Source organism: Lutjanus erythropterus, chromosome 18, assembly GCF_056507025.1.
Source record: "Lutjanus erythropterus isolate fLutEry1 chromosome 18, fLutEry1.hap2, whole genome shotgun sequence".
Taxonomy (NCBI): domain Eukaryota; kingdom Metazoa; phylum Chordata; class Actinopteri; order Lutjaniformes; family Lutjanidae; genus Lutjanus; species Lutjanus erythropterus.
In genome coordinates, this window is record NC_139334.1 from 18,672,114 (window position 1) to 18,744,202 (window position 72,089).

At 39.8% G+C, this 72,089-nt stretch overlaps 4 protein-coding genes across 5 annotated transcripts; all 4 read left to right on the forward strand.

Moving 5' to 3' along the window:
- Positions 1 to 631: 631 nt before the first annotated feature.
- manea (mannosidase, endo-alpha) lies at positions 632 to 6,053 on the forward strand. 2 transcript variants are annotated; one of them, XM_084743091.1, is made up of 5 exons: positions 632 to 737; positions 2,277 to 2,883; positions 4,575 to 4,684; positions 4,802 to 4,878; positions 5,087 to 6,053. In XM_084743091.1, the coding sequence occupies exons 2-5, from the start codon at positions 2,373 to 2,375 to the stop codon at positions 5,718 to 5,720; spliced, it is 1,332 nt and encodes a 443-aa protein (XP_084599217.1). In that variant the 5' UTR covers positions 632 to 737; positions 2,277 to 2,372; the 3' UTR covers positions 5,721 to 6,053. The 2 variants fall into 2 exon arrangements, with proteins under 2 accessions (XP_084599217.1, XP_084599216.1); XM_084743090.1 differs by having other exon boundaries at positions 685 to 956.
- Positions 6,054 to 9,177: 3,124 nt separating this feature from the next.
- Positions 9,178 to 17,398, forward strand: LOC146310907 (4-galactosyl-N-acetylglucosaminide 3-alpha-L-fucosyltransferase 9-like). Its single transcript, XM_084742563.1, has 3 exons — positions 9,178 to 10,422; positions 13,900 to 14,149; positions 15,591 to 17,398. Exon 3 carries the CDS (start codon positions 15,599 to 15,601, stop codon positions 16,679 to 16,681), a length of 1,083 nt encoding a protein of 360 aa, XP_084598689.1. The 5' UTR covers positions 9,178 to 10,422; positions 13,900 to 14,149; positions 15,591 to 15,598; the 3' UTR covers positions 16,682 to 17,398.
- An 11,416-nt stretch (positions 17,399 to 28,814) lies between these two features.
- fhl5 (four and a half LIM domains 5) lies at positions 28,815 to 34,839 on the forward strand. Its single transcript, XM_084742346.1, has 6 exons — positions 28,815 to 28,944; positions 29,137 to 29,317; positions 29,571 to 29,745; positions 32,283 to 32,452; positions 33,993 to 34,179; positions 34,344 to 34,839. Exons 2-6 carry the CDS (start codon positions 29,156 to 29,158, stop codon positions 34,493 to 34,495), a joined length of 846 nt encoding a protein of 281 aa, XP_084598472.1. The 5' UTR covers positions 28,815 to 28,944; positions 29,137 to 29,155; the 3' UTR covers positions 34,496 to 34,839.
- Positions 34,840 to 37,115: 2,276 nt separating this feature from the next.
- LOC146310909 (transforming growth factor-beta receptor-associated protein 1) lies at positions 37,116 to 46,537 on the forward strand. Its single transcript, XM_084742490.1, is given in 13 exon segments — positions 37,116 to 37,173; positions 38,774 to 39,600; positions 40,447 to 40,641; positions 40,838 to 40,992; positions 43,028 to 43,110; positions 43,276 to 43,623; positions 43,992 to 44,049; positions 44,132 to 44,275; positions 44,450 to 44,584; positions 44,670 to 44,814; positions 45,740 to 46,129; positions 46,132 to 46,160; positions 46,271 to 46,537. Coding segments are annotated over 12 exon segments (2,514 nt in total). The 5' UTR covers positions 37,116 to 37,173; positions 38,774 to 38,912; the 3' UTR covers positions 46,415 to 46,537.
- Positions 46,538 to 72,089: the final 25,552 nt, after the last annotated feature.

Sequence of the window (72,089 nt, forward strand, 5' to 3'; positions counted from 1 at the left end):
TATTTTTAAAAAAGATCAGGACCCTTTTTAAATGAAATAATCAAAACTTATTTAGTTTTAAACATTGGTTTGTTGACTTCTTGGTGACATGCGTAGTATATGGTTTGGTCATTGCGTTCTGTTGTGGCTGTTAGGGTGGGCACGGTCGCAGCAAGTTGCAACTGTCCAAAAATTAAAGGCCAATTAGTGAAATTTAATGTATTTTTAATAAGTTGCAGCCGTCACCTGATTGTGTTGCAACTGTCCCCAGAGTTGGGATCAATTGCAACATGTGACTTCTTCCTTTCAAATACATATTGTGAACAGTATGTCACATGTAATTATCTTAAAATTGAACTAGCAGACAGATATAGATTAGATTTAATATATCAGGATTTGGTTGATCTAGTTCAAATAGTCTCTTAAAGAAATGCAAAAAGTGTTGCAACCGTCCCCAGTCCCCCTTGCTTCTTCCAGCACTGCAAATATATATGAAATACTTATCTATGGCATGAATTTACAGGTCTTTTTAGTGAGGCTTGTTTGTGTAATACACCCTCCTAAACGAACGGGGGCGACACGCATCCCTGTGATTCAGCTAAACCGCTCCTCTGGCTGTCGTTGACCGGACGGGACGCAGCGCGCGTCAGCAGCTTCATAAACGACATGGATGGGTCAGAGTCAGCGCGCAGCCGCGGTGCAGATGGTTTGCAGATCGGTGACGTTTTCCAGGACGAGCTACTGAACCAGAAGTGCAGGTCGTGTCCCGTTTTCAGCGTCTCATTCAACGAAATAATTTATGAAGAATCGTAGGAGCTGTCAGACTGGCTCTGTTTAATACGAGACTTTGTGTTTTGAATGACCATGTTTTCATACGGGAACACATGAAGAGTTTGACTGTCCGGACATAAAACTGATCCTGTGTCTGCTCTGGTGCTCCTGGCCGCTGTTGACAAGTCTAAAGTTCATCAATGCAGGTAGAGTTGAACGTGCTAATGTTGTTAGCTTCTTCGTTATGTGTTTTTAAGCGTCGCTAGACCGCAGCAGCTGTACAGTGTGTGGTGTAATGATATGAAGCCCAGCATAGTGAGCCACTGTAACATCTGGCAGGACTTCCGCATAGCGCTCTGTCCTTTAAAATAACTGATTACCGATCATTTATTTATCGTTTCAGTCATTTGCAAACAAAACTGCCAAATATTTGATGACTGCAGCCTCGTAAATGTGAAAAATATTGCCTTTCTTTGCCTCACATTCAGAGCTGCAATAATTAATCGATTATTAAATTAATTGGCAACTATTTGAGTAATTTTTAAAGAAGAGATCAAAATCATCTTAAATATGAGTATTTTCTCCTTTCTTTACTTCTGTGTGACAGTAAACAGTGAATATCTTTGGGCAGAGGAAAATACTGGTCTCACATTTTATAGGCAAACAACTATTAATCAATTCATCGAGAAAATAATCGATCAATTAATTGACTGTGAAAATAATTGTTAGTTGGAGTAACCAGAGCTGGAGCTGCAATAATTAGTCGAAAACTTGATTAGTACAGGGATACTCGACTTGCGTTGCCACTTATGCAAAATGACAGGAGACGGGGCCATTTAATAAATAATGTTAATAATATTTATCAGATCAAATGAATAAATATTAAAACACACATAACTCATCTTTTTTTGAAATTCTTTATTTTTAAATGAACCGACTCGTTAACTTTACTTATTAATTAAATAATCTTGCTACAAGGATATTTTTCTGCATTTAATAGTTGCAACTGTATTTTAGTTGTAAATGCTTTGATTACATTTATAATTTATTAATGCGACATTAATACAAGATTTAACTTACATGGAATGATTAGAATGATTCAAGAACATAAACCATAAACATAAACTGCTCCTGCCAGGGACATATGAATGGCGTATTTAAGCTCTTTTCGTGTTTAGAGTTTGACTGTTGGTCGGAGAAGAGTTGATAATTAAATGATCATTTTGAGTCTTTTTTCTTTTCTTTTCTTTTCTTTTTTTTTTTTTAAGAAAAAGCATCCAAATTGTCTGATTTCATCTTCAAATCTTAAGTCCTACGTTACAGTAAACTGAATATCTTGGGGTTGTGGACAAAGCAAGGCATTCGAGGATGTCAGCTTTTCACCATTTACTGATATTTTATGGCACAAACAACTAATTGATTAATTGAGAGAACGACAGACAGATCATGATGTAGATGACTGTTAGTTGTAGCCCTAGTTGCAGTTTGGTAACACACTTTTATCCTTTGTTTCCTCAAACCTCCAGGCTGAACAAAAACTTGTTGACAGAGCTTCGATGGCATCCTGTCCAACAACAGTCCCTCACTGCTGTCTGTGGATGGCCTCAAGCTCTGACTGAAGAATGGCAAGGTTCAGACGCAAATCTTGCATCACGTTACTTGCTTTGGTGTTGCTTGTGCTCATAATAACGGTGGTGTTGAAGGCGCTCACACCAGAGGACTCTCCGTTCAACAGCCCTCTTGGTGTGGAGGTTGTCGTGAAGAAAAAGAATGAGATCCAGGGAGAAAACAACAACAATAAACCAGACCAGGTGAAGATGAGTGACTCTGCTCAGTCAGACAAAGCTGCAGAACTGGAAGCAACACTGAGGAAGTTCCCTCCTCCGAACTACTATCTCCATGCCTTCTACTATGCATGGTACGGGAACCCCAAGTTTGACGGCAAATACATCCACTGGGACCACGCGCAGCTGCCACACTGGGACTTTAAGGTGGCTCAGGGGTATCCACAAGGGAGACACATCCCACCTGATGACATCGGGTCCAACTTCTACCCCTCTTTAGGGGCTTACAGTTCCAGGGATCCCTCTGTTATAGAGGCTCACATGCAGCAGCTGCGCACAGCGGCCATTGGTAAGACAAAAATTGGCCTAAACTCAATCTTGGAACCCATCAGCTGTCATTTAACATCAATTTAGCCTCTGAGAGCAATGGTCAATGTTTCAGGGCTGCTGGTGAAGCCAGCAGATTTCCTGATAATGGATAAGCAGCTTCCTCGTCCATACACCAGTTATTATTTTCTGAGCCTTTGTAAGCAGCCACCTAAGCTCTAAAAACATATATCTGCATATGAATGCAGATATGTGTTTATGTGCTAAAAAAGCAAATAAAAGCTAAATTGTTGTCAGATGATAGCAGGTTGGTTTGGAGATTGCATTTCAGCCATTGCCTTGCACCTCGTTTTGTCTCTGTATTGCTCTTTACCTGCATACAATCAAAGCCCGCTGAAACATGATTAGTCTCACTACATTCAGAAACACAAAAACAGCTCACCCCAAAAATAGATATTTTTCCTCTGGCCTGTAGTGCTATGTATCCATCTAGATATTTTTGATGTGAGTTGCTGAGTTTTTGAGATATCGGCCATAGGGATGCCTGCCCTCTCTAATGGGACTACATGGGACTCTGGACTCAGTTTCATGTCAGAACTACTGAAATTCTGCAGTAGAATCTACCAGAATTAGATTCTTTATAATAGCAAGATAGTAGTACTACTCGAAAATGCTCACAACAAGGTTGGAACAAGACACTCAAATGTATTTTTTTTTTTTTTTTTTTTGTGCTCTGCACCACATCACCGCTGCTTTAAGTTACATCGATTCAGTTATGCCGGGCTGCTGACCAGTGCCACAGCACCCACTGGCATCATGTTACATTACATAAAGGGAGCACTGATGTAGGATCAGCACTCTGTATTGGCAGATACTCTGAGATATCAGAATCTATATTGGGAAGAAAAAGTAGGATCCGACTTCTTTACCCGAGTAAAAGTAGAAAAGGTACAGGCTCTGAAATGTGCTCAGTGTATAAAAGTGAAAAGTAGCCCTGTGAAGGACATTTATACCAGCTGTTTGTCTGCAAAGCAAACTGAAAATCACCTTTTCTCTGGTCTCCCTCTCGTGTTTCGTCTCAAGTCATTTACATACTTTTCGTCTTGTTAAGTGTGCAGTTCATGATATGCACCGATGGATTACACCGAGGAATTGTCTTTCCCGTGTGTTATTGTCCCGTCCATTTAGGCTGAGATCGATCTTGATGTTGGGAAGGCCGTGCACAGTGATGCAAAGTAAAAATAATCAATAATTCCCCTCAAACGCATTAAAACTAAAGTACTGAGCTTATTCTGAAAATGTAAGGAGCAGAAAGAACAGATATTTGTGATAAAACAAGGGGAGTAAAAGTAAAAAGTTGTCAGAAAAATAAAAACTCAAGTTACTTCCCATCCCTGAAAATGCAGTGATCAGCACATTTTTGTTATTTATGGTGCCCTTTTTTGTATATCATGCTTTACAGTAGTCTTATAATTAAATTAAATAATTTTACTAACAAAACTGTAAATTTAAGATGCGATATAACATCCATTATCCACATTTTGACTGATATAAGGAAAAGGATTGTTACCATGTGAATTTCTACCCCTACACATTTAATATCACTGGAATACATTTATACTACAGTATATGAATAACTTATTATATTTATGAATAATTATTTGAGTGTCATTCAGGTTCAGGGTTCATGTTTGTAAATGTGTTTATTCTCAGGTGTCATTGCTCTTTCCTGGTATCCTCCCAATATGAACGATGATAACGGTGACCCAGTGGATGACTTTGTACCTCTGCTGCTGGAAGTGGCACATAAATACCATATTAAGGTCCGTATGAAGATTTAAGTGGCTTTAGCAGCCTTTTGTGTGTGTATAGAATGTATAGAAGTTGCTTAAAATCGTCTGTATACTGAAAATTCTGTTTCACGTTGCTGTCGTTTACAGGTAGCGTTTCACATTGAACCATACAAAGGAAGAGATGAAGTCAACATGTTCACTCATGTCAAATACATCATTGAGAAGTGAGTAGTTCTGTGTTTCCTCAGTGTTTCCTCAGTGTTTCCTCAGTGTTGTGAGTCAAATGTCAGCACCATGATCCTACCCTCCCTCTGAAAATCGATTCATCACATCAATCAATAATTACCGTGTTTGCATCGGTCTCTCCATTCCTGTGACATTTTCCTTTCTTCAGTTGTTTATCTCGTGTCGTATGCCTCCTCCTCTCCTTAGATACGGAGAGCACCCTGCTTTCTTCAAGTACCGGACCAACAATGGCAAGCTTCTTCCTCTCTTCTATGTGTATGACTCATACCTGATGAACTCGGAGCAGTGGGCCAAACTGCTCAAGCACACGGAGAGTAACAGCATCAGGGACACCCCTTATGACGCCATCTTCATTGCCCTGCTGGTGGAGGAGAAACACAAGAGGGATATCCTGACTGCTGGGTTTGATGGTCTCTACACCTACTTTGCTACTAATGGATTTTCCTATGGGTCCACTCAGCGAAACTGGGACTCCATAAAAGCTTTCTGTGAAGATAACAACCTGATATTCATCCCAAGTGTGGGCCCCGGCTATATTGACACAAGCATTCGACCCTGGAACTTCCAAAACACTCGAAACCGCATCAACGGCAAATATTATGAGACCTCTCTGAGTGCTGCATTACAAGCCAGGCCTGATTTTATCTCTATAACATCTTTTAATGAGTGGCACGAGGGGACGCAGATTGAAATGGCGATTCCCAAAACAAGCCAGACTGTGTATCTGGACTACCTGCCCAATAAACCTACAATCTACCTGGAGATAACGCGCAAATGGGCGGCGATATTTGGTGGAGAGCGACGGAAATGGCTGGAATAAAGTTATTAAGAGCTGTAGTGGACGTTTATTTATGGTTGTAAACACGCTCAACGAAAACACAGCACTTTTGTTTTTATTCCCATTTTTAATGACTTAAAGAAAAGGATGTAAGACTTCTTTTGTGCACGCAAACTTGTTAAAGGAGCAGTACGTAACAGTTGAACTTTAGAAAATTAGTACTGCTGTCCAATTAGGCATTTGGAGCCTTAAATTGTTTCCCTCCACCCTCTCCTTCCCAGACTCGAGGAAGCTCAGGTAGGCTGCAGGAACACTGCAGGAGTGCAGGATGAGAACTGCATTATAATTTAACAATAACAAACGTCGACAAGTCCTCCACTGTAAGATGATCACCTGTATATAACTGTCAGTTTGTCGATGTGAAGTTAAGACTTAGCCTGAAAACAGAAGTGCACTGCTCTGAAAATAGGGAGATCTGGGGTTTGAGTTCAGTGACTGATAGCCAGACTCCATTAACATATTGCCCAATTTTTAACCACTCTAAACATGTACGCCTTCTTAAAGATTATTAGATTATTACTCATAAACAGACGCTTAAGTGAACATTTGGGATTAATTTGAACTCTAACAGACTTGAAATGGGCAGACAAAAACACAAGTTGCAGGCCAGAAGTAGCGAGTATTTCAACTTAGTTTCTTAAATTTTGAGTTTTATTCATCAGTTTTATTATTGTTATTTATTACAGATTTCTTAATGATTATTGCACCGAGGTCCCTAAGACTGGTTACAATAAAAGGTCACTCTAAAGTGTGCAGTTTTATCTTGAAAATAGGCATTTATTGGACACTGAACTATGGCTATTTCACATAGAGCTACAGATACCACATTTTTTTCCCAGGAGGGCAAAAAGCAAAAAGTACCGATTAGTTGTCAACTGTTAATTTTGATAAACGGTTGTTTTTTGTTTGTTTTTTTAAATTTCCATATTCTTTGATTTAAGGTTATAAAATGTGAATATTCTCTGGTTTCTTTACTCCTCAAAATTTTTCTGTGTTTTCTGACATTTTATGGATCAAACAACTTATCAATTAGTTGAGAAAATGACTGACAGAGTAAAACTTTGCCCTCCTTGGAAAAAAAGTATCTGTAGCCCAATGTGAAATAGTTATAGAAATAGATAAGTAGTAAAGGTCTTTTTTCAAGATCAAACTGCACATTTTCGTGTGGCCTTATATTGTGAGCAGCCTGAGGCACAACTATGCAATAATCACGCTGTTTAATCAGCATCTCTATGTGCCACACCTGTCAGGTGGATGGATTATCTTGGAAAAGGAGAAATGCTCACAAACACAGACATTAATACATTTGTGAGCGAAATTTGAGAGAAATACACCTTCTGTGTGCACAGAAAAAGTCTTGGATTTTTTTCTTCAACTCGTGAAAAATGGGAGTGTTGTGTTTACATTTTTGTTCAGTGTAATTAAATTAAAGTTAAATGAAGTCATAGTTGCAGAACGCACAATAAAATGCAAATAATGAAGAACTGTAAGAGAACAGCTAAATGGTTTGCAGAGCCACAGGCAAATTAAGTACATTATCTTAATTTTGGCTGCAATGATGTATGTGATTTTTTTTAAACTTTTTTCTTACACTTTAGTGAATTATTGTTAATTTAACCGATGTCTTATTACTTCTTGTTTACACAGCCTTGTACATTCTTGGATCCATAACACAATCAGCATGTTTTTATCACAGCAGAATTTGTGCATTGGCATGATTTGTCGTCCTGTAATCTGTGACTATATTAAACTCAATAGAAATTAATAAAATGCGCACTGGAAAGGAGGGAAAGACGCAAATAAACAAAGCAGTCTGCTGGTGCAAAGCTGTCGCCTCATTCTGCTTCCAACTCTGCCTCAGTCCAAAAACAATTCAGGAAAAAGCAAAACAGAGACATTGATATCTGAAAGGCACGTCAACCTAAAATCTGAGATGAATCATAGTGGTGACGACAGCAGAGGGATGACAGGACAGCCGTTCAAACAGGCAAAGAGCACAGAGGGCAAAAACAAGATTATTTTTATCTGTGGAATAGTTTGCCAAATTCTTATTAACTGTCTGACTCAGTCGCACATATTGTCAAAGGGTCATGTTTCTGTTTTTTGTGTCATTTATAGACACTTTAACACCTTTCTGATTATATTTTGGAGCTTCCTTGCTGTAAAATGTGCATTTTTGGAAGAAAAGTTTAATTTTATGTTATTATTATGAGCTTACGATGCAGTTTATGCCAACACCATGTGGAATTGCAGAAATATGAACTTGTTCAAAGGGGCACTCCAGCTGTTTTACACACAAAGATCAACTTACTTGTCATGATGTGTGCTATTCACACTCATAAAGCTGTTTAATGTCCTCTGTGGTTCTGCAGGGAGCTTTCTGAAGTGAGGAAATGACCTTGCTGATGTCATTATGTAGATTAGAGGAGATTTTTTTTTTTTACCGATTGTGGAAGTTAAGACACATCACATTAACTTTCCTTTCAACAGACACAGCCCTCATGCAGCCCTGTGAAAGGATGTGACGTCAATGTTCTGATGCAGGTAATAAATATTGATCAAAACAGTTACACACAACTCAGAGAATGAAAGTGATGATGCAATTTGTTGACTGGTTGGGTGATAATGGACCAGACATTATGATAAAACCTACTACACTCATAATTTCTCCTTTTCCAGCCGCAGTGCATCAGAGTTTCTGAACACATTCCCACAGTCAAAGTTGAACAAAGGTGAACTCAGACCTGCGTGTCCGTCTGAGCCGACTATAAATCAAACTGAAAATCAGAAACGCATGCTTGAATTGGTTCTTTATTCGGCTTCAATAGAGGTGAATGGGAGACACTTAAATATTCATAGGACGAAAGCAAATTGTGACTTTACCTCTTTCCTTTTTCCTGTCTTTCCTTTTGAGGTGATGTGGGAACAAGCAGCTAACAGTTGCTTATTTAGTTTAGTTTATTAGTTTATTTAGCAGGAGCTGTGCACGACACAACTGTTGAGCCAGAGTTAGCGATAAAGCTAATTTACATCTGTGGGCCCCGGGCAGGTAGATGTTAAAAAACATACAGCACAAATAATTAGGAGCAATACAATCAACAACATTCACAACAGTACATCGCAAATGAATCAACATCATATGTAAATACGTATTCCACGGGTACAAAGAAACATTAGCATTCACTTTGAGTTGTGTGATTCACATGTCATACATGGATGAATAAAAAGTCATCAACCGAACATTTACTTTTGTCCAACATGTTTCTGTGTATATGAGCAGCAGACAACAACTTTACAACTTGTGTAACAAAATTTACTCTGGCCTTCCAAGTTGTTCAGACTTGAGGGACTGTTCACATATATTTTCCTATTAAGGAATAAATTTTACCTGTTATTCTGACACCGTTTGAATGCTTGGAGTGCGGATGGTTAATGTGCATGACAAGAACATAGCATATCTAAGTACAGGAAAGGAGACTGCTGATTTAGTACATAGGGTGGACCATTTTTACTGTTTTTTCCCACTTTTCCAGAGACATAAACTAATAAAAGACTTTAAACAGACTTTTTAAAATGTATCTTGTGTAGTCTGACATAACGTAATACAACAGTATTAGGCTATGTTGATTCAACTGTTGAGTCATGGGATAAAATAACATAATGATCTCATAGACATCCAGAAAATGAGTGAAACTAAGCACTTTCCCCCCCCAAGCTTTGTCTGAAGGAAGGACCACAGTCTCAGACTTTGAAAACCTCCTGTGTAGTAAGTATCCAAGTGAGTTTTATTTATAGTAGACAAATATGGGTACCATGTAAGTTTGAGTCAGTGATGCCCAAAAAATAGTGTTACAACCATCCCTGGTCTCCCCTGCATGAAAATGTTGTGACAATTACCAAAAATGACTTACTTAACTGATGTTAGACGCAATTAGAGGCTGTGTGGTGCATTATCATCAGTGACCGGCGGTCACAGTTTAGTATCACTGAAAGGCAGCCATGTACCATAAACCTCCCATTATTCTGTTTTATGTGGATAAACGGTCCAACAGGCCAAGTGAGGGGAAACCTTTAGAGCTGAAATGATTCACCTGTTTATTCAAATGAGAATCTTAAGCAGATGACTGAAGTGTAATATGCACTAACGCTGAATCTCAGCATCCACACACATTCAGACACACACACACACACACACACACTGGAGCTCCGCCACTGCCTGCAGCTGCATTGACGGTAAACAGAGCAAGGTAGCGCATGGGCAGCCAGCAGGGAATTATTCCACATCGCATCACATCCCTGAGCATACATGGCGTCCTCACACACCGAGCCATGAATTTAGTGTGCAGGCTGACGGGGTAGCAGCCGACTATTTCTCTCTTTTTTTCCCCCCTCCTTTCTTTGCAGCCATCATTCGTTGCGTCGGTGTGCAGCAGCAGCAGCAGCAGTGGGGAAGAAGATTCAGCGCACATTGCTACAGTAGGTACCATCATTTTTCTGGATCAAGACGATGGATGTGGGCTCATCCGGATCTATTCTTCCTGCAAACGCGGCGGACGGGCGTGATTTTTTATTCCAAACGCATCCGCATCTTCCGTATGTTGCAAGGTGTCTTTGAAAAAAAGGGGTACGGACCTCTGGAGGAAATGAGAAGAAAGGTCTATTTTGACTCACGCCTGTCGAGATGGTGAGTGAAATGTGAAATGCATGGTTATTTTTCTCCGTGGCTGAGCAGCGATACCTGGGTTTGACGGCAAAATCTTCGCCAGCTAACAAGAAACGATCTCCAGAGAGAAAAATGTCACATTACATTCACATTTTCTTTTTGGCCGTCTATATTTGCATTATGTTGACATCTTAAAGGCACTATGCAGTTTATTCTTTAGCTGAATATGATGTCTTTTTCTCGTGTTACAAAATCTTACATTGCACTCTTGCATTGCACATTTTCCAGCATCATCCTTCACGCTATTATTTATATTCTGCGCGTTTTTGGTGCGCTAAAGGGGTGTTGTGTTAGACAACACATGAAATATTCCAGCGGGTCTCACAATATTCCCATCAACTTGGGTGCAGTGTCACGCCAAAAGACAACCATTTTAAAAAACCTCGACTACAGAGTAGCATCACGGTTGAAAATGACCTTCAGTGCTCGCTGGCTGGAAATTGATTCTCACCTGGGATGGAGAGTGTCCTTTTACAATCAGTGCTGTGGCCTTGTGATACAGTACACATAAATCAAAGTGAAAATAGTTGAAAGCATGTAATTCTGCAGCTTTTTGCCCTTTAGCCTACCTGTTACTAACACCACACCAGGGGATTTGATGCATCTCTGTGTGACTGATGCTGGCCAAATCTGTGGTTGCTGCTTTTTCCTGCCTCTCTCCAGTCGTTTCTGCAGACTACTCACCCATGCGGTGCTCTTTCTGTGTCCCAAATACATCACAATGCATTTGACAAAACTCCAGTTTTGTTATTTTAAAATCTGAATGAGTGTTTGAGCTGCACATGCCTCACACAGATGGAAAGAAAAGAAGAGCGTGAGCCATATATCACCCTCTCATGTTAAATACTCTGACCTCAGCACCATCACCATGGAGACGCTATAACTTTACCACACACTGCATATTTAATAGGGCTGATTTTGATCTCAGCTGCACACTTCACCCTCTCTGAATCTATTATATATCTGACACCAACATATTAGGGCTGGGCGACATGGCTTAATAATATCTTGATATATTTAGGCTATGCCATGATATATATCTTGATATACACATTTTCTCTAAAACAACATACCATACATTTTCAAATCTGAGGATCCCATAGAACATCAGTCACTCCAGGAAGTTGCAATGTTGAGATTGCAACAAGTAACACAAATTCTGCAGTCTTGCACTGTTGTCCAATCACCACAAATTTGTGCGACCATTGTAGCTTCGCATGAGTTCCCCCAATTATAGCAGCCCCCCGCCCAACTATCATACATGTGTGTCTCAATGAACCGACTCAAAATTTAGTTTTTCCTTGTGTTTTTGTATTTTTATTTTGTCACAGGTAGTAAAAGTAAAACAAGGTTTATCATTGTTAATGACATTTATCAATGCTCTGTTTATCACTGCTCTCTCTTTTACAGTTTATAATTTTCCCCCCAGGTGCACTTCTTCATTTAAAAATAAAGCATATTTTGATAGAATTTTTGAAATCCTGAGCTATTTTATTCTTATAGGAAAAATGTATTTTGATTTTTGATGAATTATATCAAAAACAAATAAACAAACAAAAAGCAACTTGTTTTGTAATGTTCACTTGCTCACACAATTTCACAGCATGCATTACAATTTTTTTTTTTTTTTTTTTTTTTTTTTTTAGAAAAGCTGCTGTGAAATTAGGCATTTTAGATCAGAAAAATCCCCAAAAAAGCCTGTGACAATCTGGAGGGACTGGAATATGATGCATCGCTGTGTATTAAAATCAGATCTCACAATATTTTTGACCAAATACCTCAGTGTGACAACACAATAGGGATAACTAATGGTGTTTTCACAAAGTATTTTCACTAGAGCTCAACTGATATATCAGCTGACTGATATTATTGGACTGTTACAGCTACATCAATATTGGTATTGGCATATATGTTGTCTGATTTTGGTTTCTTTTTTACACAGCATAATGTGTGCCCTGATATCATTTTGGACAAGAAAGTTTATTGTTTTACTGCAGCGTTCAACAATAAGAATTGCCCGCCTCCCTGGGGCAAGAAAAATGCTGGACAAGTAAATCTGGCAATTCACTTGTCCAACTAAGCAAGTGGTGAAAAGAATTCAACTATTTTGATAATAAGTAATCATTAAATATTAATTTTTCATGCAAAAATGGCAGAAAATGCTGTTTTCAACTTCTCAAATCTGGATATTTTCTGTATATCCTTGTTTATTATCTTATTAAACACAATGTCTTTGGGTTTTAGACTGATAAAACGCAACATGTAAAGACATCACCTTAGACTTCGGGCAATGTTGTATCTGAATTATTTCTTTGGGCAAGATTTCTGATCTGCTTGCCATGTTGAAGCTCATTAAAATATCCTGCCTCCATTACATATCTTTGTCATAAGTGTTTGATAACCACAATTGTGGGATCACTGCAAAAAATGTGTGTCTGTATATATTCTGTACATTATATTCTATACAAAGAATATTTGCTAATATATCTATCAACATTTTTTTAATAGAACAAAAATCCTAATAGAACAGCTAGAACAGTCTGTTAAGTTTAGAATAGTACTATAATGCAGCCAGACATCATATCAGACATCAACATATGTCATATCATTATATAATGACATCCAAAATCTAAATATCTAATCTCACCTCACAGTGTTGATATAATATCAATATATTGCCCAGCCCTATGAAAGTATGCACGGGCAGCAGCATCCTCTTGTAAAGCTAAGAGCTTATCGCCGCGGCTGACAGAAAACATGTTTCAGCGTAGTAAGAGGATTTGCCTACATGAAAATGTATTGATACCGTAAGCCTTTAAAAGGAGTTGCACTCATCTGGCCCCGGTTCATGGAGCCTTTGTGGGCAGATCTGTGGACCGAAGTCACACAGATGGGAGAGATGAAGGCCAATATCAGTCCCCATATGTCATATTGGACTGACGATGTGAGGAAAATCAGTGTAAGAGCTGGTTTTATTGATTTAAATCTGCCTCCCAGATATGTGGAATAAAAAAGTCACCTCTCAAGGTCTGTTCCTGCGCTTGCTTGTATGGCCTCTTTATGCAACATGCAGGTGTGTTGAGCCCCAGAAAGCTGGAGAGTCAGGGGGCCTTTTTCTGCTCTCCTCAGCCTTAAGATGGCAGCATTCTCTTACAATACATAGTACATGCCAGAAACTAATAACAGCTGGAAGCTTACATCCATGCTTAACTTGCAAATTTGAAATAACATCCATGATTAACTTGCAATTTTGAAGCAACCTTAATGTTTTCTTTTTATTTTCCAGCTAATTTAAAAAGATTTCTGCATGTTGATTGGATATAACCTTTGTGATGATGCATGCTGTTTCTGTGGTGATGCTTCTAGTTCCTTTCTCCACCTTTCCTCTCCAGCCCTAATTGATTCTCTCTGATTCTCTTTCTCTCTGCTCACGTAAAGGAGGCATCATTAAGAGGACCTGTACATTCAAGATCAAACACACCTCATTAGATCATTACGGATCATTGTTATTCAGCCTAAGAGCAAAGAGGAATCTCTTAGCTGTGACCTGAAAGTCTTTTTTGTCTATGAGCGCTGAATCACAAAGAAGATTGATCCCACCATCCACGACCCGATGTAGGAACTGCTCCCTCCGTTTCCCACAACCTCGACTCTTGCTTGGATTTCAGCATTCAGTCAAATTCACCAGGTTTGTATTGCAATGTTCACGAGGAGGCAGCACATTTTTCTTTTAGTTTTGGTCCAAAATAGTGGGTGCCTTACATATGGTATATATTCATATAGGATACCTGGGATAGACCGATTAATTAGTCGGCCGATGCCTGATGTCAGGAGGCCGATAAACAAAAAATGTCTTTAGGCAGCCTTGTTGGCTGGGACTTTTGGGAAAGTGGTGAAGTTCAGAACCCGGTACTATAACTCTCATGCATCCGGCTGTAAACATTTACCTAGTTTTCCTCGGTCATCATCGTCTTTTCTAAAGGCCGAAACAAACTTAAACTGATCATTTATGCGCGACAACTGATGTGTTATCTGCCACTGAAAAACTCATATGGGTTGACCACTAGGGACAACTCATATATTACCTCATAGGAACGCTGTGTTGACATGAAGTTGCTCACAACTGCATTTAAAGGGCTAGTATTGATTATCTGAAGTGTGGTTTTATGAGGTGCTTATTGTTAGAGTATTAGCTACAGTAGATGCTGGTCAGCATGCCCCCAGTTTGGAGAAGAGAGAAGCACCAGCACAGAAGCTGAGCAATGTTCTTCTGTGGGCAGGGTCTGTATCAGTTTAAGTGCATTTAGTATATTTTCACCACTTTATTTTGCTGTCAGGCAACCTTTTCCAACAGAAAATCACCATTATACGAGCCAGATATTGCTTTTTTCAAGCCAACCAAATTTCATAGCCAACATCATTTAATTTTACCCTGCAGTACACAAAAAAGTTGCTGATCTAATGCTGCCTTCATCTGTTAGTTAGTTTGTATTAGTGTGTGACTTTGGCGTTTGAAAAGGAAAGTTCGAAGTCAGATGATAACACAAACAAACTAACAGATCAAAGCAGCGGTAGTCCAGCATCTCCTGTGTTCAGCAAAGTAAAATTACTGATTTTGCCAATGGAATTTTGTCCGTGTGGAGAGAGTGATATTTGAGTCATTCAACAGCAGTATTTCCGTTGGAAAAGGCTGTCTGACAGCAAAGTGAAGTGGTGAAAATATTCTAAGTATATCATATACATCAATTATTATTTATTTTTTTAGGTAGCCTTTTTTAAGTGGCTATCACAGCTGTTGTTGCTGACCCTGCCCACAGCAGTATATTTCTTAGCCTCTGTGCTGTCGTCCCTCTCTGCTTGTTCAAACGTGCCAACTGGCATCTACTATAAGTAATGCATTGACTACTGATAACTATCTCACACAACCCCACTTTAAATAATCCAAACAATCCCTTTAAATGAGCCATAAATGCTGCTCAGAGTCAATGATAATTAGTATAATAGACATTACAAACACTTGGTGATAATGTGCAACATCTTTACATGATTAAGTGATTAGTCTGGATGTTGTATCCTGTTGACCATGACTTTACTCTGGCTTTTTTTTTCCTTTGCTGTGCCCTTCTCAGGACGGAGTATGCCATCTGCACCTTTTCACAGAATCCTACGACCCCTTCTGCTCGGCACTTTCATCCTGGGATGCTTTGTGACTCTGTTTTTGATGTATTTTAAACCATCCACCAGCTGGTTATCGGGTCCCGTTGAGTCAACAGTATCCACAGACCGGGTCAAGAACCTCTTCTCCACTAAGAGCGATAAAAACGTGACCACCGTGTTGATCTGGCTCTGGCCCTTCGGACAAACCTATGACCTGAGCGTGTGCAGCTCTCTCTTCAACATCGACGGCTGCTTCATCACAGCGGACAGGAACCTCTACAACAAGTCGGATGGGGTCGTCATCCACCACCGAGACATCTGCACCGACCTGTCCAACCTGCCGCCGCTCCAGCGACCATCCTTCCAGAAGTGGATATGGATGAACTTGGAGTCGCCATCGCACTCGTCCCAGCTGCCTGGGATCGAGAACCTGTTCAATCTGACTCTAAATTACCGTCAGGATGCTGACATTGAAGTGCCTTATGGGTCCATCGTAGCAGCGGAGGGCGAGGAGGACTTTGTCCCACCCAGCAAGAACAAGCTGATCTGCTGGATTGTGAGCAACTGGAACCAGGACCACGTGCGGGTGAAGTACTACAATGAGCTGTACAAGCACATTGAGGTTCACGCGTACGGACAAGCCTTCGGGGAGTACATCTCGGACCAAGACTACTTCCCCACCATCGCCAGCTGTAAGTTCTACCTGGCGTTTGAGAACTCCATCCACAAAGACTACATTACTGAGAAACTGTACAACCCGCTCTCTGTGGGGACAGTGCCAGTGGTTCTAGGCCCTCCGAGGCAGAACTATGAGAACTTCATCCAGGGAGACGCCTTCATCCATGTGGACGACTTCACCTCGCCCAAGGAGCTGGCCGATTACTTGCTGCTCCTTGACAAGAACGAGGAAATGTACCTCAGGTACTTTGAGTGGCGGCGGCACTTTAAAGTAAAGAAGGCCTATTTCTGGGCAGAGCACACATGCCTGGCTTGTGATTACCTGCGTAGGCACAAGGAGTACAAGGCATTCAATAACCTTGACAAGTGGTACTGGGGCGGATAGTGCTCTGAAGGGCTATGCAGAGCTTGTTCTGTTGTTGAAGGCAGTGCTTTAAGATTTTTGTCCTTCGGTTAACATGAAGGTTCATTACTGTTCTTTCCCAAGCTCCCGAATTATGTTTTTTTATTGGTTCAGAGGCACAGTGAGACATCCATCTTGTTTTTTATTATTTGCAAGCCAATTTTGCTAAGCCTTACTTTGCTTTTTGTGTTATTCATTTATTTATTTTTATAAATGACAAATGCACTACATTTTTTTATTATTTCAACTCATGTTTTGCTTAACATGCCCACATTTGCTGCTATTTTATATTTTTGTTGTTCTCTTATTAGTGTGAATGCTTGATCGTGTGAATGTTCTTATATAACAGACAACATTCATGATGCAAGGTTGTTATTTTTGTTTTCTTTAAATATCATCTTTTCATGAAGTGGCACACAGCAAAGTGTTGAATACTGTTGGCTGCAGACGGAGACTGATAAAAAAGTGAAAATATTTATGTAATATTTATTCAAGTGAGGCATTATATGATAAAAAAAAACCAATCTCATCTGTGCTAGTGATGCAGTCACCTATGCAGTGTTTACTGAACTCAAATGTGAAAGTAGTGCAATTGTGTCATGTACATATTATTGTGTATTTTTGGGAATTATGTAGCTGTCATTTTTTTTCCATATTTTTGTAAGTTTGCATTTGCACTGCGACTCCAACAGTTACCTATATGTACAGTAAGTCAGATGGACGGTCGTCACGTTATGTGGTTGTACATGACATATGGTGATCATTACCCGGGTAGTCTCTGACAGCAGATGTGACTCTGCTCTGTGAGAGGGAGGTTACTATTTTAATCACGTTGTGAATTGTTCATTGTCACATGTGATGTGTCACAGTGCAGTCTGGATGATGATAGTACAGTACAGAGACATTGTAGTACAATATGAAAATACTGCACACCTCGTTATGTTGCATTCTGATTTTATCTGTAATTGTTAAGTGAATACGGCGCAGGAAATAGCACAAGATAAGCACATTACTGGATCTTTTGATGAAGCTATTCTGCGGTACTGTACTGTCATCCCACGACGTGGCCTGGAATATTTACACTGATATTTTCAGCGATTTCAAGCAGATGTTACCATATGGGTGAAGTGGGTGTAGGATGAAAATAGAACAGGCGAGATCTGCCCACATGTTTGGGACCTGTTAACAACAATGTGAAAGATGTGAAACGGTTATTTCTGTCTTTGATTCATCACACCGCAGTGTTGTTTGGGGAGTTTGAGGTTGCATGTGAAAAATGTTTTTCTGGATATTTTTGTTTACACCTGTTTACAGTTACACCACGCAAGATCACTCTATAAAAAGACAGCTCAGCATCTGTACATATCACATCAGTTTTACAGTAAATGTTGTCAGAACAGTAAATTGAACTTTCCTAAGTCACGCCCCTTTTTGCTCTGAGCTCCAGTAACAGCTGAGCAAGCTTGTTACCCAGCAGAATCACAGTCAGCTTTCTCCTTTCTTGTTTCCTGTAGGGTACGTAGATATGCTATATGCGAGCTTATCTATGAGGAAAGATTTTAAGATGGTTAAAAGATGTGGCTAGGAGACCTGTAAAGCAACATATATGAAGTCACATTTTACAGTAAGCTAGCCATTTCAGCAAAATGCTAACTAACTAGCTAGCTAATGGTCTGTATCTATATCTGTGGCTAAGTCCTGCAGGAGTCTAGTTTTGCAAACCTAAGCTGAGATCCAGAACTGACCATCTTCAGAATTTGTTTTACTTTTTAATGTAAACATATCTAGAACATAGCATATCTAAGTACAAGAAACAGGAAAGGAGAAAGTTGACAAAGGCAAAGAACTTTGACAAAGGTTCCTCCAAGCTTTCTCAACTGTTATTCGAGCACAGAGAGAAAGTGGGCGGGACTTAGGAAGGGTCAGTCCATAAACAATGCATCTCAAAAGCACTCAGCAGCTATTTGACATTATGTTTGAGTTTTTACAGAACGTACTGTGCAAAACTAACATTTTATGCAAGATGAGCAGGTGTCTTCTCGGTCAAAGTACTCAAACATGTTTCAGATTCAGGTTTCATTTTGATATTTCCTCACTGTCAAAGGGACCATTTATGTAAATTAGGATGAATTCAATTATTTTTCTTATGGGATATGGTTCCAAATGCCATAGTGAAACCTGTATATAAACCTTGGCGTGAACTGAATCATCACCTGGATCAAACCAGCCCACTAACACAGATCATTCCTGTATGTGTGCACCAGACTGAGGGAGCTCCAACTGTGTTTGCATTCATGGGGAAAAGAGACAATGTGTTGTATATATTTTTAATGTTCAAATCTCTTTATAACATGTAAGAAGTGTTGTCAGGCAGGGGATGTAATTTCGCTGCACCTTTGTGAGTAACGCTGGTGCTTCAAGAGGCTGTGAAAAAGAGACACTTGAAAAGGAGAACGTCAATGGTTTTTGTGTTGTGTGAGGTGGACGTTTTCATCAAGGGAGGCAATTTTACACTGAAGTTTTGTTTTGACTAGACTGTAATCCCGTTGGCATGACCTAATTGAAAGAGTCGTGCCAAAATGCAGCAGAGATATAGCACTTTTTATTCATGTGGAGTTGTGTGACTCACTGTGCTGGTGCCTGTCTTAGATGGAGCTATTGTGAGTTCAGAAACTGTCATCCAAGACCTCGGCCTGTCCCACAGCTTAACTATGAAACTGCCACTCATGGTTTCATATTGTACAGTCCAATCTCATGTATGAAAACAAAGGTTGCTTGTCCAATGTGGTTGGTGACTTTAAGGAACAAAAGATTTTTCTTTGGTGTGTCGTCCATCTCTATCATCCTCCCCTCCTTTCTCTCTTTTTTGCACAAAAGAAAAACATGAGGAGCTCAGGAGCTTCTCTGTCCCTCTGTCTGAGTCTGTGAGTGTGTCACAGCACCAGAGAATGAGTCGGGACGTCTCTGGATACTGTCTGACCTGGCACTGATTTTTGCTGGAGTCCTTAAAAAAAACACTGAGATGAAATCTTTGTGTGTGGTTGAACGTGAAGATTTCTCCAGAAATACTCATTTTCTGCCAGTTCACTGAAATGCTCAGTGAGTCAATCAGTACAAGTTTTTTGCCAAATCATTGTATTTTGCCAAATGTTGTGTTTTAACTGTAGATGTCTGATAGTGTCAAAGAAAATAAAGATACGGACAAATGAGCAAAAATGAGTGGTACATACAATACTTTTTTGTAAAGAGACAGCTGATGATGTGTTTGATGGAAAACTTTTGAAATAATCTGACACCAAAACCATTTTTCCAGCAAAAAAAGTGTCGTTAAATGAATGTTTTGGGAAATGTATGCTTTATATTGCATACATAGAACCAGAAGCTGTTAGATGCTTGCTAAGCTCAGAAGAAATACTGAAAACAAGGAGTTAGATAGCTCACCGAGGCTGTATCTTGTTTGTTTAAGATGTGCAAAAAACAGTGTAACAAATGAGTAATGATGTGTTAAAGTGAGGTTTTAAGGTACTGGTAGGTTTTGTCACCGTTGGACAAAGCCAAGCTACCTATTTCACCTCCGTTTCCACCCTTCATGTTACTCAAAGCTAACCAGCTGCTGCTTGTAGCTTCATATTACCCAACCTGTTCTCATCAGGTTGTCAATGGCAAAGATATTTGTCACACTCGTTGGAGGCATTCACTGGCATTCATTTGCTGGTGCATCTCAGATGTTAAACTGTACTTTATGGGTTTGCATGAGTCACAGAGGGATGCGACAAAATGTCAGTGTTTTATGACCTGGGAATTAGAACGGGCTGGTTTACCGTACAGACTTGAGAGTGGAACCGTATCTATCTGCTAATCTAATTCTTGGCAAGAAAGGAAGTATGGGCATTTCCCAAAACGTTTCCATCATTTTAAATGGAGCTTGTGCGTGAAAGTTTGAGTTCCTCAAGTTCATCAAAGTAAGTAGGTCTTAACACATTTTACATGATGCCACCTAATACAGTGTTCTTACATCGATATCAAATGTAATTTCCACAGATGTTGCCCACACTGTTCTCCAGTGCCATGTAATGCAGGCAGAGGTATAAATAGCTGTCCAAAAGCCTTGATAACTGATTGATGAGCATGAGGAGACTGTGTTGTGGTGGTTACGCCTCGATCCTCCGGCTGTTGTTAGTTACCCCATATCCTCGCTAGCTCTCTGGTATTTGCTGTCACCTCCTCCACCACACAGAGATAACACATCTTTGTCAACTGCCTCCACTCAACACTGCAGGTCAAAGTGTGTAATAAATGTGTGCGTTGCCAGGATCAGTGGCGCAAATAATCCATCGATGTCAGTTAGGGATTAATGTTAAAGTTCAGGTGACTTGGAGGGGATTGTCCGTCCAGTTTTTAGAACTCAAGACAGTTTCACTGAGGAGGACATTGTCTTCAGCAGTGGATTTCACATTTGCTTGGTTAAACACAACACAGAGCATGATTCTAGAGATTGCATCAGCTGTATCTACAATTTTAAAGTGGCTATAATTAATATTTCTACAAGAACAATAGGTGAAATGGCTGCATGTAATGTGAACGATGTTCCTCATTGTGACGAACCCACAGAAAATGATTAGGGGACGTTCAGACGTTACATCTAACAATGCATGGAAAACACCAGCTGCGCAGCTTTCATCTTTTTGTCCAAGGTGCTTGGAAGGTTGTGTTCCTGTCATGCTTGCAGTTACTAAGCAATCAGCACTACAGGACAAAGAAGAGTGGCTGATTATACCTGCTCAGTGATACCCTAGTATAACACACAAAAACAGCTGCGTGACTGCTCGCTAACGAGCCTGGCCCTTTAGCTGAGTGGATACTGCAGCTGTGTGTGCTATGAGCAATCACCAGTTCATCCCAGTCTACACATCCCTTGAAATTTCGGCCCGTGGCTCTCCGGCGTGGGCTCTAATCAAGCTAACCAAGCATTACACTACTATATGGTGGTGAGCATGATGATACCCTAGCTATGAATATACATGTACAAAAGACACAACATCTGCACGCCCCCTAACTTGACTCCAGTTTTCCTCAGCTTGACAAAAGCATCATCCAGCTCATTGTTTTTTTTTCTCTCATAGCAGAATTTTGGGCTGCAGCAGAGTTTTCAGTTAAAAAGACCTAAATACCCACTGTACATTTCCTATGTAGCACCAAACAGACAAAGTTAACAGCTAGTTGGTAATTATAAATATTTAGCAGCTAAAGAGTCAAATATTCCCCTCAGGAGCTGGTGGAGACCAAAACAGAGCTAAAAGGAGAGTGAATACAGGACTCATCAGATCCAAACCCAAATTAGAGCTATGTTGCTTCATATCTACTGGATGTGTGAATATGCAAGTGTTTGCTAACACATTTGCCATCAGCTTAAAATGTGATAACAATGTATGTCAGTGTTGTGTTCACAGCTTGTTTTCACTGCCTGCAAGTTACCAAAATATCTCTTACCGCAGGTTTAAGATATAATTAAGTGCTGCAATAATGCAAACACAAATTGTGCCATTTTCTGTCTCTGTCATTTAAATTCTGTGTTTTGAATCCTAGCAGACAAATTAGTTAAAGTAGTTAAATTCCTGTCATGCTAATGACTGCTGGGCTTTTTTTGGATCCATCCAATAATCTGGATTGTTTATTTGTGCTGAACTGTTCCAGCACAAGGCACTGAGGATGATGTTTTTATTACTGGAAAGCCGGAGAACAAAGGAAGTCTTCTTTTCAGGCTCTTTTGGGCTGTCTGAGGAAGCTGTCCGAGGTCGACTAAAGATTGAGATTTTCCCTGTGGAAGGTATGTTACAGTTTTCTCACTTTCTAATGCTATCTCCGTTTTACAGGCTGTGAATAATTCAACAAAATTCATGGTATAAATTTCTCATTTGGGTGATATATTGAAGTTTTGTGCTCTGACTTGCGGATGCTTGCACCCAAAGGTAATCAGCAGCTTCGTCTACACAGTTTATCCAAATACCACAAACTTTGTGGGAGGAGGCGAGAGGTAGAAGAGGAGAACATTTTAATGGGTTGTGCATTCCTAGGAGTAGACAGCTTTCTCTCCTCTTTAGCGCCGGAGATCATATGTCTGGCTCTGTGACAGGCCTTGTCACCCACTCATACCATGACTCATTTTGGTGAGAACACAGGAGGGGAGGGGGCAGCACCGCTCACAGGGCCTCCCTGAAGGGGTGTAAGGTTTTCTACATAGTAGACTCCGTAGATTGTATCTCCTCGGCCCCCTGGCAACCCCCTATGTGGCTATCCTGTTCAGGTGAAAACGCTGCGCTGAAAGCGAGCTCTCCACGTCGCAGAAGAGTGCAGTGGTCCGCTCAAAGGGCCAGGTTTGTGTGAGTCCTCTCATTAACTGCTAGAGCCGCCCCTCATCTCAACCTAATGGATCCCACTTATGCTGTCATCGCCATGCCAACCAGCTGTCAACTCTGGTGCGGCCAGGCCTTTGTGCTTCAGAGAGATGCGACTGTGTCGTGTTGATCTGTCTCGGTCTACAACAAGTCGCCACCTCAAAGGAGCGACCAAAGTAAATGCTTCTCTTCTTCTCCGAGATCATTTGATTAAGAGGGGGGAAAAACATCCACTGACACCTTATTGTAAAGACTGAATACATTAAGATAAGAGGACACCCGAGTCCAGGTCAAATAAAGGCCTATTTATTGGGGCTAGACAGGCCGCATACGAAATCTGTTGGCAGCTGCTCACTAGTTGACTTCAGAGGATTAAGCAGGCAAAAAGGAATACGCAAGATCAGCAAGCTTTTTGCTCTGCAGAGTTGGCGCTGGCTGGTGTAGAAGTTAATAATCCAAGAGACAAAGAGCAGCACCTGTTATCTATCAGATCCAAATCAGAGCAGTTATAGTAAAATTACACTGTAAAAAAAATCATATGGGAATTTAGTGGAATCAGCTCATCTTTTCTCACTGCCTTTAAGTTCCCATGAAGTCAAAATAGATTTTATTACACACATATTGCGCCACTATCTGGAACAACAATGACAAAAAAAAATCAGTTTTGTGGGTATTCTCAGTGGTATTTCAGAGTTAGTCTTTTCCTTGAAAACAATTAAAAACTGTTGATGACTCATCCTCACTGCACCACTTGGGGACGATACTATATTTGTGTCCAATGAAATGCTTTCTTGCTTATAACACACTGGAGCATGGAAGGAGAACACATCTGTTCACTGGAGCCGACTGCACTGTTTCTGTTTTCTGGGCTTCGCTGTACAAAAGCACAATTTTATAACTTTATTCACTCATTAAAGTGAAAGTGGATCTGATTTATGTAAAAAAATATATTAGTTTTTCCATCTGATGTCCTTAAGATGCTTAGCTTCAACTGTCAGTGATTTAATTACAGGGAGAGGTTTCCTGATGGACAGATGGTTTTAGCTTACTTGTTGCTGAAATGGCTAATCTTTAACTGTTAGCCGTTAGCTGCTGTTAGTTAGTGGACAACAGAACCAGGCTCAGCTGCCTCCCAGTGAATGAAACCAGTCAACAGTACAAATAGCTCCGTTAGCTGTGATGTGCCCCAGGGTGTCAGGAGAAAACCACCTCGGTACTGTTGCCTATTCTGTTGGTCTGTATGGCTGTGTTCGTCCGCGGTCACTGGGAGCACAATAACACAGCACTACTGGCTACTATAAATGCTAATAAATATCTGTGACAAGACCCACCCCAGCTGGCATTTTTACACGAAACATGTAAGTAATAAGCACTCCACTCGCCAACTTTGATGTGAATATGCACATTTTATTTGTTCGATCTAATTAAACTTAAGATTTTGAATGATATTTTAGAACATATAAACATGAGTTTTTCTGTTGTTTACTTGAAGACTATATTTGTAATTACTTTGTAATGTTTGTCAGTGCGCCTGAAGAGTTGTTTTTAAAACATTTTCTCAAGTACAAGTGAATTTATATCAAGTTTATTTGAGTGGAAAAGTTAAATTTTTGTATCACTACAAAATTACCTCAGTCTGTCTTTTCAAATTCAGACAACTTAAAATTTTAAGGCAGTCTGAACACTAACTTTTTAAACTTATGACAAATTGTTTATCTTATTTTTTTTACAGTGTACAAACAGACACGCAGAGAGGCAGATTAACACTGACAATATACACACAATATACAATAATCTGTGCTTTAATATCCAGCGAATAACACTGCCTGTTGACATGCAATTTATTTCATATTACGTTAATACACTCAAAGAGATGAGAGTTTTTGTTTGCTGGTGAATATAGGTCACCTCCACCCTGGCTTCATGTCACATGACGACAGACATACTGTGCAGCAGCCACCACTGCAACAAAGATTAGAAGCTTTTGAGGCAATGACTATACTTGTCCTACAGTTGGTTCTGGGTTTATTTAAGGTCTGCATGGCTTTGTGATTTGCAGCCTGCTGATCTGGACTCCAGCAGGGAGCAAGGATACAATACAGTGGTAATTTAATCCAAAACAGCAGATGACGCTGTGTAATCCGGCGGATCCACCTATTTAGAAAATAAGTCAGAACCTGAAGGATGGAACAACTTCAAACCAGAGATATTTTCCTACACCTGAATTCTTGACGTGGTATGGCTATTTTGTGCTGAAAGCCTTACATAACATGTAGCTTGTAGTTCGAAGTCTTACATTATTCCTCAGAGGTTTGTAGACAACACCTACGTACACCACAGAGCACATGTTCCAACATCATCATTGGCTGATTTAACAATGCATTACATCTTATTTATCCACAAGAGTGTAATTATAGATGAATTTCTTTACAAGGAGTGGTGCTGAAGAGAAAACAAGAGGGGGCAGAGAGTTCATCTAGAGAGAGTTGCATTCCTCTCAGCCTCATCCCTGTCACTGACCTTCCTGTGTGTGTGTATATATGAGGGATTAGGACTGTGGGCCGGGCTGGTGGTCTTCTCAGGCTATTTTTATGAAGATGTCCGTCCCCCTGATCCTTTTGGAAAATTGATATGAGCACATGTTCCAAGATTCAAAAGTAATTAGTCGACTGTCAGTCAGAGATGCTGAGTTTTTTTTTTTTTTTAACTAGGCGGAAAAGGAGGATTTGTTCTGTTCGACACTCATTCTGACACCTATAACTATGCATCCACTTGGTGTTCATGTGCTTTAGTTAAACACACACGCAGACAGGTCAGACGCACTTGAATTCTATACTGTACTGTATTGATCTGGGCACAGTATGACACACTAAACAACACAGGGTCAAAATTGATCCAATTTGGATCAATATAGCACCGACACAGTAACTTTACCACCCAGTTGACCCATCCTAAACCCTGACCCTTTTCACTCTGTGCTTCAATAACAATTGAGTGAACTTGGTACCCAGTGAAACCTCTTTCTCCTTTCCTGTTTCCTGTACTGAGTTTGCTACAGTATGTGCTAGACAGTATGTGCTAGACTGATGGTTAAAAGATGTTGCTGGAGGACCTGCACAAGCGACATATACTCAAGTACAAGTACTGTTACATCATTAATGTGGCCAGATCAAAACAAGCCTGAACACAAAACAAATAGTACCCAGTGGGTCCCTAATCCCCTAACTGCCTTTGAAAAAAATCAAAGCAGCATTAACTCTGCAATTTTTTTTTATAAATCACAATGATAACAGAACAGAAAAATATCTTCCCTTTTCCTGTGCTTCCACTGGTAAACACTGGTAAACAGCAGTGTAGGTAGTACTACACCAGAGGAACATTTACAGTAGACAGACTTTAACTCAATGCCTCTAATGAACTTCAGTAGTGGCTTTTCTAAATAAAGAAAATACTCAAATGACACAAAAAATGCATCTGTTAAGCCACACAGCTTATAAAATATGTCATAGTAAAGTGCATTATCTCTCTGGAAATTTTGGAGTGGATTCATGAACAAAATATATTTTCCTTAAACATTTTTTCATGCACTGCAAAATGAATTTACTTATTCTAAAATAATGGACTCACTCCAACTCCATGGTGCAGTCTGCATGCAAAGACACACACACTTGGACCTCAACGCAGCTTTTTATCTGCCCTCTGGGTTCCAGCAGAAGCATACAAAATACACACAGTTTATGAAAATAGTCAGTTTACCCCAGTAATATATGATTCTGTTCATAAGTGTACTTTATTACCACTTACTGTAGCTCACTGTGCAGTCTTTCCCTCAGCGTGATGGAGATATCTCACAGCAAAATGTTTTACAAATCTATTGCAACTGGCAAGAATACAAAATCGTCACTCATCATCCTTAGTCTGACACACACTCTGTGTAATGTTCATGGGGTATTCCCCTGAAGATAAACAAAAATGAACACATCAGCACACTTGTTTTATCCAAGTACAGCTGCTTCTGTGTCTCTAGCAGCTTATCGAGCACTCAGCACTCCCACATGATCTGAACCTGCGCTGCAAGGTAGCTAATCCACATCAGTTTAGTTTAGTCCAACACTCTGTAAAGGGGAGACTGAGACAGGGGTTGTGTCTGAAATCATTCAGCCATTCACTTCTTCCTACTCACTATCTGGGGATTTCTATGTAGAGTAATATATAGTGTGCTCACTAAATAGTAATGAATAACACTTCTGGACAACAGTCTGATTTATATGTGGGATAGTTTGAGTCTGCTATATACATTAAGGTATAATAATTCTCATTATACATTAGTGCAGTAATACAAAATGCCAAACTCACTATGTGGTGGACTACATAGTGAGTAGTGATTGATTTCAGACACGTTCGAGGTCTTTGCAGTCTTCAAGTTCACCACTCAGTGCCCATAAATCTTTTACTCTGGTCCTGATGTGAATATATAGGTCCCCCACCAACCTCTTTTAGAGTCTGGTATCTAGCACATAGCTCATCTAAGGGAAGGAAACAGAAAAGGAGACAGTTATCCAAGGTTGCTCAGCTGTTTTTGGAGCATGGAGTGAAAGGGGGCGGGGCTTAGGTGGAATCAATACAAGGGTTGTTTTCCCCCAGTGTTAATGTTGGTTTTTTTATGTTAGTGTTATTTACCCAAACCAAATATGGTATGATTTAAATCTGAAAAATTGAAAATTTTAGTTCGAGTTAAAGTGAACCAAGTTTTGCATCAGTGTTATATTAACCCAAACTGGGTCAGGTTTTAACCCACTGATTTTTAGTGTGTACTCCTAATCATCTTTTGTTCCAGAGCATCATTCTGAGAATGGGTTCATAATAACACTACAAGAATATCAATATCAACAAGATGGTCACCATCAAACTGTCATTTCAGCTCCTCCTCCTCTATTTTGCCGTGGATGGACTGAACATCCACAGGCCTGCAGCTTCTCCCTTCTGAAGTGCTGCCAAGGCGCTCTCAATAGCTACTGAGAGGTCCTGGCATTATAGTTCAGTACCTGGCAACCATAAAGCTGTTGGCGCCTACCTCTCGTAAGCCATCTGCAACTGCTTGTGTGTGGAGCAAGCACTGACAAAGGCCACAAGTGTGTCCAGACACATCACAGCGTCCAAATAGCCAACTGTAACGCTGGTGTACTAATATCCAGATTGATAGTGTGTGGAAAAGAAATGTGTTACCCTCTAAGAAAGTCTAATAAGGGTCTGACAGTGGGAATTAATGCACTTTAGTTTACAGTCAGTTCTGTTGTAATGTGTCCCTAATTATTAGTCTAGTAACAGTCTAAAAGGGTCTAATAAAGACTATTATTTCTAGTTTTTGTCTAAATAGTTTCAAAGAATGGCTTGTTATATCTTATTAGTGAACTGTAAATAAAGTGTGACCAGATATTTTATCTTTAGGCTCAAATCTCATCTCTTCTAATGTGTATTTATATGAAACTGATCAAACATTTGGCCACAGTGTCATGTTTCCCAACAATAATCAATATTCTAGTCCTAAAACTGCACTGCTCATCATTTTAACGTGTGCTAAAGCAACAATGATTAAAGCAGCTCAAAGGCTTGTCAATCTCTGCACCATCAGCTCCCTTAAAAGGTGCAGAATGATGTAGTGGAGCATGTTCATTCTCCCCAGAGATTACCGCTAATAAGAGGGCCAGTATTTATAGAAGATCCCCCCCAGTGGATACCCCTAATCCTGCCTCACCCCTTTTCATCCCTGCCCCATCCCTGAGCCTGCCTGGACCGCTCGCTCTCTGCAGCCCCCAGCTTCAGCCTCATCCTCGCCCCAAATCAACTGAGGTAGAGACTTCTTTAACACAACACTGTTTTCTTTTCAGATTCTTTTGAAAGAAAGGGGGAAAACTGCTTGGGCTCTTCGCTCGCTTGACAAGAGGGAAGAAAAGATTGCTTGGACTATTACATGGCATTTTCCATCTTTTCTGTTCTTCCTTACTGTCCAATTTTCCTCCTTCTGCTTTCTTTGACCCGCAGCTAAGACAAGCAAACAACAATGTCCACCAGCGAGCGTTTCGACTGCCATTACTGCAAAGACTCCCTGCTGGGGAAGAAGTACATAATGAAAGAGGACACGCAGTACTGCACTAAGTGCTATGAGAACCTGTTTGCTAACTGCTGTGAGGGCTGCTCATCTCCAATTGGCTGCAACAGCAAGGTAAGGAGGCACCACTGTTAGCCTCAGAGTAATGGCTTTGATGTCAGAAATGTGTAAAATAATAATGTATGTTACTATCTAAAGGTGAGAAACATTATAATGTACTTTAACCACAGTTTAACCTTATAAAATACCAACTCATTATTTCTGCAAGAATTATTCTTCCATGTCTCTATTCATGCAAATTCTAAATGAATATTTTACTTTACAGAATACCCACAAGTGCAATAAATAATGTGTTAAACATCTACAGGACTTGTCGTACAAGGATCGCCACTGGCACGAGCAGTGTTTCAAGTGTGCAAAGTGCAGCCGATCTCTGGTGGAAAAGGCCTTTGCCGCCAAGGATGATTTGTTGCTCTGCACTGAATGCTATGCTAATGATTATTCCTCCAAGTGCACCACCTGCAAGAAAACCATCATGCCAGGTATGCTGAGATGACGGCAATGAATAAATGTTTTCAAAACATAAATCCGTTATTGAGATTTGAGGTTTGTTTTTCGCCTTGAAAACGGTGGTTGACAATTTCACCACAAAGTCCATTTAGCAGCTGTTCTGGACCTTTTGATCATTCATTCTACTGCTGTTTCCACAGTCAAGCCTTAACTTTTAATATCATCTTTTATGCCAACATGAACCACATGTCCTTAAAGCTGCTCAGAATAATAAAAATTTACTCTCTGACAATTGTGAAAACTCAAGAATAGATCAAGCAATACAATCCAAGGCTACTAAATGACTAAACTTAGAGATCTCCTCCACTCAGAAATCTTTTTCTTATGTTTATGTTGCCTAAAATGTCTCACCTTGACTTTACTGGCTTGTATCTGTGTTTTTGCATTCCTCTACCGAAGGCAGAGATGTCTGTGCACTTCCCTAAAATCTGAGATTCAAAGGTACCCTGGGCAAGATAGATTTTGCACAAAACAAATCCGAAAGCCAATTGCTATCTGAAAAGCAAATACAGACAAGGAAACCTGAAACGTGCAGTACAAAGCCGACTCATTAGTACAGAGAGTGAGCGTTAGCATTAGCCATGTCAGCCACTGCCAGTTATAAGCTAACAAGCTGACAAACAACAAATACAGGATGCTAACTATACTTACCATTCTAATTCACATCTGCTAGTCATTGAATTCTTTGCACGACTCCTCTGAATCTGGTTCTGACTGAGGCTCAAACATGTTTAGCTGAATCTTTTTAATGTTTCCTCTAATGCTAACACTTTGCAGTCTTGATTGACACTGCTCTTTCACTGGTCAAATTAGCGCAAGCAGCAGTGATGGATTTTAACTTTTAATGTGGGAAAACCATGTTTAACAAAATGTCAATCATAGCACATAATTTTTACAGACTGTAAAACATGTCTGGGTGAGATTAATTTTTCTACTTGTATTGATTAAATTCTTGTGTTCATCTAACTGAGTCTAGTTTGACATTTTGGGATATGTCCTTGTGTTTTGTAGAGAGCACTGTGGATATGAAGCTGCAGCCAGCAGCAGTTAACTTAGCTCACAAAAAAGACTGGAAACAGCTACTTTGGCACTGGCCAAAAGAAACAAAATCTGTCTGCCTTAAGCTCTCTAATTAACACATTATAGCTTGTTTTTTTTCCTTTACAAAAACTGGAGTGTAAAATCATCACACTGGGCTAAGATGTGTTTTTCCCAAAATGTCAAACTGTCTTTAATTATAGAGTGACCAATTAATGACATCTGGACTCGACTGTGAGCTGACTGGTTGGTTAAATCTCTGGTTATTTGTTGTTTATTTATATGGCATTTAGACAATCAATTCATATATTTGATGATCTGTGAGTGAGTTTAGGTCGGTAAGAGATCCATAATACATTTGACTTATTGCCCATCTCTAATGAGATGAGTCTTACAAATGAAAACTATTAAGTTCATTCTTGATCTTGGAAACAAATCAATGTAATAGCTCTTCTGGGACTTCTGATCATATCACACAACCTTCCTCAGAAGATGGAGTTTGGAGTTTTAAGTCCTCTTTAAGGATGTTTGAGGACTTTTTAAAAGGCTGGCATTGAATGAACCTTTAATTTGAACAGCTACAAGTCCATGAAAAGGTTCAGAACAGCAACTAAATGGACCTCAAGAATTTTTTTGAGTGCTCGGAAAAATTTTAATTTTAATATCTGCAATTCCATTACAAAATGGCAATTAGGGGGACTTAATATTAGGCAAAAGGTAAAGGGTCAAAGGTCACCATGCTTTTTTGTTGTTGCTTTTCCCTAATTTATGACTTTCTAAAGATCTGAAAGCTAAAATGTCATTAGAACACTTAATTCATGAGTGTCTCAGGGCCTCCTACTAACTTGGACCAGGCAACTCGTATAAGCAAACGGCTCGATGTGGTGTACAGACTGTTGAATAGAAAGAGGAAGTGGGATGATACCAAAAGACAATACTTGCCCCAGCTACAGGCTGTTGACCGTGCTGCTGCCTGGCAAGAGATACAGAAGTATCCACTGCTGCACCACCAGAATTCAGAACAGCGTCTTTCCTGAGGCTGTGAGACTCCTCCGCACTCCTCCATGAATAAAAGTTTATTTTTATAACGTATTATTTATTCAAGGATTGAAAAAGGGGGAGAACAAGGGATGAGGAGGGCCCCATGGCTGTGCTCGCCTCCGGCCCTAAAATGACTAAATCCACCTCTGACAGGCAACTTCATCTAGTAAAGAAGATTGTGTGAAAATCCTATGGCATATATGTTGTGAAATGTGGAGAAAATATGCAAAAAAAAAAAAAAAACTAAAATAATAACATTAATAACACTAGACAGCAATGCAAGTTCTTCCTTTCCTAAAATTCTTTCCAAGATTATTAAGATTGCATCGTCCTCTCCCAGCAGATAAAGCAGGTCTATTTTTAGGCCACAGTGTGTTTCTGTCATAGAGGTACCATATGCTGACTAAGCTGCTCTCGTCCCCTGTGCCAGGTTCCCGCAAAATGGAATACAAGGGGAACAGCTGGCATGAGACCTGCTTCCTGTGCCACCGCTGCCAGCAGCCAATAGGAACCAAGTCCTTCATCCCAAAAGACACCGGCTACTTCTGTGTGCCCTGCTTCGAGAAGCAGTTTGCCTACCAGTGCTGTGCTTGTAAGAAGGTAGGGTTACAGCTGAGTGTTGTCCATGTATTATTGACTGCTGCAGTACAGTAAATCCCCCCTGACTCTGGTGCTTTAATGTTACTCCCACTGTGGCTTCATAGTAAACTGAGGCGTACACTCTTACAAATAAAAGTGCTAACTAGAACCACATAGGGTTCCTCTGTAGGTGCACCCTTTTTGGTTCCCGGTATAACCTTTTATAAAAGTTCCACTCTGAACCCTTTCAAGAGATTTTTTAAAGCATTATGCCCAGAACCATTTGTGCAAGGTTGAACTCAGAACCCCCCCATGAGATGTTCTACAGAGAACCCTTCAAGGTTGTAAATAGTTCAACCCAGAACCCAGCATAAAGGGTTATACCCAGAGCCATCTGTAAAGGTACCACCGAGAACTCTTTAAGAGGTTCTACAGAGCTTAGAGATGTGAATGGTTCCACCCAGAACCCAATCTAGGGGTTCTATTCTGAACTTTTCTGCCCTCTAAGGGTGCTAATAAGAACCCACCTATGTTGTTCTATAGAGAACCTTTTTATATTCCTAGGGTTTCATCTCGATACTAGCCAGGATGTTCAATCGAGAACCCTTTTATATTTCAAGAGTTACATGTAGAACTTAGAATACCCTTTCTGTACCTAGAACCATCTAAGAAAAGTCCCAACCAGAATCCCCTATGGATAGTTTTACAGAGAACCCCTGAAAAGAGTAAATGGTTCTACCCACAACCCTCTCTAGGGGTTCTTTCCACAACCTTTCCACCTTCTAAGGGTGCTAACAATAACCCACCTAGGGGGGTCTATCAAGAACCCTGTTATATTCCAAGGGTTTCATCTAGAACCTGCCCAGGTTGTCCTATCGGGATCCGGTTTCCAAGGGTTTCATCTAGAACCTATACAGGATGTCCCATTGAGAACTCTTTTCTATTTCAAGGGTTTCATGTAGAATTTAGAATACCTATTCTATACCTGGAACCAACTGTGAAAGGTTCCAACCAGAAACCCCTATGGAAGGTTTTACAGAGAACCCTTCCATGGGGTAAATGGTTCCACCCAGACCCCCTCTAGATATTCTTTCCAGAACTTTTCCACCTTCTAAGGGCACCAACAAGAACCCACCCAGGTGGTTCTATCAAGAACTCTTTTATATTCCAAGGGTTTCATAGAACCCACCCAGATTGTTCTATTGAGAACCCTTTTATTTGCAATATCTTTTACAACATATTTTATAAGGGTGTCTCTATACCCCTCTTGTCCTCTGTGGGTTCTATGAAGAGCCATATTGTAATCTCAGTTCTACAGTTACCACTATTTAAATCTACAGAACATCTTTTAACACTTATGCTTTCCTTGAAAGGGTTCTTTGGATGAAAAAGGTTCTTAATAGAACCACTGTGTTACAAAAAAGCATGTGATTTCTGGATAGAACCTCAGCCCTTCAGAAAGAACCTTTTTGGAACCTTTATTTCTGAGGATGTAACAATAGAAATGTCACGGCGTGTTTTCTTTCACTCTTTGCCTTCTCTGGTTCTGTGTTGCCTCCAGGCCATCACAACAGGTGGAGTGACCTACCAGGACAAGCCCTGGCACCGCGAGTGTTTCCTATGCATCGGCTGCAGAAAGCAGCTGTCGGGTCAGCGCTTCACCTCCAGGGAAAACTACCCCTACTGCCTCGAATGCTTCAGCAACCTGTATGCAAAGAAGTGTGTGGGCTGCACCAAGGCCATCACCAGTGAGTCACCGGCTGTGCTCATGTTTTCATTCACTCCTGCACTTCTTCCCGCCCATATTCAAGCCCTTTATTTGCATTTGTGTAGGAACTGGCAGATAAACAAGGTGCAGATGCGTTAACCTGCACATTATGTAAATCCACTGATCTCTGTTTGATGTGTGCAGGTCTGGCAGGAGCCAAGTACATCTCTTTTGAGGAGCGCCAGTGGCACAGCGAGTGTTTCACCTGCGTGCAGTGCTCCGTGTCTCTGGTGGGACGTGGCTTCCTCACCCAGCGTGACAACATCTTGTGCACTGACTGCGGCAGGGAGAAGTGACCTTTCCATGAAGGGTCACAGTTACAACTGAAGCTCATGCTCTGACACAGATGTTGTCTATCCAGGAATATATCTTCTTAGCATGCCTGGTACATAAACAAAATGTCAAATGTTGATTCTGGTGTTATAAATGACCATTAGTTCTCTCACACTGCCCACACACACAAAAACTGTGATGTTTCCATAAAGATAAACATGTTTCTTTAAAGTTTGGGCACCTTTGTTCTATTGTTAGTGAATGTTTTCTTTGTTTCCTGAAATTTATGTTCTTTTCCTTCCATACTTTAAATTTTGACAAGAAAAAGATGAAGTTGCACACATATTAAAGCTGTCAGCAAACTGGTCACTGAATGAATTAGTCGACTGACAGAAAATGAATTGTTAAGGATGCACAATGTTGGATTATTGCAGATGTCCAATACGCAGATATTTTCCAACTCATTTTTGCCAACTGCTGACGCTGATACCAATATATGCACATATTTTTTCTGCCTAATGTCAGAAAGCATCAAGTCTCACTGGGAGTGCATTAACATAATATTATGCCTCTTATCATGATGGCCCACTGGCAGATGCAGATATAAAATACAATATTTTTTTAAATTGTGCACATTCACTGGGCAAAATAAGAAACTACTACTGACAGGTTTTTTTCTCCTTGTCTTTTTCTCAAATTCATAATAATGACTCAGATGGCAGCTCGTAAGATTTGTAATGTTGAGGGAATATAATTTGGCTCCTTCCTGAGTAATCATTGCAAATAATTTGTTTCTGACACTGCAAAAAACCTCCACTATGGAGACATACTCACATCACGTGCACATTATTTACAGCATAATCATACTGGCGAAATATTAACACGATATTTAAAGCCTTTATCTGCTGATAAGATGGCATGTATAACATTTTGCATCCCTATTAATTAATCATTATTAATTAATTGTTGGTTTCAGTTTTTTAGGACTTTAGGATTTGATTATCTTTTGTTTTTCGGATTTTGAACTGTTGGTGAGCATTTTCCACTATGTTTTGAGATTTTATAGACAAAAAGATGGATCAGATGATAAAGACAAAAATTAGTGATTTAACTGATGATGAACTGATGTTGCAGCTGCAGCTAAGAGACAAATTACCCTTTAAAAGGTCCGGTGTGTAAGATTACAAGGAGTGTGTTTTACTGTACAACCACCTGAAAATAAATATACTTTAGAAGGAGCCCTTTATATCTGCAGAGGGCACAGGCCAGAACGGACCAACCAAACACTGGGTCTAGATGGAGGCTGGTGGTTAGTTTTGTGGCCACTGTAAGTTCTCTTACACACTTGGATAAAAGTACACATAGATGTCATGTATCTATATTTAGTGGAGACCAGAAGCAGGGATTGTTTATAGTGGAAATCATGTTAAATCAGGCAAATACTGTAGGCAAAAGCATCCAAACGGTTTAATATCATTGAAAAATTAATTCTGAAATATTTCAACATCCTCATATTGTACTTTTCAGAGCTTTTCTCTTTCTTTTTGTTTTTAGCTAAACTTAGTTTTATGAACTGTCTGAAGTCTACTACCACCTCCCCTTTAAGTTGGGGATATTGAAAAAAAATCTCAAATAGAAATAGATGAATAGAAAGATTTAAGAAACAAGTACATACAAATATCCTTCAATTGAAGGGAATAATCTCGGTGTGTTAAATCAGTGACTGATTAAGGTAGATGCAATGTTTTTTAAACTATCCTAAGGCATAGAGCTTACTATAGAAGAATCTTAGTATAAAATAATTATCTGTTTCCATTGCTGCATTTATGTTCCCACTTCAGGTGCATCTCTACACCTGGAAGAGTGAGGCGTTTTTTTCGATCTGAAAGCTCACTGCTAAATGCCACTAAATCCTACACACATTTTGTTACACATATATTCCTGCTGTATGCTTATCATGGAAAAAAATGAATCCACATTGTGGAAACAGATAATGAAGCATGATTTATCCTTGTCTCGTGAAATACTTTACACTCTAAAGGTTATTAAAATAAATACCTTTATATGTATATCATGCTGAAATGGATATCATTGTCTGCATGCTGTTGCTCATCCTAATGCCTTATTCTGCTCCACTGATGCCATCCACAGGAGGAGTCTGCCCGCTTATGTCAGCGTGACAAATATAGCTTTGATGATAGGTTTGAAATCCAGATCTTTTTTATGACCACACTCGTCCCCCCTCAGTCACCCTTTAGACAATCATTGCTGTAAAACAAACCTCTGCCATGTTTCTGCTGCCTCTTGACCTCGTTGCACCCAGCGCATTCACGTTGTAAACAAATACAGCGACCATATATGGTTTGATCAGCAGATCACTCGCTCTCCTACTTGTCCATTATATCTGACCAAAGCCACCACTTTGGTGCATGCACAAGCCAAGAATACAAGTTACTGTAACTGTGGGCACCTTAAAATATCTGTCTTCTTCCCCATACCTATTGTTTTGATACTTGTAAAAGCTGGGTTAGGGTTTCTTGGTGAGGGCTGTTGCATGGATTGTGTAAGTGTCCTCACATGGCAGGATGAGCAGCCTTAAAATGCTGACATAGATTTCCTGTCAGGATGTAGTCACATGGGAGGGTTAAACTACTTTACACTTCATAAACTTGTGGAGCAATTAAAGAGGAACAGCAGAGAGGTAGGGGCACCTTATTTTACATATTTCACAGAAGATCTGATTTACGGCAGTGATTCTCAAACTTTTTACACCAAATACCACCTCGGGAAATATTAGGCTCTCCAAGAATCATCATTATGACTGAGATTAAAATGCAGTAGTCTAGGATTACCTGCTCAGTTATGGACAGTTCATGCAGAAGCCAGGTTTGTTTTTACCGTAAGAAGAGCATTTAACTAATCATGAATGACGTAATATATGAATGAATATGATTACATAGCAGGCTGATACTGAAACAAAATTATACTTTGTTAAAGGAAAAAATATGTAATGCATTTATTGTATATATAAAATTACTGTCATGCTAAGCTGAAATACTCACTTCTCTGACAACATTACAGCTGTGGTGCCCTCTGAAATTTCTATTCTAGGCTAGAATAACTAGGTTGTATTTGCCTGTTTTACATTTTTTCAAGTTCAAATTAATGGTGAATGTTCACCAAATGAGTTTGCGTCTGTTTATGAGTCATTAGAAATCATTACTAATTGTTTGGAAGGAGTAGATGTTTATAACTGTTAAACTAATGTTAATTAAGTCTGACAGGCAGAAGACAGGCAGTCACTGAACTCAAACTCCAGAGTGAAGACCAGTGTACTTTTGTTTTCAGGATAATGCAATTAGCTTTACATTGATGGACAATCGACCCATCCTAAGTCCCACCCTTTTTTGCTCTGTGCTGTAATAAGAGGTGGGCAAACTTGGTAACTTGGAAACTTTCTCCTTTTTCTGTGAAACTGATATAGGGACACATCAGTTGCTGTCCCACCCACTGCATACCAAGTGAATCACAGCAGGCAGTGTCTGTTCCTCCAAATAGGGAACTACTAGAGTGAATAGATGTGTTGCAACAGAGAGAAAAAAATAGGTGTTTTTTATACATTAAAGCCTATAAACCTATCCTATCATCCCTCAAATAAAAGTATGAACCTGAAAATGAGCACATGCCTCCTTTTAGTTAGGCACTGTTAGAAAAACTCTAGCTAACTAGCAAGCTAATGATTGATGTAGATTAGTTAGCTGGCTAGCTAGCATTTTGCAAACATTCCCTAGCAACATCTTTTAACCATCTTCAAAATTTGTTTTGGTTTTCGACATAGATGAGCCCAGCACAGAGCATATTTAAGTACAGGAAAAAGGAGAAAGTTGACCGACCAAAGCAAGCTTATCTGTTATTGGATCACAGAATTAAAAGGGGCAGGACTTAGGAGGAGTCAATTTTCGGTTATAAACAGCTGATCAACTTACAGTGTAAGACTCGCTTGTTATTGTCAAATTGCAATGTTGCACTTGTCTTTTTCTTTGCTTAGTCTCTAGCTTCCTTAGTTCTGGGGAGGAGGGGGCAGGGAAACAACTCGCTTCAACCATAAACCATATCTTAAGCAGGGATTCAACCTATTTAATATACCGTCCGTGGCTCCAACTCACTATTTGGGCTGCAGTGTTCAGTTTTGGATGCACAATTGCTACATATAGCTCCTTTAAATTACACTTCAGTGATCTCTCTCTTTTAGTGTTTTGATCATATTATGTTTTTTAAATCAATCTATTTCTTTTTCACAGATTCCTCTGTGTCCTACTAGAGGGAGCTCGAGTACCACCACTACCAGTGGAACTAGTACGATAGTTTGAGAATCTAGGATTTAAGCAAACACTCATTCTGTTTTACCTTACACAAATAAAACATCCTTAAATTTCTGCAATGGCTTTTAGAGCATTTACACAAACACATGTCTATGAAAAGCAAGCAGCCCCAAAAGAAAAGGACAAATCCAGCATCCAGTGCCTTGAGTGCTTGGACAGAAATCTGTATATAGGGACCAAAGACGCAACAGTCCAGCACCTCATCCTTCCCAGTAGCACAAATGGAAACCTGAGCCCAGGCCAGAGCAGAGCCAGAGAAGGTAGGGCAAGAAAACTAGGCTCAAGCAACCAAGTCGTCCAATTGAGGGCAGTCCCACTTTTCAACCATCTGCTGGTCCTGTGGGACCGGAGCATTACTGCCCTCAACATGTTCTCCTTGGAGCCCGTTCCAGCTCTGAAGAAGATCCAGCATGTGTCTTTGTTCGAGGTGTGCGACTCGTCGCTGGCGGCCCAGACAGCGTGTGTGGAGATGGTGACTTCCTCCAGCCGCAGGAAGGTGATCCGGATCCACACGGTGGGAGTGGACAGGTGGGAGGTAGTGAAGGAGGTCCCTCTGCCCCACGACCCTGTGGCTTTGGCGGTGGATGGCGCCTGCCTGTGCATAGCGACCAGCGACAGGTATCTCCTCTGTGATGTTCAGACTGGGAGCTGTGAGGAGCTTTTTCCTCACAATCACAGCCGGCAGAGTGTCGTTGTTGCCTCAGTGGGACGAGGGGAGTTCCTCCTGAACGGACCAGAATCTTTAGGTAAGAGCTGTCAAAATATTTTTTGTACACTAGGTGGGTTCTAGATAAAAGCCTTTGGAATATTAAAGGATTCCCAGTAGAACCTGCTGGGTGGGTTGCAGATAAAAACTTGAAATTTAAAAAAAACTTTGGAATATAAAAAAGTTCTTAGTAGAACTCCCTGGATTGTTTCTTGGTAGCACCCAGAAGACTGAACCCCCAGAAACCGTTACACCATAGAAAGGTTCCCCGTAGAACCTCTCAACAGAGGTTTTACGGGAAACCTTTCACAGATAGGCATAACCCTTTGTGCTGGGTTCTAGATAGAACCTTTTGATAGGGTTCCAAGTTAAACCTTCATAAAAGGAACCAAAAAGGGTTCTCCTATGAGGACAAGCTGATGACCCCTTTATGGTTCTAGTTAGCACCTTTATTTCTAAGACTTCAGAACCCGCCCAGGGGTACCAATTATCAATATTTTCATAAGGGTTTCACTTTTAACCCTCTTGTCTTCTGAGGGTTCTACAAAGAACCACCTTGTATTCTACTAATGAGGCATGTTTATTGTGGTCAACCATCATCCATCCTACCACGAACCCTTTTATGATATGGTATGAAGAACCTGTGACAAACATGTATCTGGGTGGAGCATCAGCTCTTCAAGAATAATCCTTTTGGATCCATTATTTCTTAGTGTGTACATTTTGTTCTACGGGCTGTCGAGCTCAGACGTCTCCATGTGTCGTTACACGCTTTCTTTCCAGAGCGGCTATACAGTTAATCATCTCATATCACTCCCCCATATATCCATCTACCCAGAGGATATTTGCTTTTCCAAGATATAATTTCTCCATCCTCATCCCTCAGGCATGTTTGTGATGAAGACAGGGATATGCCAGCGCCCTCCCCTGCAGTGGCCTCAGGAGGTGCTGGCAGCCGCCGTATGTTTCCCTTACATCCTAACCCTACAGCCCCAAATGCTGTCTGTCTACAGCATGGTAGATCAGCGGCGCAAACAAACTGTGAGTCTCAGCGGAGCCAAGGGTCTGCTCTCCACATCAGGTAAACCAGGCAACATCAATCCATCACCTAATCCTGGCAGATTGCAGACCGAACAAACGGCTGTCAAGTTGTGGGTTTTGTTTAGAAAGATGTAGCCGTGTCGGTCTCAGTTTGCACTGATTCAGTCAATCATTCTTGCACCTACTGTTCCTACACACTGAGTGTCTCTGAAAACCAAAAACAAATCTCCCTTCAGATGGCGTGTTAGTGTTCACAGACAGAGACATTTTCAGCCTGCGCCTGGTGCCATTCGAGGAGCAGATCCAGGCTCTTGTAAGTCATGAGAGAGTCGAGGAGGCCTTACTGCTGCTGGACGGAGTTCAAGACCGTCGTCCACTTGACTCATACAAGGTGACAAGAATTTACAGACAGAGCAGGACACAAACATCTGCTATATTGCTATATTTTTCATAGGCTGGCAGCTCTATACTTGCTCACATCAGCATGTTTACATGCTTACATGTTGATGTTGAAACAGACATAATATTTATATGTTCATGGTAACATTTGCTAATCAGTACCAAACACAAAATACCACTGAGGCTGATGGAAATGCTGCTGGTTTTACAAGTATAGATCATAAACTCAAGTATTAGACAAATCAAAAATCCAATGAGTGTGCTGAAAAAAGTCACTGGATCACCAAAGTCACCAGAATAAATAGTCTAGGAACCATTATTGTAAGTAAAATATATTTCATTTAAACTATTACAGAGGTTCTCAAAGCTTTGACAACTGCCAAATTATGGGGCAGCATATGATTGAGGGCCACACAGGTAAACCCATGAACCTGTCATAGGATTTGTGATTGGTCTCATAACGACGTTTAATATTAAATCCCATAATCACCGATCACTTTATCTGTTGCCTGAGGTCCGACAAAGTAAGAGTTGATTCATTTTTCCTGAAACCTCCTTTTCTCTTTCTCCATGGCGGCTTTTCCATTTCACTTTCATGTTAAACTGCGGAGTTGCTAACTTGAGCTAACAGCAGTGGCATTGGTGACAAAATATAATTCCTGCAGTACTCATGAGGTGCCACTAGTTGCCATGTGACTTTTCTACAAGTTGTCATTCATAACCTAACAGACGCTTGTTAAGCAGGGCACAGTTTGACACAACTAAATGTAAACTATTGAAGGTTAAAGTATTGAAATGGACCCCAGATAATTAAAATATAATGCATGCAAGGCACCCTGGTTCCTAAGTACCAATTCCAGCCTGTGGTCCTTTGCTGCGAGTTGTCCCCTCTATCTCTACCCCTCTTTCCCGTCTATCGTCTGCTATATCTAATTAATAAAGACAAAAAAGCCAAATGTTACACTTTTGTGGCTCTACAAAATGTTTCTGGGGGACGCCATTGGCCTGCAGGCATCACTTTGAGAACCCATCTCAAATTGGAGTTGAGACACAGAATAAGTGAGAACTAGAAAAAAGTAGAGGATTACCAGAGTCAGTAGGATTAATCCACCTCTTGGCAGTCCATCCAGTAGTTGTTGAGTTATTTCAGTCTGGATCAAAGTGGTGGACCACTGACAGACAGAGAGACAGACAGACAGGCAGAGATCACAAGTGGGAAATTAACCTGAAGAACAAATAAACACAGGATTACGCTGGATTCAGGAGAACACAAGATAAACATTGAGCTAAGATATAAACAAGGAGTGAGACAAACAGGGGACCAATAAGAGACACAGGAGAGGGCTAAACAACAGAAAACATTGAGAATGAGGGAAAACCACAGCCAGAACATGACAAGTACTTTTATTTTTCATTTTAGGGGGAATATTCATCATAAAAAAGCATAAAATTCAGGCTTTACAACTTACATAACTGTCACACAGTTCAGACTTTAAACCCTTTTTTCTCAACTTCACTTTTTCTGCATTGTCTGCTGTAATTTCATCATTTTGTGGTTTCATACAGACCACTGGTGTGCTGATTGAATGCATGTATTACAAGTCTAGCTGGCATCGCTGGCATTGTAGTGTTGGAATTTAATATTTCATCACTGTAGGACAGATTGAACCAGGATGTTAAGGCGTAGACTGACTGCATTGTTGTGAGCTGCTATTATAGGTGTATTCCAGTTGAATGAAAGCAACTGAGGACAACAGATGGTGTCTGAGATTTAGTATAATCTGTGCCATATCTCAGGTTACAGGTTAAAGGTGAGGATGTCAGAATTAACACACTGTTGAGTCCTTATAATTTGTCTGGTTTTGTGCTGTTTTAATGTCTTAGTGTAGCATATTGCACTCTAAATTTAGGGACAGTCACACAGCCTTCTGCCTCAGTGCTTTCAGCTGACGTACTGGTGCTTTAAATATGTTCATGCAATGTGTGCCTGATTTTAAAAGAGCTTTTTTTTTTTTTTTTACTTGCAGGAGCTGCAGAAGGCCATCACTTGCCTGGCTGGATTTGTTCATTTTTATCAGCAGGGCTTTTCCGAGGCCAGAGATCTATTCATGTGAGAGTAAAACGCCTTTCACGACACTCCGAATTCCAAACAAGCTAAATGAATCACAGCAAACTGTCCACTAGTATGTGAATTTTGTGAAACAGTGGGTCTCTTTCCTGCTGAATTCTACACTTAAGTCTAACGCAAATCAATACTCATTACCCACTTGAACAGTAAAGGTGAGCTGGACCCCAGAGAAATCATCCGTCTCTACCCTGACATGCACCTGTGTCTCAGCGAGGACTTTCAATCGCAGCTTGATCAAGAGAACAAGGCCAGGGATCTCCAGGTGCTCTGGCGGGAGGACAGAAACACATTTCATCATTACCTGGGCTTCCTGGGAGATTTTCTCAGGGCAGTCAGTGGGACGGAGCAAGGCCTGAAGTGCAGTAAGGAGGTGGACTGCGCCCTCCTGAGGCTGTACGTAGAACTGCGAGACACTGAAAATCTGCAGCAGCTTGTGGCTTTTCACAATGAGTGCCAGCTGGATCACTGTGTTCCTGTTCTGGAGCAACACAACAGGTGAAACTGAAAGATTATGTATGCAGTATGTGATTTAATGATGATGATATAATGATCATAATACTTCATAACTGCTGGTCATTCACTGACATTTTATAGTTATAAAATACTACAGATTGTAGTATAATATATGTCATAGAAATAAAATGCTTCATTCTTTGTTATGATTATAGTGATGAATCATTATGAATATTTGAGTACTTATGACTATAATTATACATTGTAAGGAAATTATAACACATTATAAGTATGTTTAATATGCATTATAATGCATTATAGACATACAGGCATCATAGAATGCGTAAGGCATTTTTGAAAATTTACACATTTCATTTCTGATTTTCTGTTTGGTCCCTTTATATTTTCAGATTTTTTGCATTAGGTTCCCTCTATCAAAGTCATGGAAATCAAATTGATGCACTTAAGGTATAATTTTTCCAAAATCCACACATTTTCTACATAAATTTCACATATGGCACAAGATGTGAAGGCTGTTCTGTTCTTCTAGACTTGGGTGAAAATTGCAGATGGCGTCCACACAGACCCGTCCTGCTCAGATGTATTTGGACACATAGTGAGGACTCTCAGTCAGCTGCAAGACAGAGATGCTGTCTGGAAATTTGCTGACTGGACTCTGCAAAGAAACCAGGAGGTGCCTCTTTTCATTTTTCAGGCTGTCAGTTTAACTGCAGAGGGCAGACTTGCACAATACAACTGTGTGTTACTCATATAATCACACAGCCAAATGCCACCCACCATATTAACTAAATTGCATTACTTATTGGTAATTAAAAGGGCGATAACAGTTTCCCTTTGTTTGAAACAGATAGGTGTACAGATTTTCAGCAGGCGTCCACCAGACGACCGACTGGAGGCACAGGATGTCCTCGCTCTCTTGGAGAAGTACCCGCTGGCCTTGCTTTTGTATCTTGAGTTTTTAATCCATGATTTGAACAGTGAGGTGGGTACAGCAGCAGCTACCTAATCTAATATCCTGACTCCTTTATGAAATGCACCAAGACATGATTTGTGTAATCTGCCCCCAGGAGGCGAGACATCACAGCCGTCTGGCCCTGGCATATGTTAATCAGGCTCTGCAAGAGGAAGAGGATGCAGATTTGAAGAAGACCAGAGGGAAGCTGCAGCAGCACCTATGGGAATCCAGATTCTATGACGTCTCTGCTGTGTACGGTGCGTGGACGTCCTGAGAGACAATAAATCATTACTGATTACATACATGCATTTCTATCACGCCTGATGCAGTTTCTGAGACCTTTAAAACAATAATATATCAAAACTTTCAACTATCAAAACCTGTTGTACAATCTGAGACGCGTCTTCTGCCCTCTGGTGGATTATCAGTGCGCTGCAGGCAGCAGCCAGCCTGTGAGTGCAAAATCCAACATGGCTGTTGGCAGTTTTTGGCAGGGAAATATTTACTAATGGTAAAAAAGCTATGGTAAGAATAACATTCACATTGTTACTAATATTTTTAAAATGAATATTTACTGTATTACCCTTTTTATTGTAGTAAATTCATGTTGAAAATATGTGTATCAAATAAGAAGTATAAAACATAATTTACCTGCAAATCACAATTATTCCATTAAATTTGCATTATGCCAGCCACAATTACAGATATACTGTTAAAGTTAAATTAAGAGTCGAAATGGAGGTATTTATATGTGTTTTTTATATGCAACCTGCAAGTGAGGATTTACTAATAACTGTCTTTTTAAGTGATTTTTTTAAAACATTTTCTAAATGATCATAATCCAGATGTTACATTGATCAGTTCAGATTATACTGACCAAGGTGTGTTTGCCAACCACAAGGCAAAAAACCTCCATTCCTGTTTGAAAAAAAGGGGAAAAAAAAATACAAACTTAACTTACCAACTAACCAACTTAGATGAGCCAAGTTTTCCAAAAGCATTTTTTTCAAAATAAAAAATATTCGTGAGCATTTAATTTCATAAATGCCCAACATATAACATATGATACAAATAAAGCATAACTTGTGTAAATGATATATACATGTTCTGGAGGGGATTTTGTCAAAATAAATCATGTCATAAATAATTCTATTTCAATTTCTTTTTTTATTTCCATCACAGAGAGAGTCAAATCAACATTCCTGCACACAGAGAAAGCTATTCTCCTCTGTCGGATTGGTGAACACTCTCAAGCCCTGCAGGTGCTTGTTCACCAGGAGCGAGACCCCCAGGCTGCAGAGGCCTTTTGCTGCAGGGCCGCCCAGGGCAGAGACTCACAGTTCAGGCAGACCCTGCTGCTCACCCTGCTCCAAATCTACCTGCGCTCAGAGGATCTCACCAGCGCTGCTGTGGATCTCCTCAATAACAACCCTCAGGTCTTTGCGGGAGAGAGGGTCATCCAGCTCCTGCCTGACTCCTGGTCTGTTCAACTGGTCTCTCAGTTTTTTATTGGATCCCTCAGAGAGACCTTGCACCAGAGGCGGATGGCACGGCTACAGAAGGCACTGAGCCAGCAGAGCTCATGCGACACAAGGTCATTTGGGTGAGTTTAACAACATATTTTGCATTTTTATAGCGCTCCAGTGAACATTGTGTGTATTTTTGTTTACTTTTTTTATGAACCTTGTTGCCTTCTCACTCTCTCCTTGGCAGATGCAAGCCTCAAAAACAAGGCTCAGACTGGACAAGGAGCAGAAGTGTAAGGTTTGCCAGAGAGACTTCACCGAGCCACAGTTTGCCTGTAGTCTCCATGGTGAGCTGATGCACACAAGCTGCGCTGGCTTTATATCATCATGAAGACACAGCTAGACCCACAAATCTAAAACACTAAATGTGGCACTGCATAATGACTTGCCATTCCAGCAAGGAACCATATGGCAGCTACCTTACCTGGGTCTTGTTTTACTGTTGCTGTAATCAGCCTTTCTAAAGTCTCACTCTTTTTTGCCCTGTGCTCCAATAACAGTTGAGCAAGTTTGGTACCCAGTGGAACCTCATCTTTCTCCTTTCTCATTTGCTGTACTTGGATATGCTATGTGTTAGATAGATAACTAGATAACTAGCCAACCAATCTACATCAGTCTTAGGTATCTAGTTAGCCAGTGTTTTGCTAACATTAACAAACTTAACGTGTGTAGCTGAGGAAATAGGAAAGGAGACAGGTGAGGTTCCATAGCATAACGCAAAAAATGGGTGGGATTTAGGAGGGAGAAAGATGCTTATTGTCTTTATAATCTACGTATTTTTCTACAAATACAGTTTTTTATTCAGAGTACTGAGTGTAAGACAAATGTGCCAAAAGCAAAAAGAAGAGAACACAAGAACAATTTTTCTGTATCTACAGCCAGACTAATCTAGTGTCTCTTTATGCAAATATATGAGAATTACATTAATTTCTAGCTGGAGAAGTGTCTGCTCCCTACCCAATAATTTTTCTAGATTAGATTATGTGTCATCTAGGAAAAAAAAAGGATTCAATTCATGGACAATTTCCTTAATTAGAAAAAGAAAATACATTGTGTAAATAACTGGTTTCAAAATGCAAAAGAGCAAGCAGTGCACTTTTTAAGGGTGGTACAGAATGTCTGAGCCATTTCCTACAGACACTGCAGACAGCAATAGCTATAAAGTGAATTGTGTAGGACACTCAGGGACATATATTCACTGATCAGACAGTGGTGTTTTACATGGAAACCACCTGTGGTCACCCTGATGACCAGAGGGAATTTGACCATCCTCCAGCGCTGTATATATATATGCATCCCCGCCATCCTGGTTTCCACTGACTGTGTATATTTGTCTGCATAGAGCTGGAAATAGAAAGTCAACAGCGGAGAGGCTGCACGTGAGAGACTTTTTTCATTCAGCTTGTGCATTAATATACATTTATGACCAGGAAAAAAAAAATCACAATTACAGGTTTAAAAATGGAAAGCAAACAGGTCAAGGAAGTGCAAAGTTTGGGGTCATTTCTGATAATTTACAAGCGACCAAAAAGACATGTCTGTGCTGCGTATGGAATATGAAATCAGAGGGAATTTTTATCATCCCAACATGACAGACATGTATTCTAAATAATAACACACAAACTCCAGTGTGTGTCCTCGTGTACAGTATGGAAATCTTGTAAATAAACTTGAACACATATCATTAAGTTAAGCGACGCTCCAGATGTATTTGTCTGTTTTTGTTGTAATTTAGTCATTAAGGCTAACCATAACTGAGCGTATTTCTTCATCCCGATGCATTTTGGGACAGGAGTTAAGGAGACGCCTAAGAGGAGTTCTTGGCCTGGGGTGAGTGACTAATTGCAGTGTAGATAAATGGTGAATTATGAGCATGTTGGAGGGGATTATGTCTGTGTGATGCCTTTGCCAAGATCTCTTCAGTTTTTCTCTCCTAATGAGTTTTGTTGTGGGAGTTTTTCATTGTTCTCACTTCAGTGTCTGAGAGTTCATGTAATGTTTCATACTGTGGGTGTTGTGAACCAGGATTAAGGGCTACAGAAGAAGAATAGACTTGATTTACAGGAGTAAAATTGAGCATCCAAAAATGAGTACAGCAGACAAAATAGTCAGTTAAAGCCATAGACTGTATAATAAATAGGCTAAAATCATATTTAATATACAGTCTGTGGTGTGGTTCGTGAGTTGTTTCCTGCTGCCCCCTCCTCTCCAGACTCGTGGAAGCTCAGGCAGGCTGCAGGAAAAGTAAAAGTACTGATTCAACTTATTTATTCAAAAGTGATGAGGCACAGACTCTGAAATGAACTCAAAGTATAAAAGTACAAAGTCACCCTCTGAAGGACATTTCTGCCTTGTTGTGTCATTTTCATCTCGTTGTGATTTTTACAATGTTTTATTTCGTCACTTCGTTTTTGTCTCGTTATGTCTTTTATATCATTTTTGTCTTGCTATATTGTTTCCGTCTTGTTACGTCTTTTGCATCTTTTGTTGTTCCACCTTTTATGCCTTTTTCACTTTGTTTGCTACGTCTTTTATGTCGTTTTATCTTGGGAAGTCATTTTCATCTTTTTATGTCTTGTTATGACTTTAATGTAATTTTCATTTTGTCACATCTTATGCCCTTTTGCATATTGTTTTTGTCATGTAACATCTTTTACAGTGTTCTCATCTTGTTATGTCTTTTTTACATCATTTTCGTCTTGTTACATCTGTCATGCATGATTTGCACTGATACACCAAGGAATCAGTTTTTGTTGTTTTGTTTCTTTGTTTTGTTGTGATTCATCCCATCCATTTAGGTTAACATCAGTCTTGATTTTGTGAAGTTGCTGTGCAATGATGCAAAATGAAAATAATCAGTCATTTCCCTCAAATGCATTAAAACTAAAGTGGCAACCCTGTTTCAAGGATAGGGTGTTGAAAGAACAAACATTTGTGTTCAAATGCAGGGAGTAAAAGTAAAAAGTTGTCAGAAAAAATAATACAGTAACTAAGTACTTGTACTTGGTTACATCCCATCGCTGAAGTTGCGCAGCTGCTTATAACTGTCAGTTGTCTGTCAATGTGAAGTTCAGCCTGTTATCCTGAAAACAAAAGCCCAACATACACACTGGAGTTTGAGTTCAGTGACTGCCTGTCAGACTCTTTTTACATACAGCTAATTTTAACTGTTCTAAACATCCACTCCTTCTTAAGGATTATTAATGATTTCTTAGGACTCATAAATAGACTCTAAACTCATTCTGCCAAACGTCAGCATTAATATGAACTCTAATTAACATGAAACGGTAAAACAATAACTCGACTTACAGACTGGAATAAGAGTTTCAACTCTGCAGCTGTAGTGTTGTTGTCAGAGAAGCCAGTATTTCAACTTAGCATGTTTCCTTAATCTCTGATGACATATCATGGCCATGTTAGGATTTATTACAATAAATATATTACTGGTTTCTCCTTTAAGCTTTGACTTGAAATTTGTGTGTATAAATTTAACCTCTGACTCATAAATAAACTGATTCATATCCCAGAAAACCCAAGGAAACCACATTCCTTGCTCTTCTCTTTTATGTGGTTGCAGGAAAACTGCCACCTCCACATCAACTCCTTGTAATTTTGATAATCTAAATGCATTTCATTTGAATCTACTGTTCAATCATTCTAAGCACTCCTGCATAAACTGCTGACAGGTATCAGTGCAGAGAAAAAGACACAAAGCGTGCAGAGAGGCCTCTCACAGTTTATATGAACTGGCTGTGAGGGCTGATGCTCTGTGATTGGCTGAGCACTGGGCCGTGCCTGATGACCAGTGACCACTGGGTGGACCCGAGGTCGGGATCATGTCCACTCCTTTTCCTTCTCACGGACATCCTCTGGGAGTAATAATGTTGTTTTGTACACCTGTGGTTTCTCTGTATGGAGTCACAGGAGTGCCATAAAAAAGAGTAAATCTGTAATAGAAAAGGAATTAAATGTGAAAATATGAAGGTGAATAAATAAAAGAATAATTAACTCTGACTCTGACCCCTGACTACCTACACACATTGCATGTAAATTACTTAAAAATCATTTATGAGCTCTGCCAGGATTCACAAGAAATATTTATTGATTTATTTTGGCACTCCTGTGACTCCATAACTCTGTGCCTAAAAAATGTTTTACTCTCATCTTTGATGCTGACCAACAGTCATAAGTTGCCAAAAACTAAAAATATACAAACACAAGCACAAGTGCACCTTCTTCTACCTAAATTAAGGCCCCAGAGCACCTGTTTAGAGCATTTCAATTTTTTTTTTTTTTTTTAACTTTTCTTATCTGATGCATTTCGATACCCCTCTCATTGTATATGAAAAGTCAATATCTGCAGTTAGTGTGACTTCACTCTTGCAATGTGAGTGCAGTGCATGAGTGGGCGGGGGCTCTGGATGACTGCAGGCCGCCGGCCAGATGGACATTTTACACATGAGGGGAGTGGATTGGATGCAGAAAGGAACAGTTATGGAGGAAAGTACGGTGGGGTATCCAGACGTTGGTCTCCTATTATAAATATCCACGCTGCCACAGGCTCAGTGCAAGGAGGGAAAACAAGAACATTTTCTTCTTGTGCTTTTCTAAATTTAAAAGGAAATCTTGGCTGTCTGGACTATAGGGTGTGATTGTTTACATGTTACATACAGCAGTTTTATTTTGTTTGTATTGGAAGAATGTAACATGAGATTCATGACACTTTTTTTTTGCATAAAAGTTGTATAAAATGATTGTTTCATTAACAAGTCAAAACAACAAACATATATGACATAATTTAAGTCATTTGGTTTCTCATAACTTTTCTCAATTTTATCAAAAAGGCTTCTAAACCTGATTTTGAACTGATGACTTGTTTCAGTAACAGACTAATAAGGGATAGTGTACAGTGAGCAGTTCATTATTAAGAAATAAACCCCTCAGGATGAGTCAAGACCCCAATATGACCTGCATCACTCTGTTGGAGTTTATTTCACAATAATGACCTGCTCACTGTACAATATCCCCCAAATACTGATTTGAAAATGATTTGCTTGCTCCTCCAGAGTCTATAATCAGATCTGTATCCATAGCAACAGTCTGTTCTCCATAGCAACAATCTGTGTAATTTGAAATTTATTAATTTTATTAGTGCGCACAAAAACATATCAAAAAATGTCAGTTGCATTACTAACAATAAGAAAACAACTAGTAAACGTTATTACTTATCTTTTCACTGTTTGTTAAAAGTGACCATTTATTATAACATCGTTCATTCATCCATTTTCTGTAACCGCTTATTCCGTAAGGGTCGCAGGCTGCTGGAGCCTATCCCAGCTGACATTAGGCAAGAGGCGGGGTACACCCTGGACAAGTCGCCAGTTCATCGCAGGGCTGACACATAGACAGACAACCACTCACACTCACATTCACACCTACGGGCAATTAAGAGTCACCAATTAACCTAACCTAACCCAACCTAACTTTGGACTGTGGGAGGAAGCCGGAGAACCCAGAGAGAACCCACGCAGACACGGGGAGAACATGCAAACTCCGCACAGAAAGGCCCCAGCGAGCCGGGGATTGAACTCAGGACCTTCTTGCAGGTGAGGCAGCAGTGCTAACCACTGCACCACCGTGCCGCCCTGTAACGTCTTCTACAGAAAATGATGCATTACTTCAGTTTGGGCACCCAGAGACCTCAGCTGTGGAATATGTTTAATTCACATGCTCTATATCTGTGTGCTTGGTGCTCGCAGTGTTTTTAAGCAGTGTTAGCTCTCCCAAAGCCCAAATAACTCTCTGTGGATTTCTATTATTGGAGATTTTTAATAGTTTGTTTACAAGAGGTCTAAAAGGGTATTAAACCTCTCTGGAGTCTAATAGACCTTACATAACGTCACTGTGAAGAACAGCATTCTGTATAATTCATTAAGTCTGGAAAGCACATTTAATTTGTACATCAATATCATTTAACAACAAGCAAATAAAATATGACATATTTCCTTACGTGGTGTAATAATTGTGCTTTATGTTCATTTCTGTATTTGCCACCTTCGTTTAATGTGCAGGCTCAGATTGTGGGAAAATACTTCATATTTAACGCCTTTAGGTCAATTAATTTTTTAAGATAATAATGATGATATACTCCACACTTTGACACCAACTTTAAAAAAGACATTATGAAGCAAATGCTGCCTCAGGATTATGGTTATTGCAGCAGGTACCTCACTAAATAAAGCCTATTGGAAAACTGAACACACAATGCTTCTCTCTGCATCATACATCATATTTATAGTTAAAGCCACAAATTACTGTATCATGTCCCCTATGACGCATTTTTCAGTCTCTTAGTGGTTGCCGAGAGACAAGGAGAATCTTAATTTGGTAGCAATAATGGTAAGGTAGCAGAAAACCTAAACGATTGAACTTTAATTCCCTCCTTCCCCAGCAAAACTAATTCCACAGATATAGCAGAACAAGTATGGGAATAAATAGATGAAGAGGATGATCAAAACGTATCTTTTTTTAACTCCTAACGCAACGCTCTCATTTTCATGGCTTGCTACCTTGGGGTTTGGCAGAACGCCACTGGGAGAAATGTGTAGGGTGGCCCACTGGCGACAAAGAGGGCAGAGACAGTGACCACAGACACCCTCCCTGCCCTGCTGTACGGAGCCATGGCTTATATCCATACACATACATATACACATACTGCATGGTATAGACGGTCAAACCATGGCTATTGTTCACTTGTCTGCCTTTTTCAGTGTGTGTATTTTAATTTGTACATAACTACCACTTTTATTTTCTTTCCCCATATCTATATTTTAATTTCAGCGTTGCCTTGTGACATTATTGCATTAAAGTTGTCTAGACAGTTGCATATAGCTCTCACATGTACCTTGATATGGCTCTTTACAGTTAAGAATGTTAATTCTATCATCGGTTGTACGTGCATGTTTAATGGGCAATTTGAAGTCATACATTTTATTTTCCATTCCATAAACCAAGATATTTAAAGCTTTGTTTATGTATATAGACCTTATTCTTTGCCCCACGATACTTTATGTGAATTGCGGGGCACGATTTTGTGAAAACAAATGATGTGGGAACTGTAATAACTTACAGGAAAAGTTCAACATCTTAAGATACACAGTTATTAACTTTCTTGTATAGTGGTAGGGGGAGAGCTGGGACAAATGAATGGAGGGGACAGTTGCAACACAGACTTCTTCTATTGTAACTTGGAACGCAGGAATATGCTTTAAAATTCCACAAAGTACACCCCTTCCATAGCTGAAAATCAGCTCTGATCAGTTTTGTTAGCGTTAAAGTAGAAAATAGATTGTTTTTAACCTGGACAACAAGGAAAAAGATAAACAAAATGGAAATATTTTCTTTTTTTAAGGTAATGTTTACTGGTTCAAGATCGTAATTATAAGATTGTGACATGGTGTTACTTTTGTCCCACTTAAAATATGCATCTTATCATTGCATTTGCAGGAAATGCCCAGGGTTATAGGGGGCAAGACTGACAGAGGTCTCACCGGTCTACACAGGCTGTGTAGACATGGTCATTTGCTTGGAGAACTAACACAGGAATTAATGAGCACTGTATGCCAGAAATATTAAGACCTTACTTGTTTTTCAGTTGATTTGTCCAACTGTTACTTTCGTCCCAACAGACAGGGGTAAAAATAACAATGTGCAGTGTCAGTTCCCAGCCTGATTGTGTCATTAAAAAAGAATCCTGCCTTTCCCTAGATGATATGTCTGACTAAATTTGAACTCACCCCCATCAGCCAGCTAACTTAACTTAGCTTCAGAACTTGAAACAGGGGGAAACAGCTAACCTAGCTCTGTCCAAAGGTAACAAAATCCACCTCCCTGCACCTCTAAAGCTCACTAATTAACTAATTAGAATTCATTTGACTTATTCATCCAACAATCAAGGTGTAAAAATCATTCTCATCCATTAGCAACATGCTCTTGGCAACAAAGTGAATATTTGTATTCTGTATTTCCTTATTTTTCTCCTTATTCTGTTGTGCTCAGGAAGCTTTGCCGACTCAAAACGTCTGCATTCGACGTCCTGGTATCTTTCTGGTATCTTCTCCCATGTTTCTCACACACTGGACCTTAAAACACGATCATGTGATCAGACCTCTTTCCCTTCTACTAGAGAGGAATGGGAGAGCAAACGTAAGAAGTGGCCTTGGATAGGGTTAACAAAAAAAAGTTAAACATTAGGTTCAGCCTCAGCTCCACCTTGGTATTTTCATACAGTCCCAGGACAGGACAGCGGTTCTCAAACTGTGGGGCGGGGCATCACGTGGCGGGGGGCATAGAGCCACTGCAGGTGGGGCCTGGATGACCAGAGGAAAAATGAAGTTAAACGAAGTTAAATGAATGTGATTTATGTAGGGAGGATAAATAAACAACTTTGCTCAAGCTATTGTGCTGACCTTTATTTCCTTTTTTAGTTTCTTCCTCAATTATAGTTAAAGATTGATTTTTAAAAAAAGACCTTTTTTAGGTTTCTGAAGGGCGGCAAGCCAGAAAAAGTTTGAGAATGACTGTCTTAGGTGATTCTCAAAGCTTTCATTTTTGCAATAAACTTGCCAGAAAGGTCAAACACAGCTTCAGATACACAGAAACTAACCTAAAGTCAGCCATAAATAGACATATTCCTAAACCGCTTAAGTGGCACTCACTTAATGATCTGTACTGTGTACAACTAATGACTCAATTTTGGATGAAGAATGAGAGTTCATTTTTGGAAAGTCGTTTTGGCAGCTTCATGTGTTTACGCTGTTCTTTTCTAATGAGTGAGTTTCAGGTGGAGAGTTAAATACTCGGCCCAAGGGGTCTCGCTGTGGTCGTCCACCTGCGTTTTTCAATCTGGAGGTTTGTGCCTTGTTTCCAGGTCCAGCAACTTTCATCTCTGGGCCATTTGGGTTTCTGGGAACAGAAACAAGCAGACCTGCTGAGTAATCTAAAAGTTGGGTGGAAAGTGCAATATGGCAGTGTAATTGTTTTGTTGTTCCACACCCATTCATACAAATAAAGTTGTTTATCCATATGGCGAACAGTTTTTAATAAGATAACATGCCAGAAAACAAAAAGGATCTTATCACCTTTCATTAAGAGTTAATTTCATACTGTTCATATACGTCAATGAATCTTATTTACAAATCCAATCCTAAAAAGGTTGGGATGTTGTGTAAAATGTAATCAAAAACAGAATGCAATCATTTTTGACTTGTATTAAAGGTATTAAAGGGGCATCCTCAAAAGGCTCAGGTCCTCTTTGTGAAAAACTGTGTGGGCAAATGGTCCAACAGTTTAAGAGCAACTTTTATCAAAACAAAACAAAACTGTAGGGGATTTCACCTTAGACAGTCCACAATATCATTGAAAAATTGAGAGACTCTGCAGAAATCTCTGCATGTACGGGGCAAGGCTAAAAACCATTGATTATCTGTGACCTTCAAACTTTCAGGCAGCACGACATTAGAAACTGCATTAAAGAGCCACATAAATGTGTTCAGGATATATGGACTCAAGGACACTTTGGAAAACTGTTGTCAGTAAACACAGTTTGTTGCTGCATCTACAAATGCAAAAAAGTTAAGACTTCCATGCAAAATGAAAGCCACTGACACAAAGTGGAAAAGTATGCTGCTGTCTGACGAGTCCACAATTCAGATTGCTTTTTGAAATCATTGATGTCGTGTCCTCTGGGCTAAAGAGGAAAAGGACCATCCAGACTGTTACCTGTGTTATTTTCAAAACCAAGCATCTGAGATGATATGGGGTTCGGTTAGTGCCCATGGCATCATGGGTAACTGTCACATCTGTGAAGGCCCCATTAATGCTGAAAGATACATACAGGTTTTGGAGCAACATGTGCTGCCATCCAGACGATGTCTTTTTCAGAGATGTCCCTGCTTATTTCAGCAAGACAATGACAAGACACATTCTGCACGTGTTTCAACAGTGTGGCTTCATAGAGTTCAGGTACCTGCCTGCAGTCCAGACGTGTCTCACATTGAAAAGGTGTGGTGCATAATGAAGCACCAAATACGACAACAGAGACCCTGGAACCTGAAGTCGTACATCAAGCAAGAATGAGAAAGAATTCAAAACTTCAATAATTAGTGTCTTCAGTTCTCAAACATTTACTGAGTGTTGTTAAAAGAAAAGGCAATTTATCACAGCGGTAAACATGCTCCTGTCCCAACTTTTGTGGAACATGTAACAATAAAGTTCAGTTTGAACATGAAATATCTTGTCTTTGTAATTGAATAAAGGTTGAAAAGTTCTGTTTTTATTTACTTTTACACAACATCACGCCTTCTGGCATTGGATTTATTTAGAGATTTATTGGATTTAAGATTCTTTCATACTGTCACTCTTTTTTAAAATCAGATCTGTTAATATTCTTGTTTTATTGTTCTGTATTCTTCTTCCTATGTTGTTCAATTTGCACAATAGATTTTCTACTTCTGTACATCTTAATTCAGAGTGTCCTGTTGGTGACATTCAAAGAGGGCTGTAGGTGATGAATATAGTACCACAAAAATTGCTTCTCTGTCTGTACTATGTGAAAAGAACATAATTAAAGCTCTGACAACAGAAGGGACAAATGTTCTGCACCGCAGGGTCCCCAGTAGCATCTGAGCTTTATCTGTGAGACTGCGCCTCATGTGGTGTTTGACATCACTGATTACAGAGCGAGTGTCACATGAAGTTACTGTTACTGTACCCTGGGAAAGTTGAGAAATGTGGGCTCAGGCATAATTAGACATTTAGCGCCAATGCTCCCCACAGATGAACACACCCTTCACCACAACAGATAGGCCAGGGAGTTAAAAGTGTCCCAGCGCCCCCTGATATCAACCGCTAGAGTAAAAAAAACGCCCTCCTGCTGCTATCTAGGACCAAACTTACTCTCATCCGCACAATAAAAGCCAGAGGGGAGCAGGAAACCCAGTACCAACCCAAAAAGGCCTCATTCAATCTTTGAGCTGATGTATCTGCAGCAGGAACCCTGAGTGATCTGTATTTTGGAGCAGAGGAATTCTCATGAACTATCATAAACTTATATATAGCAATAAAAGCTCCAATCACAGCTCGGACAAATTAGAGGTATATCATGTTTGAGCATAGAATTACAATTCTATTTCTACAGATCGAACATCTCTGAGAGTATCATATGAAGGACATATGAAGGCTTTCATTAAGTCTTTCATGAACCCTGAAACTACCACCGAGCGCAGAAGAATAGACCGATTCTCAGCTGACGTGAAGCTGCACGACATCTCTGCACTTTGTGGTTTCATGCACCAACACATACCCATACTTGAGGGGTATTTCAGGAGTGCCTGAGCATTACTTTGCATCTAAGAAAAATGCAAAAATAAAATCCTAAAGAGTACCAGATGTTCTCTGACCAAAAAGTACACAAGAAAACCTAATATTTATTCATAAATTAAATGACTTTGGGTCATATTTACTTCATTTCTACTCCATTTAGTGTTAATTTGGTCCTGGTTGAGGCCAGCAACTAAGTGCATTTACTAAAGTACAGTGCACACTGTCACTGTATTTTTTTTTTTTTTTTGTGCAATCAAGTTGTATAATAATATATAAATTACCTTGACACCTTGATTATAATGACTTAAACTTGGTTTACTCTTTTTCCTCATACAAATTACTATCTAATTTACATTTGCATGTTTATTATATGAATGTTTCGAGCAGTGTGTCAGCCTCAGCAGCCTCTTGTGCAGTTTATTTAACACAATGTTCTTTCTCTTTTTAAAACACTCAAACCAGCCAGTGGAAACTTTGACATTGTCCTCTGGCAGGCTCGCTGCCAATTGTGGTGCCCTTTCTTTTTGTAAATATATACTAATTCTGAATTCTCAGCACTTTGCTTCATAATGCACCACACATTTTCAATGTGAGACACGTCTGGACTACAGGATGGTCAGTCTAGTACCTGAACTCTTTTATTACAAAGCCACACTGTTGTAACACACACAGAATGTGTCTTGCTAATAATAAGTGGGGACGTCTCTGGATGGCAGCATACGTTGCTCCAAGACCTGTATGTGGAGTCATCAGTGCCTCCTGAGGGGTCAAAGGTCACAGGTGGTGAACCTCATCCTGTCTCTGCTTGGGCACAACTGAGCCTTTAGAGGATGCCCCTCTCATACCAAATCATGATGCCATCACCTGTTAATTATCTAACCTGTCTTTTGAATGATCCAAACAGGTTTTTTAGAGCAGTCCACAACTTTCCCAGTCTTTTGTTGATCCTGTCGCAACTTTTTTGCAGGAATCAAATTCAGGATGAGTGTATATTTACAAAAAAAGGGGGTTGTATTTTACTATTATTTTATTATCATTTTACATGAATTTGTGAAGCAAATCAGTTATTTCCTCTCCCTCTTATCTCCATGATATCCAGCTTTACATTTTAAGGTTGCCCAATCCCTGTGTTGGGAACCAATGGACTAATTGTACATAAAGCGGTCAAAAATAGCTCCACCTCAACACTAAAATGCTACTTAAAGTATCATAATCTAAATATGTCACATACATATTAGTCACTAGAACTGTGTGTTCTCTTTGCTGCTGCTCTCCGCCTTTCCCACTCTTTTTCTCTCTCAACCCAACCCGTCGTGATGGATGGCAGCCCACCCCAGAGCCTGGTTCTGCTCGAGGTCTTTGCCTGCTAAAAGGAAGCTTTTCTTCACCACTGTTGCCTTAGTGCTTACTCTTGGTGGGAACTGTTGGGTCTGTTGGTTAAATAATATTACAAAGAGTAGTCTAGACCTGCATTGTATAAAAAAGAGCCCTGAGATAACTTTGGTTATGATTTGGGGCTATATAAATCAAACTGACTTGATTTAACAAGTGCTTACCTTTTACTTTTTGCAAGTAAGGTTTTGACTGCAGGACTTTTACTTATGTTGGGGTATTTTTTTCATGTGTCACTGGCATTTTTAACTAAAAGATGCTGTTTGGTCCTGTCTGCCACTGAGACACTGGTTCTATCTGGATTATTTTCTGAATGATGTGTTCAGTCAGCTTTCAGCATATGCTCAAACCCTGTGGGTCCAGATACAGCAGTAAATCAAAGAGCAGTCATCATTGCGGTGACAGCACAGTGAATCACTGTGTCCTAAATAAAGCTCTCCAGCCTCCCATTGTCTAAACACCAAAACCAACTCCAAGCTCTATAACATAACATTGTGTATGCTTAACATGTTGCTTAATGAAGCAACAAAACCATGGCAACAGCCACTATTATATGTATGAGTAAACCAGGATAAGCTTGTTCTTTAAGCCCATAAAAACCAGGGGAAGTACAGTCGCTCTTTGTGTTCCAATCCTGAGGCAAAAGGTGCTTTAAATATTCTTGTTCTCTTCATGCACAATGAAACTTTAGTGAATGTTACAGTACAAAATGTGTACACAACAGTTAGTTCAGACCGAGTAATGTGATTGGACAGGACACATTGCATGAGTGCTGATAAATAACTCTGATTTACAGGTGTTGTAATAACTACATTTGTGTTAAACAGGTAGAGACGGCACAAAAACCAGCCGTCTTGTACAGTATGATGAAGTACCCTGAATAAGACACAAGAGCAGCATTTTGAACAGCTTTTGACCTGTTAATCAGGGAAAATGCCCGTGCTTACATGCATACAATGATTAAGTTATTTGCATAACAATACAGACGGCCTGTACAGATCAACTATACATACATTACATAGATCAGAGCGCTTGAACAGATTTCATGATCAGCAGATGGATTTATTGGTAGTTTAGCTTTTGAAATCTAAAATTACGTATCACCAACAAACCACACCAGAGTTCACTTGGAAGTGGACCGAGACCCACCTTTTCAAGCGGTATTGGTTCAGTTCTTTGGTCTCAAAAATGTAAACATGGACATTCAGTCCCTTAAGAAGACTGAGCTAAATACAGTCGAGGCAGTTTTATGGATCCATCCAGACAAATTAAGCTATAGAGAGAGTTCAGTCAGAAAAACTATACATTTGCATGTTCTGTAGGTCTGTAATTTATTCTTCTTAAAGTCTTTCGTTCCTCTCACGCATCCTGACTCTTGCTGTCGTCATTATCTGGGGCTGTCAATCATGTTGTCAGCTGTTCAATCAATCCGGTATGTCTCTCTGCCTTTAGTCTTTCCTGCCGCTGGTATGTGCACCTCTCCACTGCTTCATTACCACCACATCTTCACAGATTCAGCTTCATCGTTTCCATCCCATCAGCCACCACCACTACCAGAGTCTGGCCTGCATGGGAGGATTTACCTCAGCACCCCTTCATTACAAAATCTCCCTGTAGACTTATTATCTTAGTTATTATCTTTTTCTGTGTGTTATTGTCACATCCGTTTAGATTGAAATCAGTATTGATGTTGGGAAGGCAGCCCTCAGTGATTCAAAATAAAAATAACTGATCATTCCCATGAAATGCATTAACACTAAAATAACAAGTGTGCTTTGAAAATGTAGGGAGGAAAAAGTTGTGTTAAAATGTAGGAAGTGAAGGTAAAAAGTTAATACTCAAATATGGCACAGATACCTGGAAAATCTACTTAACTGCAGTAATGATGTTTGTACTTACTTACTTCCCATCTCTGAATATTGCTTTATTATCTGTATATATTTGAGTCATCTAAAATTCCCTTTTATAGCAGGATGTCTGTGTCTATTATTTTTGTGCATATTTCTACAAAAACTGTTGGGCTTGAATATTATTTGAATGAGGGTTATGTGTTGGGCTTTTACATGGATAATTTAAGCCAAACTGTTTCTAAAAAGAGATGAAAATGAATAACTTTTTTCATTAAAATCATGAAAGCAAAATGCATGGTGCATGATAAATAAACTGATTAATTATCTGTGAAGTTGGTGGTTTCAGAGGGCTGAAAAATACCCTCCAGCTGTCTGTTTGACAAACTGTGTGTCTGTGCACCTCTGTGTGACTGCACATACCAGACTTTTTTCTTATCCTCAGGTGATTACTGACATTTACAGTTTATTGCATTTCATCACAGGGCAGAAAGCTTAAACTGTCTGGAGGAGCTCACCTCAGCTCTCCTGCTCTCTGTGCAGACTGGAGCAGAAGACTGATTTGCACAAACTGAAGCTTATGCTAAGCTCTCTCGGTTGGCAACTGATGTCAAACTGGGACAGACTGACAGAGACTGGGCAGCTTTTTGCTCCCGAAAAAAAAGCTCCTCCCAGGCTCATAATGTCAGGTTTTGGCACATTTCCGACCTTTAATTTGGAGAGGGTGTTTCACAGTCACGAAACCTTGGAGAGATAATAGCGAGTGAAAGTATAGCTTACAGTAGCTGCATGTGTACAGGCGTGGAATATAATTAGCTTAATTTCAATGAAGCAAACCACTTGTCTGTGAGGTGTAGAGGGGATCAAACTGTGCAATAAACAGAGGGGCTTCACACTGTGTGTATAAAGCGAAAGTGAAGGGCTTTGAATTAAGAGCGAAAACAGTGCAAACTAATCTCATTTGGGTTTTAAATCTCTTATTTCAGATCTGTTAGGAAAACTGTATGCAATTTACACTGACTTAACAACACAGGAGAGGACAACCTCTATCATTAGAAATGCAATGTGATACCTGACTACAAACATTTTCCATCTGTGTGAAATCCCTCATTAACCATGACCAGAGGTTTAGGTCAACTGTAAATTCTTCAAAATACATTTAATGTTGATACACTCTGTATAACTCCAAAGAAAACTCCTCTGTTGTGTATATTTTCAGGAAAATGACTCACTCTTCGGAGGGCTCCCTACCTTGCTGTGGCTTCAGGCCTTTATTATTCAGCCTGTCATCAGTGACAGAATAATGAAATCGAAAATTAATATGTGAGACTCACTGGGAGGCATTCACAATACTGAGTCACATTTGTTGTAACCAAAATATCAAATGACAAATAATTGTTAAGAATCATTAGAGCTGCTATAATCAATCATTTTACTAACGCTAGTAGTATTGCACTATGGTAATGTCAGTCCAATCATTGGTCCAACATTTGGATCCAGGCTGAGATGTCAACAACTAATCCACCTGCCTTTAATGGTTTTTCCTCTACTGCCACTATGAGGTGGACATTTGTGATTCAATGTGAAATTTGGATTGGATTGCTATAAAATGTGGTACATACATTGATATTTCCCTCATGACAATTTATAATAACTTAACTGGCCACTGCACCATGTGGGATCTAGGAGACTGGCAGAATATGACAGAAACTGAATTTAATAATTTTAAATATACTTTCTTTATCACCTGCAAGAATGAGCCGTTTATATCTACAGACGGCACGGGTCCTCTTCCCTGGAGGCCGGCATGTTGCACTGCCATATTTGTACAGTAGCCCAGAATGGATAAACCAAAATGCTGGCTCTAGAGAGGGCCTTTCATGTTTTTTGCAGCCAGTGGGTTTTCCTACTCGCATGGAAGGGGAGGGTGAGGCGATATATTTGCAATCTGCAAACTCACTGGTGTGGCACGCCTCAAAGGTGTCATATTTATCAAAACAGGTGCTGCAGGGATTTTATGAACTGAAGAGAAGCTTTTTATACGGTATACAGCTGCTGCGGACAGATGTAAGAGTCACGTAATTAATTCATAGATTAATGCAGACTGATTAACTGACTTTCCTGCTTTAACCACCACACTAATTTCAGATGCACCCAAAGTCATTTTGTTCTGAAACCAGGCTTGTTGGGCTGAAATAATTGTTTCTGATTTATCATTTGAATTTAAATAATGTAATTTTATGGATTCTGTTTTTATTTATCCTGCTGAAAATGCCTGTGATGCATGGATAAGTGCATGCAAGAGCTGTGCAGTACACAGAGTCCTGGTTTGAGGGTTTGAAAATATGGTCACCCCACACTGTGCCTAACTACAGCTTATTTTAGTCCTGATGCCTTAATAATGTGAACAAGTTACTATGTGTCAAGTGAAAGTGAGTTTTATTTTCTGTGGTTTTGTAGTGACACTCCTGACTCGTGATACTCTGCAGTTCCACACAGCTACACAGAACATTTTAGCATCTTATAGCTCTTTGTTTGGTTTTATTGTATAGTCCACCACTTCACTCACACAGCTGTCATTAACATTGTTGGTGCCGACATAGAGAGTAGCTCTGAAAAACCCACAGACAGACAAGGTGGCAACTAGCTGGTGGATAAAGTGGAGCATTTCCCTCCCTCAAGGTTTAGAAAAAAAAGAAGAGCAACTATTGGACTGATATTCATCATTGTGGCCAGAAACACAACTCTAAATAAAAGCTAATGACTTTGTATTTGGTGGGTGTGTAAAAAGGCAACAAATTTGGTAGCACGATCTCCCACTTTAGCCTCCTGAAGCAATGCAAACTGCTACCCACCTTCCCACATTTATTTTTATTAACAACAAAAACTTCTGCCATCAAAATAAATTAAAACAAATCATTAGTTGGAAAAGATACAGATGGCTTTGAATAAAAAATAATATTTTTTATTCACTCCCGCAACCAAAGTGGTTACAGCCTCCTGGAAATGGTTGGTTTGGCTCAGTGAACGAGATGCACACAGCAGCTCAGTCTCTTACTGAGGCCTGTTTCCATCTTGGAAAACATGTTTGATCAAATGTTCTGTCCCTTTATTAGACAGCCACTTGAGAGAGCGGCTGCCATTTAAATGCTACTGCTGCAGGAGTTTCCAGACACAGTCTGAGTCCACCTGTCTGTCTGGCATAAGCTGGGATTCAAGCAGCGGCTACAACCACAGTTTTATTCAACCACGAGCTGTTGCGATCTGACCAGCATGTGACTAGACCAGTGTAAACACTGCAGCAGAAAAAAGTGCACCAGTATTAGTGCTCTAACTTTCTCTTCCTTTACCACAGGACCTCAAACTTCCACATTTGGAGATTTTGTTTGAAATACAGGACTGTAAATAGCTGAGAAAAACACCAAATGGAAGCTCTTCAAAGTCTCATATGTGCAGAATTAGGATTTCACCTTGTGCCATCCAGACTCGACTGTCCAGCAGCGTCAACTCTGTCACCAGAGGGGAAGACGTATACTTACAGGCTTCAGCTGTGCCTTAAAAGCAGAGCCCATACCCTTGGAAAAATGGTATTTACAGTAGCTGCATTATCCAGGAAAAAGGGAGATTTGGTACAGGAATTATGGAAGAGATTAACAGAGGCTCTTTGTCGGGAAAGAAGGTCAGAAACCCAAAATAGTCATCAGGCCTGTCCTAGAAAGATCTTCCAGCAAGCTGTCATTGCAGTTAAACCTATATACATGCTGCAATTGAGGGAGAGAGCTCGGGGAAGTGACATTATAATTATTATGTTAGGAGGAAGGGAAAGTTTTACATGTGGATCAGTCTGGTTAACAGGTCTAAAGCCGTGGTCACTTAAGACAGCTGCAGTGTGCCGAAATTACAGAGCACAATGACTCACACTCCTTCTGTGTTTAAGACCACTTGGCTCCGCTCGGGAACGGGACAGTAAAACAGGCTTTCCACAGAGAAACTGTTGCCTCATCAAAATAACAAACTCTTTGTTCTTCTCTGCAACATAATGACCCTGCAGACCACCGGGAAGAATTTATTATTTTTGTCATGTTGATCATCTGTAGGACTGGGCTGCACCAATATAATCAGTTCTGACCAGAGATTAGTAAAAGGTTTAAAATGAGTAAACCCAAATTTAACATTAAGCACAAACTAACTTCAATTTAGCAAATCCAAGGTTAGCGACTTACACCAAATTAAATCAATCTGAAGATGCTTGTTTACCCAAATTAAAATAAATAAATACATAGATGAATAAATAAATAAATTTAAAAACACTGAGTGCTGCTAGCTAAAATGTTACCTTGTTTGCTAGCTACCTGAAAAGTAAAATGGATGTTACGTTGTTTGCTAGCTAGCTAAAATGTTAACAAAACATTACAATGATTGCTGACTAGCCAAAAAGTTTTTTTTAAAACAGCAACATTGTATTGTTTGCTAGCTAGCTAAAAAGTGAAGATTGTTACAAATACAAAACATACATAGTTTCCTAGACCGCTAAAAGGTTAAAAAGAAAAGAAAAAACTTGTATTATTTGCTAGCTAACTAAAATTTTAATAAAATGTTACATCGTATAGCAGTGAGCTTAAAAAAAAAAAGTTAGTTAGCCTAGTTTGCCAAAGAAGCTCTACTTTATTATTTATCACTGTGAAAGAAAGAAAAAGCACTTTATAAAACTCTGTTGGTTTGAGTCTGTCCCTTAACTTTCCTCGAGGAACTTGATTATGCTTGAAAATGCTGGTGCAACAGAATTAAATTTAATTTAGGTTTAGAGTACAAACTAAACTGAGGTTTAAAGAGAGGTAATCTTTCTCAATTTTAACTGATTTAATCAGGTGTAAAAATTAATCCTTGTTGGTGCAACCCGGCCTCAGAGAAACGTCTCATTATGAAGTCGTATTCATCTAGACCCCCCAAGAAGCTGCTCTGATTTTTATTTATAAAACTACATTTCCGTAGCCTTCATCTATGTAATGCAGCTGACTGGCATACATCGTTTAACGAAACTCAGACAGGATTCAGCCCATTAGACGCCTCAGCCGTAACCTTTCTGCAAAAAAAGCCTTTTTTGAACAAGTGCATGTAAAAGTTAAAAGCTCGAGGATTACAAATGTGCATGTTTCTGGTACATCATCCCGAAGTTACCTGCTAAAAATAGAGTGGGAGTTTAACAGCTCATTTCATATAAATGCAGGTCTAATAGCTCCTTTAAAGGTGTGCTCAAGCATGATGTTTCTTTGTGAAATCACTTGTAATTTCACAGCATCCTGCAGAGCTGCAAACACAAACGTTCATTCATTGTGTTCCTGCTACATTTCTGAGTAAATGTCCACTAAACACAACACGGTCAAATTTAGCCAGTGAGCTTTTTTTTTTCACACTTTGAGTTCAGATTTGTTTTGTCTGAATGTCAGGGCCAGTCTCAGATGACCTGTGGTCAGACATGTTTAATGCTCCACGGTTTCCCTTGTGGTGGGTGTTCAAAAGATACACCGAAGGCAAGAAATACCCTGGACCCATGCTGTGTCAGACAGCTTAACGTTTCCGCAATCACGGGCCACGTGAGGCTCTGGACAAACTCACAACACAAGTGGTTTTGCATTCAGGATCCACCTTTGGCGAGTCTCTTCAAAATATCCTGCAAATATGAAGTCTGGTCCTCTGAAACCTTTAAACAAACACGGCGTGAAGCCAGCTACCAACATGCAAACCATATGGAATGAGACTTCACTTTGTGTGTTTTTATCCAGATTTATTCTGGGATGTTCTTGTGTCTGTGGACTACCAATAACAAACTCTGAAACATCTGCAGTGAGTCACAGTCTGAACGATTGTGGGGATGTTTTTTTCTTAATTTCTTCAGATAGTGGGCAGTTGAATGCTTGTGTGTTTTTGGCAAAACACATGTAGACAGTGTTACATTCTTGGTCACATCTGACTTCAGTTGACAAACCAACAGCATATTTAACATTTTTAAAATACTTGATTTGTGGAAAGACTGCATGTGTGCCTTGTTAATGGTGTTATTGATGTTTCAAGTATGGTTCAATAAAGTGACTTCAATTTGTCTTTAATTCAAAAACACAGGAACCAGACTTGCAAGCAGGTCGGCCAATCACTTGATGCAACTTGGAAGCAAAGAGGCACACTGACTCATGGGAACTGGGGTGATGAGACCATCACTGAATCAGACTTTAACAGGTGGTTTCAATAAGTGTTTGTTTGTATGCTTGGGCATACTGCTGCAGCGGTGGACTACAGGGGTGGTGAATTCAGATAGATCATTTTGCACAACTTAAAACCTAAAGGGCAAAAATAAAGATAGATGTATTAAACATTCCTTGTGGAGCTTATGACTACTAACGCTATGGAGCCTTGTTTTTACATGCAAGTCCCTGTTTTGTTCTTGTATATGCTTGTATGGTTTCACACTATTCCTCTGAGAATCAGGTGGCAATAATGTGCCAGGAATGTTGCTTTGCAGATATTTTATCAGGGAGGAAATGCACTCAACAAGCCTGTTAGACTTTTAACCTGCAATCGCTAATTTTGTTTTGGTTTCTTGGGGGCAGCAGAAACAAGCTGTGAACACAACACTGAGGTAACATCATCTTTTAAGCAAATATGACAAAGTTTTTGACAGAGTTTTTAACTAGTTATAAAACAGTTACTGATGCCTCTATATGACCTACGCAAGAAAACAAGACCTCTGCGAGAAGATCAGCTATTTCTACCTTAATGGCTGCTCCTTGACACAAGCCCGTGTCTGCATTTCTCCAGGCAAAAGAAGAAGCAGACGAAGATTTAGATATTTTTTATGCTATATTTTGTGGTTATTGCAGTAGAAACAGTGCCACTTTTGTCCACATGAGCCTCGAAAATAAACAAATGAAAATTCCTTGCAGTAGTTTTAAGTAAAAGTAGTATTAGTACAGTATAAAAATTAAAAAAGTAAATCAAATGTAACAATTTCCCTCATTACCACCACTGACATGCCCTGGAGCTGCTCAGTATCCAGCAGATAAGACTGTGGTTGTACTGAGCAGCTTCCAGGTGAGAATGTGTGTCTAACTGTGTGAGTGTGATCAAGGCGTTCCTGAAAAAGAGAGCATTACTCTCAGTCAGTCTCTCCTGAATGAATAAAACAGACAAACCGAGAAATACATAATTTTACTCAAGATGGCGTTTTAACTTTAATACATTACCTCATTCACGAACATGCGATTTTCATCCTCAGTGGTGGCTGTTCAACGATGAAGACTACAACTCCTACAAACCCACGCTTCCTCAAGTTGTCGTCAAACTGTCTGTTATTGTTTTGATGAAAGAGAAACCGGCAAAAGTGGTGGAAATTACAGTCTGTGCGTTTAAATAAAAGCATCTAAGTATTTTTGGTAAAATTTAAAAAATACTTAGAAACATCAAAATAAAAAGCACTTGTGCAGAATGGACTCTCTTAGTGTATTATTATATATTAGTAATGTTTTACCTCTGATATATTTAAGAAACACTGGTCGTAAAAGAACTCTTTATGCATTCTTATTTTACTGTGTTGTTAGTAGAGACTGACTGGACAGGATGATATTGTTTGTGTACATTATATAATGCAGAATGACTCCCATTTAGACTCAGTGAGGGACACTGTTTCTGGCCCCGGTCAAAGTATCAGCCCACACAGTGTCCATCAGCCAGCAAAACAAACTTCCAAACCACACCGGATCGAGACTTTGACCCGAGCATTGTTCTGGACATACCGTACTGTGCATTAAACTCCAGCTAGCTTCTCATGGTCGCGTCTCTATATACAAACACCATGGAGCACAGATATGTGAGTTGTGTGGGCACTAAGTAACACTTTAGCTCGTGCTCTTATTTTGAGACAGACTTGGCTGGGAACAAATATAGCGTACAGAGGCAACACTTGTCTCTTGTCTTGTCTCTCCGCAAGTCATTATGGTGCAGTGCTAACTATCTCCTGCAGAAAGAGAGGTGACACTGTGCTGTGTAAACATTGTTTCTTAGTGGTTGTTCTGCATTTCAGACACAGAAAGTGTCATTCCCACCCACACATTCCAACTGCAGTGTGTGTGCTTAAGTCAAATGTAATTACACTCTGAGAAATAAAGGTGGTAACTACAACCATAAAGGATCATTTAGCTTGTCCCCTCAGGAGAAGCCTTTTTGGTTCCTGTTAGAACCTTTTATAAAGCTTCTGCTTGGAACATTTTCAGAGAGTTCTACCTAAAACCCAAAGGGTTATACCTAGAATCATTTGTGAACCCTTACAAAGAACCCCTCTATGGTGTAATGGTTCCACCCAGAACCCTCTCTGGAGGTTATATTCAGAACCTTTCCACCTTCTAAAACTGCCAACAAGAACCTGCTCGGGGGGATCTTTTACATTCCAAGGGTCTTGACTAGATCACTCTCAGGGTTCTCTGAGAACCTTTTAATATTTCAAGGATTTTATTTAGAACCCAGCAAGGGGGTTCTACCAAGAACCTTTTTATATTTCAAAGGTTTTGTGTAGAACACACCCAGGTACTACACAAACTTTTTTAGATTCCAAGGGTTCAATCAAGAACCCAAGATAGGGTTCTATGAAAAACCTCCAAGGGTTTGATCAAGAACACACTGAGTAGGTTCTACAGAAAACCTTTTTATATTCTAAGGATTTTATCAAGAACCTAACAAGGGGGTTCTACCAAATCTCTTTTATATTCCAAATGTTGTATCTAGAAGCCGCTGAGGGGGTTCTAATGAGAACCTTTGAAGATTCAAAGAGTTTTATCTAGATGGCACTTAGGGGGTCCTCCCGAGAACCTTTTTAAAGTTAAAGGGTTTTATCTTGAACCTACCAGGGGGTTCTAAAGAGAACCCTTTTATATCATGGTACAAAAGACCTTGATGATCACTTGATAAAAGGATTTCAACAATACTCTGAGAAGAACTCAGAGCTCTGTCTTCATTCTTCTTAATGGAACCCTTAGTCTGACAAAGAACCCCTTTCTTCAATAAAAAGGTTCTTCAGAAGCAAATAGTTCCAGGTAAAATGTCAGCCCTCCATGAAGAACCCTTTTGGAACCCTTTTTTTCTGAGAGTGTATGAACTGACAAGTCAAATATAAATCCACCTCTGCTCTGATGCAGTTTATTCTGGGCGTTTTCATCCTCCTGTCTTTCATAAAGACAGGACTCCACGCTTCTCTTTCTCTGGCATTTGTTGTGAAACGGCTGACGCTGCCTGATACAGACAGTGGAACCTGGAATTTTCGCAGGCTTGATGTTGTGGATTAGTCATTATCCTTAAATACAGGACTGCACCACCTACACTTAAGCGCTGAAAATCCCATTAAGATGGTTTTATTTAACTTTGATATCTTTAAATGATCCCACAATAAGCAGATGCTTTTAGCAGTCTGTCTTCTGTTTGACTGGGAATTTTTCTAACTCTGAAGACAAGGCAAGATGATCCGGAGAACAGTGGAAAGTTATAATACAAGCAAGGATTGTTTTCCTGCTGGAGTACACAACATGAATGAAAACAATATCTATATATGTTGCTCTGAACTTTTTACCTTTGGAGTAAATTGTGTGCACAAGTGCTGCTTTTCAGCACCCCATAAACTGTCTGGCTGAGTGCTTCTAGTTAAATTAGTTTTTGGCTGCTGCAACTCTGAAACTCTGATTTCCTCAGAACAGCAGCTGAGTCAGACCTTTCCAGGAATAAACTTGGAGCAAATTGAACTATGGAAACAATCACATCTCGCAGTCGAGATAAAGCAGCACTCGGTTCACTTGCTTCACTGGCAATGAGCAAATTTTCGCCTTCAGAAGTGTCTGTGACAGCAGACACATCCGGCAGACAAGCGATAACATCACAAGTAGCATATAGGCGCACATTTCCACATATTTCCAACTTAAAGGGTAACTGTTTTTTTCGACCTAGACCCCATTTCCCCATGTTTTTGTAACTAAGTGACTAATGGGGACAATATTTTTTTAATTGGTCAAGTATTGAGGGAGAATCCCAGCAGAAGTGAAACTAAGCTAACGTAATCCCTCTAGGCACCATCAAAGTATGCAGCTTTGTTTGCCACTAACTTTGTTGTTCTAAGTGTTTAATATTGTGGAGCCAACATATGTCACATAAATATATTGTACAACACTTTCATATTCTATCACAAATAACATTGTGTTTTTTTTTAGTTTGAATGTTCTGTGACCTTAAAAAGTTATTGACTTCACAGGTAATGATGCAACATATTCTTAGGAAGATCAAAACAATGAAGTATTTGAGAACAGAGTTATCAGAAATGACCACTCGAGGAAACATCTGTGTTGAAACAAGGACACACACACACACACACACACACACACACACGCATGAACAGATGAGACTTTAAAAAACAGGACTGCTTCTAAACTGCTTCTCTTGTTCTTGCTCTAAGTTCCTGTCTCTGTCTCAGACTAAAAAATGATTAACTTTTAGTCAGAGTCACAGAGCCTCCAAGTGCATGACTCTTAGGACAGAGTCCGAGACACAGAGCCTCTCAGGAGTGGACTCTCAGGGGAAGAGTCCGAGGCACGGTGCCTCCGACCATATAGGACAGGCCTAGAAGTGAAATAAAGAGACGAACGACTCCTGACCTGAAGGTTTCTTTAAGAGAGGGGCCCTGCAAGAATAAGCAAAGGACTAGAGAAAGAGTGCTCAAAGAGTGAGCTTAAGGTGTTCATAAATGCAACTCATTTGCTTAAATTAAGTCTAATAACCTGCTAGTTGGCTCTTCTATGAGCTCAGAAAGGCTACTAAAGGGTAGAATGGTTTATCTAAAGATTTATATGTGAAGCAATTCACTAGATAACGAACAAATGCAGGATAAAAATAGAATAAAGCAGTTTCCCTGTGCAACGTTAGGGTGCAGACTCTGAAAATTATTGTTGTCGCTATGAGAGATCAGATAATTATGATACTATTAAGGTTATAGCTGTAACACCTGAATCGTTTGAAGAGAGAGAGAAGACACAAAATATGGTGGTTGACCAAGTTGACATGTAGGCACAATATAGAAGGAATTGGTCTAAACATACTACAAGATGCTAGAAAAGTAAGACATAGTGTAAAAAAGCAAAACAGTGTGAACAAAACTTTGAGTTATCAACAGCAGTGCATGACCTAAGTTGAAAACACGATTACAAGCACTCAATAAAGTCGCACTAACAAAAGTAAAAGTCAGCAAAATAAAGTAAATGTCTCTCTCAGCTGCCACCGCACTGACAACATTAAAGGTTTCTTAAAGAGATAGCCCTTTTTTTTAAAGAGTAAGTTACATTTTGTTCAACCAGAAGACAG

What these genes read in the sequence shown, in the direction of transcription:
- manea (XM_084743091.1), top strand. Translation starts at nt 2,373, where the DNA reads ATGGCAAGGTTCAGACGCAAATCTTGCATCACGTTACTTGCTTTGGTG. An exon ending in CACATAAATACCATATTAAG is followed by an intron (nt 4,685 to 4,801) that starts GTCCGTATGAAG and finishes TGTCGTTTACAG; the next exon opens with GTAGCGTTTCACATTGAACC. An exon ending in GTCAAATACATCATTGAGAA is followed by an intron (nt 4,879 to 5,086) that starts GTGAGTAGTTCT and finishes TCCTCTCCTTAG; the next exon opens with ATACGGAGAGCACCCTGCTT.
- LOC146310907 (XM_084742563.1), top strand. Translation starts at nt 15,599, where the DNA reads ATGCCATCTGCACCTTTTCACAGAATCCTACGACCCCTTCTGCTCGGC.
- fhl5 (XM_084742346.1), top strand. Translation starts at nt 29,156, where the DNA reads ATGTCCACCAGCGAGCGTTTCGACTGCCATTACTGCAAAGACTCCCTG. An exon ending in AGTGCTGTGCTTGTAAGAAG is followed by an intron (nt 32,453 to 33,992) that starts GTAGGGTTACAG and finishes TGTTGCCTCCAG; the next exon opens with GCCATCACAACAGGTGGAGT. An exon ending in CTGCACCAAGGCCATCACCA is followed by an intron (nt 34,180 to 34,343) that starts GTGAGTCACCGG and finishes TGATGTGTGCAG; the next exon opens with GTCTGGCAGGAGCCAAGTAC.